This window comes from Aythya marila, assembly GCF_965140915.1.
Source record: "Aythya marila genome assembly, chromosome: 1".
In the NCBI taxonomy this organism is placed as follows: domain Eukaryota; kingdom Metazoa; phylum Chordata; class Aves; order Anseriformes; family Anatidae; genus Aythya; species Aythya marila.
Window position 1 is genome coordinate 30,570,233 of NC_139042.1, and position 72,089 is coordinate 30,642,321.

A 72,089-nucleotide genomic window follows, 5' to 3' on the forward strand; every position below is an offset into this window, starting at 1 on the left:
TTACAATGTTGAGTTTATTGCTATTCTTATTGTTCTCTGTTGGTGATTTTGTTGTTCAACTATGGACATGTCTGATTTAAATTGTCTATAATATTGTTGTCTTGGAAGGAAATAAAAAGGAAAAGGGAAGGGAAAGGAAGTAGGAGAAATTAAAGGCTGATCTAAGATTAACATAATGTTTACTCTGGCTTTTGGCAAGGTCTATTTGTAAAAGGAGACTCCCAAAGCAAAAATCATGTAGAGTGTATTTGTTTAAAGTGACACTGTCAACTTAAATATCACACTTCAAGATTTTTTTTCCCCTTAATGTTGCTACAAGTATCATCCAAAGCAATTATATCCTGTTAATGCCATCAGAACACCTTGAATTACTACAGATGTCAGAATAAAGAAAAAAAAAATGTTTTTCTGTACGTTTATTTATTTATTTATGTATTTATTTAATTTTATTTTTATTGCGCTTGATACAACCTGTCTGTGATTACCAACTCATATGGAAAGCCTATACACAAAAAGTGCCATGTAAAATGTTGCCTAAATCTTCCATAGTTTCTTATTGAAGTGAACTAATCACCAGCTGAATTTCATTTGTTTGTTTGTTTGTTTTAAAATTTCCTCACTTCCCTGTATTAGGGCTCTTTCCCGTTGTTTGTATAGCTTTCTGATAGAGTAACAGGAAGGAAAAAAATACCACTAGTGGGTTTAGAAATAGAGATTTTAAAACCAGCAGGGAAAGCAGAAAAAGAGAAATCACCATTAGGCTTTGGCAGGCAGCAGGTACCCTTGGGGTCCTTGCTTTCAGCCATGCGGGGACAAACTGGTCCCTGGTGAAAGAATACCTACCGCCTTCAGAAGCTGGTGGGAGTGGACTGATAAAGAGATCCATTTAATGGTGATGCCTAAGAGTCACTGGTGTCAGCCTGAAGACATCTTGGGAAAAAGAGGAAAGCAAAACCAGTTATTCATTTCCTTTGTTCAGCTGCCTTTGGAGTTTCAAGGGAGCTGAATACAAAGACACTGTGGCATATGCCAACTGTTGACTCTATCAAATAATAAAGCAATCCCAGTGGGTATTAAGAAGCGTGGAATCATTCTAATGAGTCTGGCAAAATCTCATTAGGATGAACAGCAGGTGATGACAAAATATTTGCTCTGTATGCAAATGACTTGTTTCCTTCTCCATCTACACATGTTACGTGAACACTCAGAATAGGAGCTGCTAGATAATTACTCACTGGAGTAAAGCCCTGCATATGTGGTGGTTGCATTTCAAATGCATTGGTGGCAAAAACAGGAAAAACACTAGAAAAAAGCTGTGTTTTAGGGTGAGAGCCCCTCTGTATCACCAAATTCAGCCTCCTACCCTGTGAAAAAAAATATTTTTCTGGGCTTTCAGACAATCCAGCTGTCTTTCCAGTAATGTCTTCAAAACAAGAAGAGAAGAACTGCTGGTTCTCAAAAATTCTCCAAGAGCTGAAGGCATAGGAAGCATGATGTGTGCGCGAGGGGGCTGTGGAATAAGGAAAATAAGAACAAAAACATGGCAGTTCCTGTTGATAGAAGTATGCTAAATGCATAGTCCTGAGTCTGGTCTGTCTTCCTAGCTCAGAGCAAGTCTACTAATTAAACAGGAAATATCCAGCTGTGGGTTCAAATATTGCTTTTTGCATATGTACTAAATCACTGCTTTGCCCTCTTCTGCTGCCTTAACAGGCTATGTAGCCCTTGATATCCATTCAGTTTCTGGTGGTGTTTTTGGCATAGCACACTTCCATTCTCTCCAGTGTATCATTAATAATTCTTCATACATTTGTTTTTAATCATGTTGATATTTATTTATTGCCGCAGTCCTGTTCCTACTCCTCATACATGTCAGAGGCAAAATTCTTGCATGGGGGAGATGGAAATCCCCCAAGAGCCCCATTCTTCTGTGTGTGCCAGAGAAGAGGAGGACAGGGGATCCAAGTCACAGGACATTCCAGATTAAATAAACCAAGCCATGCAAACACAAGTGTTCCCGTAGATCCACTGTTCCAGTGCCTGGCAGTCAAATACCTTCGCTATGCTCTCCCCCATGTAATTGTGGTTTGCTCTTAAAAAGAAAAAAAGAGTCAGGAATGCATTTGAAGCCTCCCTTCTAAAAACACCCCTAGGATCCCCAGGGCCATGCAAAACTTACAACTCTGAAAGGCAAAGGGCTATCTGTATGATGACCCCATGCCCTTGCTGTGCTCATCGGCTCTTACCTGGACTCAGTTTTCTGTAGGCTGTCCATTGGAGAGAGAATTTAGTAAGCTGATTATGAGAAAGAGACACTTAGCTTCCCGTCTAAGTCCTATACAGAGGGGGTGAAAACAAAACAGTAAAGAGCAAAAAATTTTCTCCCTCACCATCCCACAACCTGCAGCTCAAATCTTTTGGAAAGCAAGGAAAGAATACCAGTCTTCTAAATTGCTACCTTTACAAAATGAAAAAAAAATATCATTAGATGAGTACTTGTGGTACAAAGATATTATAATGAATCAGTTCCTGATTTTAATAATAGAGTTTATTTAAAATTATTAATAGTATTATTAAATGCTAATAATATTGGGGTCTTTTTAGTCTGTAGATCTTTATCAGAAGTACTTTTCATCTAAGTGGTTTGTCAGGTAAAGCCAATATAATCATTCCTTCTATCATGTGGTTGGGAAACCTATAAGGGTCCCAGAGCAGGTCAGCAGGAGATCTGGGATGCAATCCCTCACCCCCCTGGTTTCCAGATCAATGCCTTGTGATCACAGAGGCAGTGGGGCTCACTCTGTCTTTCCTGGGGGTCTCGGACCTACAGAGATACTAAAGACCCTTCTGTCACTGGATGTTTTTAAGAAAAAATTGGACAAATATCACCTGGAATAGTGTGGGGTGTGTTTGATTCTCTGAGCATGGACCGGCAACATAACCTCTTGAAATCCAGACCTCCCGTCTGTGATTTGATGACTGATGTATTCTACATGGTATTTGTCTTACATTTAATAATTGTATTAAATTGAGGTCTGCAGCCCAAAGTGCTGCCAAAATGACAGCGGGCCAAGAACTACATTAAGCATTAACGTGCATGCTCGGCGGGGTTTGCAGGGCAGCGCGGCTTGTTCTCACGGTTGGGTTGCACACGCTGGGGTGGTGCACTCCAACCCAAACCAACAGCAGCGCAGAGGGGCCATAGGCTTCTGGTTCTGCTTAGCAGGTTTGCTGAACAGCAAAAAACGATGGAAATCCCAAGCCCTTAAAAAGCATTAGAGCTTAAACAACTATGCTTTCTATTTTTTTTTTTTTTTTTTTTTTTTCCCCTAGCCTGGAGAGAAAAACAAAAACTGAGTGTTTGTTCAGTGAGGCTGGCTGCAATAAGAAAACTCTCTGGACAACCATGGCAGTGACCTATTTCAAGATAAAATGCCATGTGATGTTAGTGGTGACCTGTATCATCTGACCAATAGTCATGTTGACCCTAGATGCATATTGCTCCTGGAAAAAATCCTCTGGATTCCTCCCAAACGCGGTATAGATAAGACTGCACCAGGTTTGCCTCCCTCTACCCAAAACGACCCCCCACCACTGTCCCAAAAGCTTTTGTGTCCTTGAACTCATCCCCTAACAGCATACCTCCAGGCATGCGACTTAAATTTGGGGATGTTCTGTAAAAACGTAACTTAGGTGCAGCCATCAGGGTGTGTCACACACTTCCCACCAAAAAAAAGACAACAAACAGTAAGCAGCATTTCTCTCTCAGGACCACATGGAGACCATACGGGAGTCAGAAGTTATCCAAGACAAAGCAGCGTAGGCAAGAGAGAGCAAGCCCTAAGCAGTGCGGACAGCAATCTGTGCTGCTTGTCCTTGGCAGCAGTCCTTGCCTTCTTTTTGTTTAGCAGTATAGATGATATCTTACAGAGGGTAAGAGCACTTACCCATGCAGAGGTATCTAGTGCTATCTGAGATGCCAAAACGTATACTATACAGCTTTCACTTTTTTCTTCCAAAGTGAGAAATGTTGTGTGCAAGACCTTTGTAGTGCCTGGCGGTCTGCAGAGGTTGCCTGGATACTCTCAGGGATCCAAAATGATACCTTTGCTGTACCACCCCCCTCAAACCTCTATAATTTCACTATTCCACTTACCTCCTACCATTTCTACCTACACCTTCCAACCTTTGCTGCCCCAGATGGTCAAACTCAGACCTTTCAGATTTTCTGCAGCTCCTCGGTTCCTCCATGTCTCCCTGATGTCCATCCCTCCATCTTCACCCTGTACCTACCCTTGCAGGATTCCATTGCTGCTCTGCCCTTGGCCAAAGTGACACAATTCCCCTTCACCCGGCTTTCCCAGGGACAGAAATGCACCTGGCCAGGTTTAGGGCAGAAGAGAACATGCCTGTGTAGAAAACAGTGACCCTAATCTAGGGATTTGAAATGCCATATTTGTTATTTAATTGTTATCATATGTTTATTAGCTAAGTTTCTGGAAAGCTAGGCTGCGCTGGAGCATCTCCACACCCGTATTTCCTCTGGCAAACTGCACTGCTGTCACCCACTTAATGTAACAAACTGCAATTCACTGGGAGTTCACAAGTCACTTCAGAGTAGGTGATAAAGGGTTCTTTAGAAGAGAACAGCAACTGAAAGGATGAACAAAACTTTTTTTTTTTTTTTTAAAAAACTTCTGTTTTTCTCTTGGTTCTCAGCATGATTTTGCCTTTCAGATATCTGACTCACAAATGTCCTTTCACTTTTACTTTACATTAAGTAGCTCAGAAGGCAGACTCTTCTCCTTTCCTGTCCATCCCCTTTCTCTTCCTCTTTGTGTAATAAATCAAAGTGGTAACTGTTGGTTTGCATATATATATATATATATATATTGTGGATTCTGGAACCTAGATTCATCCTGTCTTTCAGCCCTTGCTAGGGCATGTAAGCCAGTAGTCTAATTACCCTTGGATACTCTCCCTAATCATTGGAGAAGGACAAAGGCTTCTTGGAGTTCTACCTAGTGGAGATGAGTGGGCAATTAAGTCTTAGGTTGAAACTCCCTCTGGATGTGCTCGGTTCCCTCTGCTCCCAGGACCAAATCTGCTCAAGGCCAAATGTGCAAGGTGTCTTTTGTTCCATGATACTGTCTGGCCACAGGATTTTTCTCCTCAGCAGATCCAGAAATCTAGATGAAGATGGACTACAGATGGCCTCACGTCCTATAAATGTCATTACTTTTTGCATGTTTTTGGGACTTTCAGAGTTAAAAGTTTCCTGGTTTAGCTGAGGGAAAATCTGTAGGCTATTTCTTTACCCACTGATTTCTGCTGTCTCCAGAGAAGACAGAAAGTCAAAGAGTTTGTTGTACACTTGCTAACCTTACAGTACTACACATAATATTTGGCAACATTGGGAACAATGACTTACCAGGTTGTGTCCTGTAACAGAGCAGCACAACTGCAGATCTTGCATATCTTAAACTTATGCAAACTTCAGCAAGATTTTTCTTCCATTAACTGAAGAAGAATAAAGCATCTACTCTTTCATACAAAAATAATAATAATAATAATAAAATCACCTCTTCCTGGAATCCCAAGTCTAAGGTGTTTTTACTGTGAAAAAGAGCTTCATGGTAATGATAGCAGAATATCAGATTACAAGCTCTGTATAACAATCCTCTGTTTGGCTTCTGTCTACCTCTTAACAACATCTAGTGAAAAGCTGAATGCCTTCCAGAGACACCTTTAATTCACATGTAAAGAATGTTTATGCCTCTCAAGTGGTCAAATTAAATTGTATCAAATGAACCGTATGGGCTTGATGTAGGTTCTAAGGCCCTCTTTAAACTGTTGTGTGTTCATGAAACAATTAAAGCTGAATAAACATTGCCAAAGGAACTTCAGAGAGGATTAGTTCAAATGTTTAACTAAACTAATTTCTGCCACGGTTGGTTTCCATGGGCATTCTTTTGATCTGGCAGAAATAGTCTTCCCTTAAGCATTTAACCAAAGTCTGATTGTAAGAACCACATTTGTTCTACGGGGGAAGGTAAATAGTGATTTTGCCATCCATGGTCCGTTATAACTGAGCAGCTCCATATCAGACCTCTTGGATAAGAGGTGTCCAGCAGCCAAGCCAGGAACTAAACACTGATTAGGGTACAGTGACTGGAAGACAGGCACTCAAGAAAGCACTGAATTTGCCTGGCTGTTAACAAAAACAATTCTCAATGCATCTACTATTTTTACAGGCTGCTATAAACTAGACCCAAACACTTCAACTTTAGACTTGGCAAATTAAGCGTGACTGGAGTCATGACTTCTACAGGTATTTGAACCCCTTGACATTACACCAGGTTTTGAGATCAACAAGGAGAAGCAAGTCTTACACTGTGGTTGGCTGAACTGATCCATCTTTCCACGCAAATCCCATCTTCATTACAGTCTCCAAAATCTTCCAGAAAGCCTTTAGGATAGGAGGTAGGAATGTGGGAAAATGTAAATGAAAGGGGAAAAAAATGGCTGTGGTGAGGTTATTCAACCCCTTCAGTGTAAATAGCCTTCAGCCTGTATTTGTTGAAAATGAAAGCTTGAAATCCAAAATTAAACTATAGTGAGCTTTGAATATATTTGTTCAGTCCTGCAAATCACAATACCTATCACACACAGAGGAAATGTCTAAGGTGTGCTATCAGATACTACACATGAATGTCATAAAAAAAAATAATAATAATTAAAAAATAATAATAATAATAAAAAAAAGTAGTATCTGCCCAGCTGCCCAGAGAGGTACTCTGCCCAAATTTAGCTGTGAGCTCCAGAGGAACTCAGCTGAAAACACTTCTTTTGATTACTTGGTATTAAGGGTGTTCATACAAAAGGTCTCCAGCTCTGGTATTTGCTCAGCACTTTTGTCTCTGAGATCTCAGGAGACTAAACTTGTGACCTAACGGTGGCCAGGAGTTCTAGGTAAAGCCCAACAATTTATTAACATCTTAACTCTGTGGCCGTGTACCAAGATAGATTATTTTCTTTGTGTGTGCACTGCGTGGGGTTATCATTATCTTTATTGTAATAATGGCTGAGTTTTAACAGACTCTGACAGTAGCTGTTTGGAGGGAAACCTGCTAAGCACAAACAGTAAATATTGATCCTCCCAATCCACATCTGTCAATCCACCACCAGTCTTCAAACCTGTGATCTGATACTCTTCGTTGGCACCACTCTTGCCTAGAAAGAAACTACTCCGACTGGCGATCTTTGCACTGTACTTAACAACATCGGGAAGTAATCATAGCTAATTGTTATGGCTGTAATTCCAAACCTGACAGCTGGCAGAGAATCAGAGGTCTCAGTCACATTTGCTGAATGTCTCCCTAATACGTTCCACCAGACACTTTATGGCAGCACTCCCCAAAGTCTTGCCCTTTGACTACTTGCAGTTCTCCAGCACTCAGGTAGCTGCTGCCAAAGCTATCCTGCTCAAGGGTAATTATTTGCGTAGTGTAATTTCTTGGCAGCACAGCTGGCAAATGTTGCTCTCATGCAGGCTAGACAAGATCTATGCAGAGAAGGGCTGACAGGGTAAAGATTTTAGGAGCATCTAGAGTGAATGAATAAACACTGGTTATAAAGAAAAAGCAGGTGCCATCTGCTCCCACTCAAATAACTCCTGTTGACTTCAATGGGAGTGTGCTGCTTTTCACAGCCACTCTATTTGTTTGCTGAAAATACTTTCTTTAGTATTAACAATGACTCAAAATGACAACCCCAGAAATCTGAGGGAGTTAGAGAACTGAAAACACTGGTAATGGAGCATGGATCCATTCTCATGAAGGTCATCAGAACAGATCAGTTGCCACGCAGGAACATCTGAGACATCCTAGCAGTGGGTAGGATGGGGTAGGTTGCTTTTTCCAAATGGCTTTGGTAGTGTGAGAGTGATTTTTCTCTGGGCTGGCATCCTCCTGAAAATAAGCAGCTGACTTCATCCCATAAGGTTTTACCTTTACCAGGAGCAACTGGGCAACTTTGGAAAGGCCCACACCACCTCAGGAAAGGAGAGCCCTTGAAACAAAGAAAACATTTCTGGTGTCAGAAGATCTGGCGGCCTTGTGTGCCACCAAAGTCAGAAAAGAGCAAAAGGCCTGACTAATCTTCTGGTGTCTGGGCAGATAAAGGATGACATGGTTAAACAAAACTGCTGGCAGCTTCAGCAGTGTGGATAAAACCTGAGAAGTAACCAAAGGGGAGCACGGGGGAGTGCTGGTTTGTTTTGCAAGGGCTGCTGCACTTAATGCTGGCACTTGGACTGGAACTGCCCTGAAAAATGTGACAATGCTGTTCATTTCACTGGCAAAGCTTCGGAACCATGTATGCACTGCCATCTATTGTATCCTATCGCTCTCTGGTTACGGAAGTAGCACATCTTATAGTACAACAGGGCTATCACCTTGAGTCTAGATGCCAAAGTGAGAACCAACTCCTGCTACAGGTTCAATATACCACTGGAGACTTTCACACGGAGCCTTTGGTCATTGTGGCTCTTCTTTGGTGTGTGCATGCACTGAATGAACTTGGATTGCTTCTAGAGCTGCCCAGCTGCTGTCAGGTCATAGGCACCTGCTCAGGTTATGGTGCCTGAGTCACCATGTCACTGCTCCCTGTTCCAGCTAAACTGCTGTACGTGTGTCTGCACATTCAACGCCTGAGGCACTAATGGAGTAATTCAGCTGCAGAAGAGGCTGGAGATAAGGCATGGGCGCCTCATCACGTGTCTGGGCTTTTATCCTAAAACCTGCATATCAGCAAGTAACTTATACCTCCCTTCAGGCCCTTCTTCTGGGACTGATGCTCTAAAGTCAGTGGTGTGTACGTGAAGCAAAAAGAGGTCAGACTGGTGTAACCAACCCAGCACAATCAGAATACTTACATGAGAATTCAGGAGGCTGCCTTTGCCTTTAGTTAAGATGTCATCTAGGAGACCCAACTAATTGACCTAATGACCCCCTCTTACAGTCTACAACTGCTAAAAAAATGAATAAAAAGTGCATCTAGTTCTGCAGTTTGACACTCTGGCATGCAAAACACACCTTGCATGCTGGCTGGCTGGTGTAGGACAGACCCGATGGCCCTTACTTTATGTCACTGTACTGCAGTCATCCCTCAGAGCTGCCCAAACCTCCTTCTGAGTTAAAAATTAAAAGCTACCCACTATGAAGACAGAAAAACACTTTTTTTCTTCTGTCTCACCACATTGCCTCATATTTCTACTGCTATTCCTTGCTTCCCAATTCTGTCCCAGGCAGCAGTATAAAAAGGTGTTTAGAGGAACAGCGATTGCATTTTGGTGTGGCATAACACACAGGGCTGGGGCAAAATCAATTTGTGATTGTTGTCACGGGCTTAGGAGCATCTGTAATGAACACGATGCCAAAAGGAAACCAAATTGACAATAAGCTCTTGAGATTTATGTTTCTTCAGGAGCGTGGAGAAAATGAGGAAGAAAGGAGAAACTCTGGATCCTTACAGCTCACCCAGCTCTATTCAGCATCTTTACATGGCTGTGAAGAGCAAAACACAGTGCACTCCTATGTTGGACCAACCAGGCAGAGCTTTGCCAGTGAAATTGAAAAAGGCTAGAAGATTTCAAGATAAATAAGACAGCAGGAAAAAGTAATGAAGGAATTAAACTGACCTTCTTTAGAAATGGGTGAGACAGGGTAAACAGGCAGAGATCTTGTTTTGCTTTCATCCTGGAAAAAATAACATTTCTTCCTTTCCAGTTCAGCACAGTTGACTGATTTGGAAACAAATCTGTTTTCTCTGGAAAGATTTATTTGCCCAACAGACTTTTTTTCTTTTTTTTTTTCTTTTTTTTTTTTTTTCTTTTTTTTTTTTTTTTTTTTTTTGGCAAAAAGCAATAGGTTGAAAGAACAAGGCTTGTCTTGTTAGCAGGTTTAAAGGGCTCAGTAATTAACTGGTACATTTAGAGGCATGGCATGCAGGATATTTGCTGCAACCTACTTTATTACAGTGTCAGGGAAGTGCTGCGAAATGGGCAAGAGCTTTAAAGAACAGTGTTTATTTCTCAGGCAGTATCAGATAGCAGGATTATTCGGTTATGAAGTTAAGCCAGAGCATTTGCTGAGGTAAGGACACTCTGGCGTGACCTTTGAGAACATGCTTTCATCTGTGACATCCTTTCTCTGTCCCTCCCTTCCTTTCCCACTTTCTTTCTGTGTTTTCTAGCTTGAAAACAAAGCAACACTTATTTAGTCTGGGGACAGCATGCACTTTTTCACATCGGTCCCCAGCAATACATAGTAGGTGCCTTCAAAACACAAATTGACATCCTGTGATTTGGGGAAGTAAGTCACAAGGGTCATTTATCCCTGAAGTCATCTCCTTTTGGTGCACAGTATGTAATAACATTATTCTCAGGCAAACCTCTCTTATTCCCTTATCCTTTTTCTGCCTCCTTTTTTTTTTTTTTTTTTTCTTTTTTTCCTTTTCTTTTTGAATTTGGTATGATACTGCAGGCAATTGCTGGCTTGGAGTAAATTTTTTTTCAATGTTGGTGGCTCAAAATAGGACTCTAATTCCATGCTGCAATGATTTAAATCTTGGCTACTTGACCTTGTGGAGTCCCAGAGATCTGCAGCTTGCTGTAGTTGTATGTAATGCAGAGAAATGCTCAGCACTCCTGGAATACAGCTACCAGTAGGCTGCTCCCCAAATCTGGGAGCTAAAATAGAGCCACCCCTGTCTGGAAATGCAAAGCTAGTGAATCTTGTCAAGTGCTAAACAGACCCTTGCAGGAGTGAAGGTCCTGGAGATGTTTGACAAACATTTAACTTGCAAAATAATGTCTCTCGTATCGAAGTGCAACCTAAGCACTGAAATCCCTCCTGACTCCTATGCAAAGCCAGGCTTGCCTCTGATACCAAGGCTGAGAAATGCAGTGTTTGCCACTTTGTCAATTAACTTCTCAGCTCTTGGATGAACCAAACAGTGCACAAACATTTCACACCCTTGCTGAGAGCCCTTCAGTCTGAGGGTAAGATTTGTCCCTAAATATCAGTGTGCAATTATTGTTATGTTTTTTGTTTGTTTGTTTGTTTGTTTGTTTTCTTTCTTTCTTTCTCATCAAATGTCATTTACCTTCAGACTCTGACCTGCTTTCGTCAGGTGCTAACATATTGTGGAGAAAATAAACATCACAAGCATCTGGGCATATAGTTTTATATGCACTAGGGTTGCACGCTACTTGCCTGAATGAGATCTCTCCAGAAAACTCTATCCACATTCCCATTTAAAGGCCAGGTCATCATTTTTCAGCTGCATCCAGAGCCCTGGGGAACAACCTGGGAGGAAAATAGTGATTTGCTGAATCATCGCCTCTTCCCTGCTGCCCTGAAGGAGGACAGAGGCATCTGCAGCTATTCAGTTTCTCTAACAGAATCTTCTCACGGCTGCATTGGTGCCAACACCTTGGGATCATGGTCCTGCCTCAGGTTCCTCATATTAGATCAGGGTGCCATCTGCCATCGCTGGCACAGAAGATCAAGCCATGAAGCCCAGCAGGGTGAGGGAGGAAGAGCTGGCTGGAAATCAGTATGAATTTATTTCATGCTCTCCTTCATAGGGAGAAGAGGGGTTTGGGGGGAAAGCACTGGACTGAAAAGATCAAAGCAGATAGAGAGGAATGAGTTAATGAGTACGCTTCTCAAAAGGAATAATTCTCCTGACATCTCGAGGGACGGGTGAAGGGCATATTGCCTTGTCAGTTAAACACAGCCGTTAGTTTTGAGCCCATACTAATTAGCCAGCTTAGGAAAACGTGCGTCTCAGCAGTTCTAAAAGCGGACGGCAGCCTCTGCCACTCCTCAGCACAGATATATTTGTCTACATCCTCTCAGAGTGACATGCTGGTACAGAGGCGGCTTAGTTAGTAGTTAAAAGAGAACCTAACATTAAGCGAGGCTCCATCCAGCATTTTTCTCACTTGCTACATCCAGGTCAGCCCAGGACAAACCACTGTGAATAACGGGTGGGAAGCTCGCTGTGTGCTGGGATCCCGCTTGCACAACAGAGCTAACTGCAGCCATGCCAAGACCCAAGTCACTTCCCTCTGACTGCGCTGGCTTGCACCTGCATAAGCAAGAATCATGGTCCCTAATCTCTATGGAGCTTAACCAGAACAGAGGGGAGGAGGGTAAAGCTCACTTTTGCCCCGTACTGAAAAAAACATGTGGGAAGAGACAGCGGTATTACAGCAAGAGCAGAATACATGAGATAAAGATTCAACGTTGCTTCAAAAGGCTTTTAAAAAGATTCATCTTCACTCCTAGCCCTTCATTTCCCATGCTATAATTCAGGGCTGCTAAGCCATGACTGCACTGAAGAGGCCCTGGAAGCCACTGGTATGGCTAAGGTGCTCGGGTGCAGCAGCGATGGGTGCCCAGGGAGGTTCTGCAGATGTACCATTTCCACTCAACAGGAGAACCTCAATTACAGTGCTTAGCTATCCCTATTTTTTTTTTCCCAGTAAATGGATATTAGAGGTGCCTGGACAGAGCTGCATAAAGCTGTGATTCCAGACTTATTGTCTGCTGCTGTGGAGTAATCTCCATCACATCTCACAGAGGGAAGCACACAGCATCCATCTCCTCTGACTCCAGAGAGTCTCAGCTGAAGCACATCTACAGACCTCCTGCAGAGCCCTCAGTCCCAGGGTGGCTCTTGCTGCCCAACAGAACCCTTTCATCACAGTTTCTGTTTGTTCGTGCATTTGTTTTTTTTTTTTTTCCTTTGCCACCCCAAACACGAGGATTGGGTGGTTTGGGCTCAGGAATCTCTCACAAATGTACATTGACCCTAATGCCAGGCAAAGGGATTTTGCTGCTGCTGCATGCCAGTGGAAGCCACATTACAGAAAGGAGCAGGATATTCTTGTAATACACTTCTCTTGGTCTGTTCCTGTGTTTGGGGCTCTTCCAGCATGCCCTAGTCAATCTGTCATCTGCTAAATTTTGGAGCTGCTGACCCCTTGCATGGCTGGCACACATGCACACATCAGGATGCCTTGGCTCAGCAGATTTAGGCTTTCTGAATCCTAATGCAGTGCAGAATTAGCCTCCAAACCCACAGTAGCTCTGACAGTGAAGCCAGGCTTCTCACATTGGTCCTTGATCCCACGGCGCTGTGCTTGGGCAAGGGTGTGGGCAGCCCTCAGCACAGCTCCCCAGAAGGCAAGCTGAGCTCTCCAGCAGTACAGGCTCCCCTGCCTTGCCCCCTGCTGCCACCTGGGTCTTGCAGAGAAGGAGCATGCTGCTCCCCCCCACTACTTTCTTGTAGCATTTTGTTTAAAAATCAATCCTCCAAAAGTATGTAAAGCAGAACCATCTGACTTATTGTCCACAGCGAATGTAATTCATAACTTTATGCCAGAAATTTACAATCCCCTTTCGTGTATAAAAAGTTTCCTGCCACGGTTTTACATCTACTCCATGGCTCTGCTCTGGATGGAAACACTTGGTGTAATCTCTTTAGAGATAAATAAGCCCTCTGCTGAAAGTTAAATGATGCCATTATTTTCTGGATGTTTATAGACATCATCCTGCCTCGCTCCCATGCCTGGATCCAAGACAGCCCGAATCTTTGTTTTCCATTTCCGAAAGCTCTGGAAGAGAGAATGAACACAAGTGTGTAGGAGGGGCAGAGGGGCAGGAAAGGCGAGCCAGAGCTGGTTTCACACACAAACGTGCCTGCTCTGGAGAGCCAAGTGGCAGATGATGGACACCCCAGCTGCTTCCTTGGCCAGTAGCGTGTTTAGTCTAGGATGCAGCCTGGATCCTAGCAGGGCTGGGAAAGGAGATGACAATTGCAAGAGAAATGGGGAGAAGGACCCAGACTCCAGCCACGGGGAAGGAAACCTTCACCGATAAAAGCCCCTTGAGCATGGCTGTGCTCCTCAAAGCCGTCCTGTAAGTAGGGTGCTGGGGGACTCTGTTGATGGTTTGCTGGGTGGCCCAGGAGAGGAGAGGTCCTCCAGAGAGGTCATCATTTCAAGGGGTGCTGGGAAAGGAGGGATTTATAGTTCTGAGACCAAACTGCCAAGCCAAAAGGGAAAGGGGCATCTTGATGTCCTTAGGCCAGATGTTTTCATTACAAGGTATCAATAAAAGCAGTAGCTTGTAAACAGAGCTAACTTGGTACAGGAGCATGAGCAACAGATATCTGGTCTCTAACAAGGCTAAAATATTAAGGCAGAGCAGCATAAGCTCCTGGTAGAAGTTCCTGCTATAAACTGTTGGGACTGTTTCTGTTGTTCCCCAAGTAAGTGTGGGTTTAAATAAATAAATTCCATGGACATATGAAAGGAAAACCAGCACGAAAAGTTGAAAAACAGTAAATAAGTACAATAAGGGAAGGCATGGGATCCTTGCTAGGATGGGAAGGGGATAGGGGAAGGGGAAGGGGAAAGGGAAGGGGAAGGGGAAGGGGAAGGGGAAGGGGAAGGGGAAGGGGAAGGGGAAGGGGAAGGGGAAGGGGAAGGGGAAGGGGAAGGGGAAGGGGAAGGGGAAGGGGAAGGGGAAGGGGAAGGAGACTTCAGTCGCAGGAAGTTGTTAAGTGGCATAGTGACATGTCGGAGTAACTGCAATAGCAGACCCAGGGTTGAAGGAAAAAGCTAGGTTTCTACTATAGCAGTACAAACCCTTTGGACACAAATGTATGTATATATTTAAAAACTGGAACAACTTGAACTCCAAGAATAAAAAAATAAAATTAATAAACACCAGCTAGATTTTTTTTCTGGAGCAAATAGTTCCTGCTACTGCTTCTGTGTTGCTGGAGAGATTAGCAGGGTATTTATTGCCTTTTTACATTCATACCTTGGCTTCAATGTCTTGGTTTGTAATGTCAGACCTGGGTAGTTTCATTGCTCTGTGTCAGTCAGCAGGAAAGGAAAGCAGCACAATAACAGGCATAGCAGTTACAGTGGTTACATGTACTTAAGTAACCGTCTGGGAAATTGTAAGGGCTGCTCCAGCCAATTAGGAGTATTAGACCAAGCCTCTATTTAAGCTATAGAGAAGGTTTGTAAGTTGTCCAGATTTTTGGTTTGGGGGTTTGGGTTTCCCCTTCATCCCTTGTATTAACGGCTTGCTAGGAACTAGACAGCCACAAACTCACAGAAATGTTTTTCATCATATTCCAGTGAATAGAAAGCATTTGGCAAACATCAGGAGCAAATCCAGAGAGCTGGCTTGCAGTTCCTGAATGTCTAAGCCCCCTTTTACATCCCCACTCAGCAGGGCAAACTGTTCCCACCTCAAGCTGAGCTGGGATTTGTGTGCCAGAGATGAACTGAGGAGTGTGAGCTGGGAAGTGGCACCATCAAAAAGGATCTTGGAGAAGGGATGCTTCCCAACCACTTTTTCTGCAAAACCTTGGGAGCAGGTGAATCCCCTTCCTCCCTTGTGTTTAACAAGCAGAGGATCTGGGGCTGCTTTAGCTTCACTTTCTGCCAGCTACACTGGGGTGTGAGCATTGCCAACTTCTTCCATTCTTCCTTCTTCCATTTTTTCATTCTTCATTCTTCCGTCTTCCACTGGGAGAAGGGAGAGACAAAACGAGCATGAAACATGGCCAAATAGATAGGACTTTCAAGTTTACAAAGCTGCCCAAGCACTCGGCTCTTGGAAGTCATTCAATCTTTGCTGCCATCCCCATGGTCCCAAAGAAGGATGGTGGTCACCCATGAGTGACAAGGGGGTCCTGGCCATGGCTAGGAGGACAGTCCTCATGGAACCTGAGCAGAGGCATCGGCAGTCTCTAAGGTGCTTTTTTAATGTATTACATTACAAAAGGGAGAAAGCAATTCTGCAGATATATTGCAAACCTATTTTAGCCTTTTAGAAAATGCAGAAGTTTAAGAACAGCCTCCACCTGCAAAATTAATTTAACAACATATCTGCATGACGTTTTGTGGAAACCTGGTGGCCTGTGTTGCCCAGCACTCATTGGAGTGCATTTTTGACTTCCTTAAGAGCACAGCTACTTCATCTCCGGGTAATTAGGCAGTCGGAAGCTCCAGCTGGGCCTAAACAAACATCTTTTACTCTAACAAAGAAAGTTATTGTCTAACCTTTCAGGACACAGTTTTCTGTAGTATGCAGTGACTCTAATGTCTATTAATTATTTCTAAATGGTTTAAGCATTATCTGCCTTTGGGTAAATTCTTTCTGTATAGCATAATCTAACCTGTGGGAGGGGAAAGAAAAAAACAACAGTGTTTTGCCATTTCACCTCCCCATACGTAACAGATTCTTCTTTTAATCATTATCACCTTCACCATCACACATCAAAAGTTTAAGGACTTGGAAAAGGTTAGCGGGATGGTTTCCCGGACTCCGTACTACGTGTCACTGACTCACTGGTTTTAAAGAGCCTAAGTGTGTGAGAGCCTCTAGGGTCTCACCTCTCCCTCCAGCAGCAGCAAGAAGGGAGTATGCCTGTTTGTTCTTTGCCTTTACAACTATTTAAGTATTGTCAGTGTTCTCAAGGTTGTGGTCACGAGGCAAAGAGTTAGGCAAGATTTTACTTTGTGAAGCTACCAGAAAAACTGCATGAACAGACAGCCTGGAAGCCCCAGGACATACTATACCTCTACTTGTGTAGAGCATCCAGTTTTGTCTTAAAGAAGAAAAATACCCCCAGCTATGTTGTGCGAGCCTGTAGGATTTACTTATGCCTCCTTTGCTTCATTTCTCTAGAGTCAACCCCAGCCATACTCTGAATTTTATACTCACATGTCTCTCCATTAGCTGAATTGCTGCTCTTCACTGCTGAAAGAGAGCATTAGAAGTATCATTAAAAATAAAATAATTTGGTCATATTTTTCTTCTCTATTATGACACCATCCTTGAAACCACAGACTCACGGGAAATGCCATTTGCTTTGGCAGGAAAGAATGATGGGAGAAGACAATACAGATCAATAAAACCCCTGCAACTCACAAACTGGTTTCAGAATGAGAAGCTAAACTCTTCTCACGGTTACACAGATGAAAAGAAACTGAGTTTGATTTCTTAGTACCCAGCAGCTTTGTGTCCCTCAGACATAGTTGAAGCAGACAGAATCAGTGTACCAAATGTTACCTGGTTGGTTGCAGAGGAGAGGTTCCCTGTTTACTTCTGTCAGTGTTTATTAACACTTTGCTAAGGAGACAAGTTGGCCCGTAAGCTGGTCAATGCAGTGGAGCGCTGCTGAGGCCGGTGTTTCAAAAATCAGAACAGCGTCTTTCAGTTTCCTTAAACCAAAAGGGTTTCCACCTTTTCATGGGAGTTTTCTCTTGAAATAGTGCAGCCACAAGGGTTCCCTTATGTGACCATAAAGCACCAAGCACATCTGTCAGCACTCAATAAATTCAAATTAATAATTGGTCCTCAAAGAGCTACATACTGCTTCCAAGATACCTCAACATGTGGGCAGGAGAATGGTCTCCCCACAAAGAATGGAACATGTTTTTGCTTAATGGGACACTTATAAACGAGGTTGTTTTTTTTTTCTTCCCCCATGAAAGACTATATTTATAGCTTAATGCATGCACCCAGCAGTCAAGTTTATAAAAAAATAATAATAATAATAAAAAAAAAATAAAATAAAAGAAAGAAAAATAAAAGAAAAAAATGCTCCTATGCAGTGTTTACAGTTTATAGCAAGAGTGGGAGTCGCATAGGAGAAATACAAACAGGCTTCATCTTTTCCCTTCTTTACCCAGTATCACTTGAGCAGGGAGGACTACAAAGACCTGAGTCAACACTGACTCATCTGCTGGGTCCTGAGAAGGGATTCACCCCCACCAGACACGCTTCTCCTGGGAAGGGCAACCTCTTGGGGAGTTGCCTTGTGGTTGCACAAGGAATGACGCATTGATTCACCACCTCACCCGGCTTGCTTAGCTCATCCAGCTCCTCAGCTAGCCCTCCCTCTCCTTCCACCCATCCTGAGGCTACTTCACGCTCCCTTTTCAGAGAGCTTTGTACTACCAGTCTTGGCAGGACTGATGGGATTGTGTTTCATTACAATATGGCTTGAACGTGCCCAGGTCCATGACTTTGGCCTAAGTTAGGTTTGACTCTTCACATGGCATTTCTACTTGTCTACTACCTTTAGGCCTCCATGCTGGAGGCTTGATGTGAAAGAGTTTGTCGCTGGAGGCTTGATATGAAAGAGCGTGTCACTGGGGTCTTTGCACCTCACAAAATGGAGTGTTTGTGAGTTATTTCATGTGGACCTGTCCCAGACCATGCATACTTCAAAGCATAAGGACAAGGCACTGGTCTAGCCTAGCACATATCTCTCTCACATCCCTTCCAGCCAATCTCAAGGCTTTTGTTCCCCTCAGGGCAATGGGTTCCTCTTGGCAGCATGGTTACTGCAGCAAGACAACGTGCAGTATTTCCATGTCTCCTTCTGAGCATCAGGAGGTAGTTACATGGCTTGGTGCAGACCATACAGGCTGGGCCATGCAGGCCACCATGGCACACAGAGACAGATATGGCATGTGACAATCTGACTCCAATGTCCAGTCAAGCACTGACACCATGTGAGGGATATCTCATCATTCCTGGCATGAGAGCAGCACAGCCTTGCCTCCCGACAAGACACCCTTCCAGAGAAGTGTCAGGATCTCACATGTTACCTTGTAGAAACAGCCATCCCAACCTGGGCCCTACAAAATGATGAAGGTAAACAACTGGGTACCTGACTAGAGAATAAACCATAATCATCTGACAGGCTACAAGGGTGCCAGAGCAAATGTAGACCCTGCTAAAGCATGCTTGCTGGGTTGATATCTTTGAATGTTCCTCAGCATAGGTTTCCAGGTGTGGCCTCTGGCCAAATCCCAGCTGAGCACAAAGATGTGACTCAGAAAAGGTGTTTCCATGAAGGAAGCTGAGCTTGTGCTGGAAAGGAGTTAGGACATGTTCAAAAAGGTGCCCTGCTCTTGGAGACTGGGGGGAGCCAGAGGTGTGAGATGCCTCATGTGCACTTGCTTACCTTAAACCTACATTTCCCGGGTCAAACCAGATGTTTCTCCAGTCTACCTGCAAGCCTGTTCAAATGACATCTCTTTGGTATATAGGAATGGGATAAAACTCAGAACTAAACAAAGAATATTTAGAAAGCTCTCTGTGCTTTCACAAATGAGAAAAACACCTGCCATATCTGTATTTTCAAGTACCTCTTGGAGCAACAAGTAGGAGAAACAAATGCACCTGCATGTTTTGATGCTTCTCTGTCTCTGTACCCACTCTTGAACTTCAACTGTTGCTAACCTCAGCAGGAGATTGCTCTGTCAGCTCTGCAGAATTGAGCAACTTCATTAGAAGTTAAACAGGGCAGTGACCTAAACAGTAACTTTCCTCAGGGCTACAGAACGACAACACCAAATCCTAACCTTCTGCCCCTGTCTTGCCCTGGGATGAGCTAGGATACCTTCCCTGTGATTCAACGCTTTTGGATTCTTATCTACAAACACACAGAACTCATGGGAAATGGGTCATGGGCCACTATTTAACCCATTCCTCTGCTGCTCAGTTGTGATGGCAGGATGATGTGCTTCTCAAGTCTGATCTTAAAACCAAGAGCAACAGGGTCTCTGCTATCTAACCAAGGTATTGGATAACCCCATTCTCTTTCCCTTCGCATTTTTTTTGCTACCAGCTAACCATTGCTGCAATTTTAATATATCACTTCTTGTCCTGCCTTCAGTGGCCATAGAGAGCAATTTATTCACTTGTTTTGGCACAAATCATTCACCTGATTACAGTCACGAGGCAGTTCTTAAGTTTCCTTTCCGTTTTCCCTGTATCCCCCACTCCATACAAAGGAATGACTTGAACTTTCAGGCTTTAGAGAGGTGAATTTATTATTTTATTTGTGGGATCCAGCACCTCCTTTCAATAAGGAACCAGTAAAATACGAGTGAGAGGAGGTCCTGAAATTGGCAATGCCAGTGGTGCTCCACAGGACTGAGAAATCCCCTGCTGGGGTGGGGCCACGACAGCCCCAGAGTCTCACAGAGCAGGTGTGTTCTGAGCTGTGTTTAGAACCAGGATGTTTGTCAAATCTCAACTGGAGGAATGCTCTGCATGTGGGGAGTGGCATGGAAGAAGTCACAAAGTTCAGGTGTGAATTGAAAAAGGACTGAAAGGCAAAGGGAAATTAAACAATTGAAGCTGGAACAGTGTTAAGGTTCACTGCCTGCAACCCTGACAGAGAGTGAAATCAGGGCACACCAAGGCACAGAAGCAAGATCCATGTCTCCTATCTCCGTATGTCTACAACAGAGTTATTTACATTTGAGTTAATCACTGTTGTATCCTTGTTGAGTCAATGCCCAGGAGTACATGGCAAATTTGGAAGGTATTTCAGATGATGTGTATTACCACTTTTAGTTGTGCTTATTTTTCCTGTTGATGTTGTGAGGTGTAGGATGCCCAGATATAGATATTATATTTCTTCAGAGGAATCTGACCCAGAGAGATTCCCTTTGGATGAGAAAACTTTGATGTCATTCTTAAAATGCTCTTCTCTGGGCCTGTCTTGTTCTATATAGGAAAGGAGGATGGTTTTCTTGCACCTTTCCTCATTCCAAGCTCTCCAGGTGTTGGTGTCACATGGGACTAACCTTCTGATGGAGGTCTGAAAACATCCATCACAAAACTGAAAACTCTGGCTTGTGTTATTCATGAGCACAGATCCAGATACATGTAGTGAGGAGGGTTTGGACATGCTGCACCCATGCGTCACATCCTTCCCATGACGGCAGAGCCCTCCCCAAAGGGTCTTTCCCCTTCATCTCCCATGAAAACCTTGTGGAGACCATAAGGTGAGCTGTGGCTGTCTTACAAACTGCATGCTGTGGTCTCAATATCTCCAATGTACTGTGATAATCCAGACTGTCAGCATGCTATCAAATTTCTTCAGAAAGAGTTACAACACATATCGATAGCTGTTTGTGGGGACCTTATAAGGGAGGGTAGGAAAGGAGAGGAGAAGGGAGCAGCAGAAGGAGGAAATGGAAGAAAGGCAAGGCCTAGAGGAACAAGAGAGGCTGCAGGGGCTCCTGCTCCCTTTCTGCCTTGAGAGATGCTTCACAGATGTCTTTTGAGACAGTTTAGGCCACCTATCTTATCTCAATCGCATAGCAGGAGGGTTGCTGACAAGCAGCACATTTCCCAGTGCTTTGTCCAGGCCCATGTTTACCACTCATCCTCTGGGACTCCCACTCTTTCCCCCGGGAGGCTTAGTCAGCACTCCAACAGACTTTGCTGCTGCTGGGGAATAAAGAGAAAATTGTCCTTTGCTCCGTGCTATTACTCCAAGTTTTTCATCCTGTCCTGTCCTCAGCAACTCTCTCCTGACCTGATGTTTTCTTTCTATTAACTCCTCAGCCATCATTGTTTCAATCTTTGGGAGTACTGGACACTGTTTTGAAAACACGTCCTCAGGACCTCAGAGGTGTTTACTCATTTCTGCTAAAAAGCAGACTTGAGGAGAATGACGTATCACTTACACAGTTCAGAGGCAGGGCATTTCCCACATTATAAAAGAGTGGACTGCAGCCACAAAAGTTGAAACGCCACTTTAAAATGTTGCTATTTGAGGGGGAGGATTGCTCATTACTGTTAAAAAGTTCAAAAACACTAAGTTATTAAAAAAGCCAAAAATAAGATCCCCTGGCAGTCTGTATATGTTTCAAAATGCTGATGGTTTTAGAAACCCTTTTTAGATACGAGAATCTCTGTGCCAGACTAAGATTCAGCAGTAAAAACAAGCAGAAAAAGGAATAAACATTGTGATGGCAAAAAAAGAGAAATTGTTGCAATAACGTACTTTTCCTGGAAAATTAACCATAACAACAGTGCTGGTGAATCATTGGAGTTTTCTGAACCATAACAGCTCCAGCTTATAAACATGATTTTGAAATCTTACAGTATTATTATTTGCACAGTAGCATTGGCAGTAGCTATGTAAAGGTTTTCTGGCATTGAAAGAAATTTCTCATAAACACCCTTATATTTTTCAATGCTACTCAAAGAATTACATTAAATGAATGGAAATTATCTGCCTAAACTATTTACAAATCTTTAAAAATCTTCTTCCAGCTCTATCATGTGCAAATATTTGTAAGCTATGAGGCTGTTCTGGAGAAATACAAAGCATAAGTACTCTTGTGAGGAGAGGACAGCCTCATAAATCAGATTGGTGCGAGTGAAGAGGGAAACCCTTTGCTTAATGCATTGTCTTTCAGTATCAAACAGTGAAGACTGAGTAGAAGAGGTTTGGGTCTAAAGGAGATATTCAGCTTTCACCCCCCAAAATAATTCCTAAATCCCAGTTTAGGTGAACTTCATAGTTTTAAATCATAATCATCCAGGTGATCTGCTCTAACCCCTTTGGGGAACCACCACCAAACCATGACGCTACCCAGAAGGATGCTATGCTGTGGGCAGAGACCCTGATGTTCATTTGGGGAGTGAGGATGGAGGTTTATCACTGCATCTTAGATGTGCTCACAAATCGTGCCATCTGAATATGGCATCTAACTGCAGTGCAAATCCAGACTGGGCTGGCTGTTACCATTACGGAGCAGTGGCTTTCATGAAATAAGTTGTGGTGATGTGAGAGCCCCTGGCTCAGTTTTCACCTACATGCATGGCCGCAGCTGGTGGTAGGCAGCATTCCTGCAGACAATTGCAGCAGAAAAGGCTGGATAGACATGAAGGATTAACTGTTCTCACTCAGCCTTTGACAAGTTCCCTCTGGATCACAGCTTTTGGCACATCTGTGCTTCTACAAGCAGTGGTGAAAGTATTCCTGTAATGTGATATCCATCAGGAGCTGTGCCTGTGATCACACACACACAAACATGTGCACACTCTCCATTTCAAGGTAATCTTCCCTGTAGACAGCAGAACATTTCCAGTAGGGTCTAAAGGGCCACTTGCTCCTACTACATTGTCACTACTGGGGAAATCCTTGCTACTACCCACTGGCTGAAGCATTATGTCACCAGTGCTTCAAGGACTGGACACTGTTTACACATGAGGACTCAAACTTTAATATTTTTCAATATTCCTGAACTAGAGATTCTTTCCTACATAAAGGAGTTTTTGCTCCAGTATCCACTGCATTTCTGAGACTAAAACTAATAATGGTTCAGTTCAGTCTAGGAATATAAGTAATAAAAATTTCAAATTCTCATTACTGAGTTATTTTTTTCTCATTTTGGTGCTACTGTTCCACTCCTTATTGCCCTTTTCACTTTTTAAAATTTATATTTGCAAAAGGGAAAATATGCTGCTGTGAGCCTATGTTAGTTTCAGAGTCATACAGATCTCTGCTGTAGATATCCACCAGCTTAGTTACCTGACTCAATGGAACTGATGTGAATCTGCAAGAGTGATGTTAAGACAGCATGATTCCTGGTAGTGAAGGCAAGGAAAGACACCACTCTTTCCCTCTTAGCTCAAAAAGAAAATGAAAGATCGAAGTGACAAGTCTAGAAAACATCCTGCTTACCCAGGAAAGAGAGAAGCAGACAGTAGCAGTGGTTTGGGTGGTGACCTGGCCAGACAGGGATAGGAAGAGAAGGAAATTATTCCTGTAGCTCTTGATGTTCTTGGAAAATGAGTGTCTTGGTAAACTGTGGGGTTGAGGTCTCCACTACAGGAAGTGTTGCTTCTTGCCTCAAGAGGAAGGTCAGTCAATCATTCTGGAATAACATAAGTTTGCCCTGAAATCTGCCAGATTATCTTTTTTCATCAAGTATTTCATTGTATATGATGTGCATATGAGGAAAAAAAAGGGGGACATCACATAATCAATATCAAGCCTGACATCACTAAGTGACCTTTAGCAGTCTGGAACAGAAAAGATCTCATATCTTTGCAAACCATTCTAGTCTACAAGAAAACCTTTCAGAGATAGGGGGATACAGACTAAATGTCTGGCTCACTGGCCTCCAGAATCTGGTAGCAGACAAATGTATCTGGTATTTCAAGGAAGCTAGACTAGATCCTGGAGGTGTAATCACTCTATCAGGCACCTTGGCTGTAGGAAAGCTGTTCTGCATATGGCAAAAATGGAAGAGTCACAGCCAGAGTCATCCTGGCACAGGGTCCACATACAATGTCCACTCATGAACCCAACCCAAACAGGAGAAGAGGGAGTGTGTAGCAAGGCCCAGCTATAGTTGTGTGTAAAGTAGATGTGCTTGCCAGCTTCAAGGAGCATGGAAGAGGGACAACTGGCTCTCTGAGTTGACTGATAAGGGGCCTAGTGAGCTAGTTTAGGTTATACGGTGACTGTCAGACAGCTAAAGCTGCATAAATGGGATCCCTCTCAATGCCTACATGGTTAAGGAAAATATGAAAATGGACTCTTTAACATAGCTGATAATGATATAATGAGATCCAGTGGCTGACAGCAGAAGCCTGGCAAATTCAGACTAGAAGTGAGGAACATTTTTTAACCACAGAGATAATTAACCATCGGAAACATCTACCCAGGGTTGTGGTTGATTCTTCCATCACTGACAATTTCCAAATCAAGATTAGATTGCTTTTCAGAAAGAGATGCTCTTTGCTTCAAGCAACAACGGATGAAGGAAGTTCTCTTGCATATCCCTGATACAGTTTAGCTTAGACGTTACAGCACAGTAGTTAGGACAGGCCTAGAGGCTCAAATAGAATAAGTATTTGTGTTACAGAGATATTCTTATTCTGCATATGCTATGGGAATAGTGAAGATACAATGCCTGGAATCAGCTCTATTGTACATCCCAGCATATAGATCCAGGCACAACTCACTAAGGGCAATTTCCTTCAGAGCTCTTGTCAGAACATCACTGAAATATGATATTAGCTCGAGTTTCAGTTTCTAATGGCAGCTTAAATACTCCCAAACACCAGCTTAGTTTCACTTTAATTGTATAATGATGATCTCCTTATGAACATGCCTTGCAATCATTTTCTTGCATAACAGAGGAACATAATAAAGTCTGATGGTACAGACTGAGTGTCTTCTTTGTTTTCCCATATTGCAGCAGGAATCTAGGGGGACCTGCAGATGGGAATGGATTCAGAACTGTTCTGCTTCCTCTATGCATCTATACTTTAGTGTTTCCTTGTAGCTCATTAACAATATCAAAGAATTTTTTAGGACAAAGTCAGCAAAATGTAGTATCTTCCCCTTCTCCCTGTTGTTTTTTAACCCCATGACTTCCAGATGTGTGCTGAAATGCATTGCAAAGAAATAAGCAATGATCAATGTGAGAATTGTTTTAGATGCTATTTTTAAGGGAGGAGGATCAAAAACCTTAGATCATAAGAGCAAAACGGCCCACAGATAAGGCTGAAATCTTTTTAGTTACTCATTGAAAGGTAGTTCCTAACAGTTGCAGTTAATCATACAGCTAAATCAGTAACTGCTGTTACTGATAGGCTTTAGTTCATTATGAGACTTTCACTACGTTAGCTAACAATCAACTCACTCCAGGATCTGCTTCCCAGTTCAAGATTTAAATTGGCAGCAGAGTTAATAATGCAAAATAAAGTTTATTAGTAAAGTTAGTATAGCTGTGATGATCTGAATACACAGACCAAAAATATTTATAGAAAGTAGTCACAGTTTTTGTTAAGCCATTTATTTTTTGAAAGATTTCTTTGGCTTAAAATTTTATATTTTGGTCTGAAATGGAGTGAGGTTTAGCTACCTTTAGGGCACTCAGCTTGTGCAGTGTAACAGCTTAATTTGGCTCATACTTTATTGAACACATCACCTACAAACACAAGAAAACAAGAGTCATGTTTATGCATTTTTTCCTACTGCCACAGTTCTGGAAGTATCAGTCAACAAACCTTCATACTATAAAATAGGAACTGGTGAGCCTACAAACACCTCACATATTCTGCTGTTATTTGTATGGCAAAGAGTCCCTGGTAGGTGAGTCAAAGCTCAGAGCCCACTTATCCGGGAACTGCAAATTACCATACACTGTACTGAGCAGAGAGCTGTTATTCTAAGAAGAGTCTGAAAAATCCCCAGTTCTTAAAGTAAATAAATCAAAATAGCTATATCAATAAGTGGGGTTAATTATTAAAGCCAAGTAACACCATTAAAGAATGACAGATTCCCCAGAAGGAGAGGCTTTGCCTTGCCTGAATGGACACAGTCTATAAACAGCATGACACCCAAGAGTGGTTTCGTGCTAAGCTTCAGTCACTCCCCATTATCTCTGGGCTTCTTCACAAAGTTCATTGTTTATATCACTCTGCATAACAGCAAAGTCACCTGAGCATTTCCAGTATCACAACTAAGATCTAGCTCCTGAAAACAGCTAAACCTGTGGGGCACCTTATGCTGCAAGACTCACTGACCTGGATCGGCAGAACGAGAGGACACAACTGATCCATTATGTCAGAAACTGTGCTACGTCTTGTCAGCATACACAGGCTATTGTTGTTTGTAGCAAATTTAAACAACCTCCCACTTTTTCCCCTTGTGTTTCTATTCCCGTGTCACAACACATTTAGCTAAGTCTTTGTTCACTTGGGGGAATTATTCCACAGACGACATTTCTCTTCTCCTGCTGGGAATGGTGCCTGAGAACAAAGCAATCGGAAAGGCTGAAACCTCAGGCACAGAGAGATTAGTCAAGGATTGGTGCCACAGCCAGGACAAGTGTTTAGTCATCCTGACACAGCCCACTGAGCCCTTGACCAATAAGTTCCAGCCTTGCTTGTTGTCCTCACTGAGGAGTACAAAAATATATGAGAAATTCAAGCTCTGTGGTAGACGTCTGAGTCAAGCACTTGCCACATGGCTGTCACACCCACTGGTGTTTGGTTTACTCAAACTTAATAACTCTTCAGCGTATTACGTGGATTACGGAAATGCTGTAACTTTAGACGGGCTGGCAAAGCGACGTATTGCTGTAAAGTACTGTACTGTAATCCCTCCAGCGGACACGGTGGTCTCTTGATCTATCCCTTCATACTGTAGGTTTGTGGGTCTCTGCCCACAGAAGTATTTCTGACGGAATATGTGATGGTGCCTGGCCAGGTCTATATAATAATTTCCTTTCCCATCAGAAAGATTGACTAGTAAGGGATTTACTTTCTATGTGAAATAACCATTCTGGTTTCACTCTTTTTCCTAAGCTTGGAAAAAATCTGTCAGGTTTTTATAGCATGTGTTTAGAGAAAATTACCCTATTTACCAATTTGCCAAGCATTTTTTTATCTGAAAACTTTGACACTTAAAGGCCGTGAAGTTGTATCCTTTTAGAAGATCATAAAAGAAGACTTCATTTTGTTTGGATTTTCAGCAACGTGCAATTTCATCCCACCCCTTTCCACGTGAACCAGCATTAATGGATGATGTTGTAACAACCCATGCAGATATTGTTTACAGCAAGAATGGAAAGTCCCCAAGCTTCTCATCTGTTTCATGATCGTTGTTTTGTGAAGGCTACACATTCAGGAGACTGCTTTAGTAATTTAATTTAACAAAAGGTTTGAAGTCATCAGGGTACCTCTAACAGGAATAATTCAAGCAAAAGTAAGAACCTGTATTTTGCCTACTATCCTTCACAATGTGTATGTTTGTAACTATCTATCTATCTTTATAGTATCATATATATCCCATAATACTGTACCACCATATATTTATTTATTATATTAAGATAACACTGAGTAGTAAACAGATTCTCTGCAGACTACAACCTAATAAAGGCAGGAAAGATAAAGGAGAAGAAAGCATTGTTATGTCTACTGAAATGAAGCATAAAAAGATTGACCACTTGTTTCCAAGCCATCTACGAGAACTGCCTGACTTAGATGCCTCAGTGATTGCAATGCTTAAGCTCAAAAGAGGAACGAGTTTCTCAGCAAGCAGGGAGCCAGCTCCCAACTTGTTATGCTGCCAGTGAAGACAGGTAGTAGGGGATCTGAGCAAAGGGTAACATCACTTGCCAAAACAAGAATAAAGAAATGAACACTGATTTCTGTGTCTTCACCGAAAAGCTAACTTCATACCTTGGAGGTTATGTTTCTGTGACTGCTGAGCCTGTGAGCTTGGCAGAAAAAAGAAAACAAAGAGCAAGTTGAGTGATCCGTCTCTGGCATGCTGTCAGGAAAGCATCATGTGCGTGGACTGGGAGCTCTTTCAAACAGATATCAACATATGAGCAATTTTAGCTGGGCTCCTCCAGCCTGACAGAGTGGTTATGGCAAAACAGGAGCTGATCAGAAGGCTGCTACAGTGAGCTCTGAAATGCCATTCACCAGCTGCCTTGTTAGCAATGGTGGACAATGAAGATGATGAAGGGACTGGAACATGTCTCATAAAAAGAGTGGCTGAGCTGGGACTGCTCAGCCTGGAGAAGAGAAGGCCCAAGGGGATCTCATCCATGTGGACAAATAGCTGATGGGAGGGAGTAAAGAAGAAGGAGACAAGCTGTTTTCAGAAGTGCCCAGTGACAGGACAAGAGATGATGGATACAAACTGAAATACAAGAAATTCCTGTAGATTTTATATATATACATATGCATATATGTGTATATATATATGTATATATATATAATCTAAAGGCCCCAGGATGAAGTGAGAAGTGCTGTAGCAATGTCATAACTTCACTCCTGCTTACAGCATTGCCACTGTTGCCTTTTATTTGCTCCCCTGAAATGCGAACAATGTAAATAAGGTGGAAACAAGAAGGGTCAGCACCCTTGGTCAGATAAATAATGATGTTTTGAATGCAGCGAAGACATCAAAAAGCTGTGGGAGCATGGGAGGAAGGAAGTGGCCTTCCAGAAACTTTACAAACAGCCCTACATGCATACAAATATCCATGTGCTTTAGACTGGTAGAAAACAATTTGTTAGAAACAACTGCTCATCAACAGGGGCATGATGCAAAAAGTGTCTTGCTCAGATTTCCTAAAATGCTGCTTCGATGTAATTTGCTGGCTTTCCTGCTTTGCAGTTTTCCATCCTGCATCTTGTTTAGCTAAGGGGGATTAATGAGAACAGCCTGTAGTCAGCTAAACTACTGCCTTTCTGGCAGTGTCTTGTGAGGAAGCTGTAGAAATCAGTAAACAGAGCTGAAAGTATGGGTGGCCATGAGCTGCCTTTTTTCCTTTTTTTTTTGTCTGCTTGTATAAAGGAAGTAAGAAGTGCAGCAGTCAGCCCTGTCAGACAGGGGAGATATTTCACAGGAAATAACAGATGGTTTCAGGCTCATATTTCTCCTGCAGAAAGCAGTGCCCAGGTATCTTGAAAAATGGATGCTTCAAGCTAATTTGTCTCTCTTTTTGGTACATTGAGGTAAAGTATAAAGCACAGAGAAAAAAAAAAAAAAAAAAAAAAGGCCTAGTCCTTGCTTGTTTGTGTTATTACACATGACCTTTATTTTGGAGGACAGTGGATGACAAAGTTTGAGGTTTCTGAAAGAACAGGTATGGGATTATTTTTTGGCTGTAATCACCAAATCCAGGCTGAAGGGGTCCCTGTCTGTATGTTCGTCTGGAAGGATACAAAGCAGCAGAGTCCCTAAGGGACTGCCTTGCCGGTGTGTTATCTTTAACTACCAGAGAAGTTACCTGCCTAGCTTCATTTTCACGTTCCTCCCCCCTGTGCACCTCCTTTTGCCCCCTCAGCTCCCACAAACCAGGGCTCAGGCATATATCCTGCTATGGCCAACCAGAAGAGCTTCCATGGAGGGATGACGTGGTAGCTAAACTGTCACCACTGGCAACTGGGTAGAGCTGTCAATCTGGGCGAAACGAGTGGGAAGAGAGCGTTATCACAGCTTGCCTACTTTGTATGGCTGCAAGCTTCCCAGGAGGCTGGCAGCGCCTGCTGACCGAGGAGGACGTGCTCCTTGCCTCAAAGGAGGGTGGCTCTGGTGTCTCAGGAGCTGACCGAGGCCCAAACGCAGCTCTAGAGACAACCATGTAGTTAGAAAGGAATTTCTATTTTGGGTGATGTGTGTCAGAACACGGCCCATGTGAATGGTGAGCAAGAGGAGCTCAGCATGTGAATTGCCATCAGTGGCAGTGGCACGGGGCCAAGCCCAAGGGGCCGAGGTTTGTCCTCGCTGACTTATCGCACATTTTGGGACAGTCAGGAGCAGGTGCAGGTCACTGGTGGCACTGGGATGGTCATTTCCCCACCCATGACCTTAATGCCTGCCTGGTGACCTGTCATTATGCCCTCCCGGTGACAGAGGTGGTGACAAACCCCAGGAAGGCCTGGTGGTGGTCCAGGCCTGCTTGCCCTCCGGCCCTTCCACCCACATGGGGCAGCTCTTGCCACCTCAGAAGTCATCATACAGGGCAGAGGGCAGAAAGCCTAAATAGCTCACACCATGTGATGGGGACAAGGCAGGATGTCCGGGCTGCCACATGGCTTAGGTGTTCAAACCCAAGGAGCTGACAGCCTCTGCTGGGAAAGGGGCAGGAGGGGAGGACAGCCCGTAAGACAGACACACCACCCTATCTCTTGATTGATTGTCTTCCTTGGGGCTTTGCTCACTGATACCAATATAAAAGCCCTGCTTTCACACTTGGCAGGTCGCAGAGATGCAGCAGCAAGGAAAAAAGCAGCCCTCCAGCATGTCCTGCTGACAGCTGGTATCAAATGACTTTCAGTCATTCCCTCTCCTGCTTGCAGCTCCGCTGGGTGCTTACTCATACAGTGCTGCCTGCTCCCTGCACTTGTCCCATGGACATAACTGGAGAGGTTTGCAGGTGGAGGCACTGGGGAACACCACAGCCCAGTGCTGCATGAACCTCTTCCCCAGTACTATTACTCTTCCCAGATTTCTGCTGTGGTGGTGTCTTTGCTGACGGGCCCATCACTGCCTGTCTGCCCATTCCTAGGAATAGTTTTCCTTTTCATTGGTCTGACAGGCACCACATACAAATTGTATAGCTTGTTGATAGTTGTATTGATTTATTATTATTATTATCATTATTATTATTATTATTATTTGATTCACTGATTTTGTCAAATGCTTTGGGAACCCATCAGTTCAATTTGGGTTCCCCTGGGTTTCATGCTGCTTCTTTTAGCCCTTTTACTCAGTCCTGTCTCTTACCTTATGGCCAAAAACAATAGTATGATGTTACAGTCCATTTCCCTACCTATTTACATCTACCACACCACCTCCACCCAGTCTAAGAGGTTTTTCACTCTAACTGACTTATTCCCATTTTCTTTTCCGTTCTCTATCTCTTCTGCCCTCTCCCAGGATGAAGTTATCCCTAGATCCATGTTAAAATGGATGGATTCAATAGGACTTTGCAAGGTTCTGTCCTGAATCACATTTACTCAGTACCTTTTTTAATAAAATAGATGAGGGACTAGAAAGGCCATATATTAAATTTGGAGATTGAAGTGAGGGCAAATATTTTTAAAGATAACAAAATTAAAAAAAAAAAAAGAGTTAAAATTTAAAATGACCTTAAAGACTGGTCTGAAGGGAGAAATCCAAATGGCATTCAACAATTGCAGAAGGTACTGCATTCAGGCTAGAATAATCAAGTGTGTGTCTTCATGGCTATACATTTCCCTTGGCTATACAGTGGAAATCTGATCAATAGCAGTTCTGAAAAGGAAGATATGAGGGTAATGGTGGATCACAAGCTGACCCTCAGTCAAGAATGTTATGTTGCTGCAAAAAAGGTTGGCATCATACTGAGAGGAATGTAGCTTGCAAGGTGCATTAAATAATCCTTTTGAAGCTCATTGGTAAAACATCAGCTGGAATATTTGGACATCATATTTTAAGAAATCCTGGAGAAGAACTCAGGGGAATAGACTAAGTAGTCTTCAAACACTTCTGAGAAGAAGATATAATCAGTATGTTCTTCTCTGCACTTGGGAAAGAAATGGGATGTTCAACACTAGCTCTGAAAAAAACATGTTGAACCTCTGAGTGGGAGATCTATGAAGGTCCAGGAGCATCTGCTGCTGGAGATCTTTAAGAACAGGTCAGACATATATCTGTGAGAAATGACCCTGACAGGGAGTGTCCTGTTGTGGGGTGAAGAGTAAGCTTCTTCTTTTCTCAAGGCCCCTTCCAGCTCTAAAGTCTGCTTCCTGCCCAGACATGAACCTGCATCCTCTGTCATTACCCCTATCCTGCTTGCCCGCCACTGCCTGACCTCACCCATCCGTGTGCAGGAACACATTTGCCAGCTTCCAGCAGGTCACTGACATCCAATTTCACTTTTCTGCATCTTCTTTTTCTCATTCCCCATTTTTTCCCTTTCTCTGATGCCTTTTCCCCTTGCTTTCCCTCAGCTCTTTCCTTCTTCCCACCCACATAGATCCTCTGCCCTGTCCCAGCACCTGACTCGTCCCTCTCTTCAGAGAGATGAGACAGGAGATGGTGAAGGTCACTTTTCATGGTAGTTCTCATGAGAAGGAGATGGATGAGAAATCTTCACTCCCAGGTCTCTTTGTTGTTGCTCCAGAGTGTCTGCAGACTTGGGTATTTACCACTGCTTTGGTTATGCTCGGTTAAGACTTGGTAGCTCTTTTTCCAATCTCCTGAGGACATTTCTTTGCTTGCTTTTGAAGAGGGCTTTGCTTCTGTACCCTTTAAGCTTGATGACTAGGCCAGATGGGCTGAATGATTTAACCCAATCTCCATTCTATTTGTCTCATCTTTTATTTTTTTTTCCTGTGCTTTTATTTTTTATTTTTTCTTAAGCTTTCCACATGTGCCTCCAACCCAGCCCAAACCCAGAAGACTTCAATTCTGAGAAGTGTTTTTGAGCACACAATGCTTAAGGACTGGGTTTAAAATTAAGCCAGATGAGCAAACATGCCCATAAAAGGAGTGCTCGGTGGGCCAAGACCATGTGTAGAATTGCAAATCCGCCCTGGGATTTTGATTCCAGTAACAAACCCATCTGAGATTTGCTCTTGCAGTTTACACTCTCCTCCGAAAACAAGCCTATGGAGAGCGTGATGCAGCAGTTACCATAGCAGCCGGTACAAGAAGAGTCCATTAAGTGATCGCAGTCCCGTCTCAAAGTGAATTAACAGGCTGCAGGTGAACTTTTGCACCTCCAAAAATGTCTCTTGGGGCAAATACGTTGTTGTGTGTGGTGGAACAAGAAAATGCCGATGGGTTGCACTGATTTGCTGCTGCATTGTTATCTTTAATTGTGCCTGTGTGCTGATTTTTAAAAAGTACTGCACACGCTTTTCCTTTTTCCTGTCAGGTGGTTTTTCTGTGTGTATGTGTTGTGTTTTTTTATTTTTTTTTTTAAAGGACGAGACAAAGTACCCCAGTCAATAACTAATGAAATGCGTTTCAGGCCTCCCTGCATTCTGCCACAATTACATTGTCAGCCATCCCAGGAGAGATGCTATTATCTGTGTGGGTGTGGAAAATGATCTATCACTATTAATCATTCCTATTATAGTAGCAGGTAGCACTCCAAACATATCAACACCTCATTATGATGACTGTTTTTCACAGATGGGAAGTTGAAGGTCCACTCGTACACTCAGGACATAAGGAGTACATAAACAGACCTGGGAGGTAGAAAGAGGATGATTACCTTGAAAGATTTTAAAACACAACATTAGAGATTTATAAATAGAGATTTATAAACATTAGAGATTTATAAATAGAGATTTGAAATCAGTTTTGCTTTCCTCAGCACCCCTGTGCTCCTTCTCTCACAAATTTATACAGAAAAAAAAATAAAGAACAAAAAATATCAACAACAACAACAAAAAAGAAGGTTAAAGTAAGCTGTGTTACCCAAACAGCAGTGGTGATGGAAAGTGACGCTCTCCCTTGCACCTGAGTGCTGTCTTATTCTGCTTCCTACCCCAACACTGCAGTACCAGAATTCCTCCATCAGCACTTTGTAAGGAGTACTTAGTGGTTGTGGGAAGCCAGATAAGATTTTCCCAGCCTCCCCACTCCTCCATTACAACCCTGGTGTTGTTTCCATTACTCTGAGTGCTTCTCTTCAGTTCAGCCCCGTGGGGGAGACCAAAGGTGCAGTGACAATGTTGGTGCTGCCTCCTCAGCTGGTGGGGCTGAGGTCGGTTTGGAAGCAAGGATATCCTTCTGTGCCCTGCTGCTGATCGTGTGTGACCTTGGGAACATCCATCCACATCTTGGATCCTACTTCAGGTTCCAAAAACAATTTGCATGATAACATTGATTTATATCCACTGCTACTGGGGAGAGCACGGTGGGACCCTAAGAGCACAGAAAAATAATCTCCTTTCTCAGTGTCCCCTCACCAGTGCAGCTCCTTAGGCATCCAGAGACATGGCAGTAGTCCCTAAATGTGGTAGGGAGGAGCTGGTTCCTGCACACAAGCTCCTGATGCAGACCTTGTGTGATTTCTTCTATTTGTCTCTGTACCATACAGCTCTGTCCTATTTATTACTGCAACTTCTGACAAGCGTGAAACCATCTTTCTCAAAGGCAAGGTACAGCCACGGATATTGATGTCTTGACCCACAAAGGATGAATTTGGGTCAGAAGACCCAGGCTAAAATAGCAGAATGGTTATTTAATCCCATCTTGATGGTCTTCCAGAAAGTCACTTAAAGCCTTTGAATCCCTCCACAATGACAAGCATAAGAGCCACAAGAAGAACTACTAAAAACTTCCTGTGAAGGAAGCTAATGAAAAAACTATGATGTCTGGGAAAAATAAAGCAAACAAACAAATAAAAAATCTCCCGCCTTCCAGAGAGAGTTCAAATTGAGCTTGACCTCTGCAAGGTATCATTTGGTTCCTGTTTGCTGCCAAAGTACAATGAGGTTTATATTTGGGCCCCACCTTTCAGTGTCTGGGTCTAAAAATATAACAATGAACTTGTGACACAAAGGCCCTGTCTCACGGAGAAGCAGAATTTAGATTTAGCTGCAAAGCACAAATTCTCCGCTGTTTGAGGCAGAACTAATTTTGAGTAGGTGGACGGCCTTTTTTTTTTTTTTTTTTTTGCCTTTCTATTTTTAGGTTGCCAGACTTGGGAGGATTACATTAGGATTAGGCCAGACTTACGCAGCTGTTTGTTTTAAATGATCATGACTACAACCATTTTAAGGCCCTTGTCACCATGGTTACCTCGATGCTGTTCTCCAAGGTGTCTGAGCCAAGACATGGCTGGGAGGGAGTGTGGGGCTACCCGGGTGGGAACGTGCATGGATGTCTAATCCATAAATCTTTCCTCTTCCTTGAAAGTGCTGAGTCTCAGCTCTGTGGATAGGAAAAGTATGTGAAGGCTTACATTTAGCCCATGCTCAAACACCACCAAATTGACTGCTTAATGATCCTTAGCCAGCTCTTGCTTTCAAATAAGAAAAAAAAAACAACAACTTAGATGGCAGTGGGGAATATGGAGAGGAAGGGCAAAATGACATTTCAAAAGACGATTCAAGGCCTGCCTTTTAATGCCATTTGAAAATTTATTCTTAAACCTAATGCCATTTCTCACCGCGCTGTAATTCCTTCTGTGAAACCCACCACCCATGCCTAGTGGGAGTTAGACCAGACGTATTCTCAGTTTCTCAGCAACACACTGACTAATGCTGAGGTCTGCATGACTCTGTCTCACTTGTTTCATCTTCTCTTTCCAGAGTTCACTGCTTTGTTCTCTTCCTTTTTTTTTTTTTTTTTTTTTTTTTTTTTTTTCTTGGAAGCATTTCTGTTTCCCCTTCTCCTTATTTAATTTTCTTTTTCTTCTATTCCTAATGCATTTATATTCTTAGTGATTTTCTTAATAGTTGGATATGATCTTGCTGATTCAGCGGAGCCCCTCAGAAAAGGGGAGGAGTAGGCTGGATGTTTTCTTATTACCTTTATCCAAGAACTAGAGTCTCTTGTAAACCCCATCTCACTCCGTGGACCCCATGGGAGATGCCTGAGCATGGATTCTCTGTTTGTGTGCAAAGGAACAGCTCTACGTCAGCTGGCTCTTCTAAAAAGATGCCTTAGATGATTTCCCCAGACCACTGCACCGGAGGCTGTGGGAGACAGAGCATTTCCAGCAGGGAGACACGAGGGCTGCTGCATGAAGGAGGGATCACTGGAGTGATGCTGCAAAAAGGTCACACCATGGAAACCTATCTGTGAAAGGACACAGCCTCCGATCCACTCTGTCCCTTTCCATCCAGCAGATCCATACAAATCTTGTGGTACTCCTGCGACTTGGTCATCTGAGCTAGCTACCACCAACCTGGCAGTACCTCATGGTTCCCACTGGCAAAGCTAAGGGTGAGGACCCCATCAAAGACAAGTCCTGGCCCCTCTCACCTTCCCCAAATTACTGGTCACACATGGCAGAAGAGAACTGACTGGAGAAGGGGAAACTTGGCACTGGGACATGGTCTGCTGCTTTCTGGGCTTGGTGCCATGAGAGCTGATGGGGAGCACCGGGCAGGCACTGAGGGTGAAGGTGGCCTTTGGTGTGGTTAGGCTGGGGACAGAAAACAGCGGTGCTGCACTAACACAGCTCTCAAATATTTTCATGCATACAAAATTGGAGTTATTTCTCTGCTCTGAAGAGCTTCCCACCCTCCACAGTAGTTTTCTTGTGTACCTTTACAAAGCAGTGAACTCATGCTCACTACAAGATCTGTAACGTTGAGCACTGGCACATATATTATGCTCTTCTCTGTTTCACTCTTGCCATTCTCCCTCACAGAAACCCCAAGGCTATTTGAAACAAAAAATGTAGCTGTCTGTAAAATGCGGTATGTGAAGGCAGTGCAAGGGCAACAGGATTTGCTTGTAAATAAAATCCCAATCCAAAAATTCAGTAGATGTTGTATTTTTGTGTAGAGAAGTCCTGCAGCATGTTTGGACAGCTGTTGCTATTAAAACTTTTGCCAAGTCAGTTTAAAAAAGCCACCTTCTGACTGTCATTTTCCCAGCTATATAGGAAAACTTACACATACTTCAATGCCAAACTGAAATCTTCTTGGAGCTACCTTTAGAGTTACTTTCAAAATATTCTAAACCTTTGAGTAGCATTTGCAGTCATTTTACTTTACCTTTCCTGTTCATTCTTACTGTATTTATTTACCTTAAAGTTATACAGATTGTTAATATATTAGTAATATACAGTCTACATTTCTGTGTATATCCATGTGTGTATCCTGTTTCATTTATTTTTCCTTCCCCATGAAGCTGATATAAAATATCTCACATTTTAGATTTTTGTTTTAAAAAGTATTTATTATAAAATTATAAACCTCAGAACTACAAAGGAAAATAAAGAATATTTGCTGCCAAACTGGTCACAGGGTGAGCTTCATTCCCTGTACCTGAACAACAACAGATAGATTTGGTACGTATTCATGGTTAAGAAAGATTTAATCATCAGTATCTTACCAAGGCATGCCCTGATTGTGCAACAGGCAATGCAGGCTTAATTCCACTGGAGACCCAGGGATCTTTGCACTGGTAATGGAGGCAGAGGGTGCAGGAAGACATGTCCCCAGGCTTTTTTCCACTGTGTCACTCAAGTCATTCCCTCAGGGAGCAAAGTTTATTCTTACATTTTCCGAATGCTAATAATATTGCTCTTTCTGTTTTCCTTCAGACTCTTCCATCACCAGTTGCAGTGCAAGAATATAGGGCAAGGACCCAGAGGGAGGAGGTGAGACTGCAGCTGAAGGCATCTGAAAGCGTATTGCATTAACTCTTCACAAGCTGAATAAGTTAAAACAACCTCAGTTTGACTCTAAATTACAATGGCAAAGGCTGCCTGTCTTCATAATATAAGGTCTTTTCTCTTGGCTCCATCCTGAATATTTATTTCCAGTAAACACTTTTTTTTTTTTTTTTCCCAGATATCCCTACAGTCTAACTATTCATTCCCAGAGAAAAATAATACAAAATCTCCAGAAGAAACCCCCAAATATCCCATACTGTAATAGAATGCCAGACATAGCAAGATTATTATTATTATTTTATTTTTTCCTGTGTTAGAGCTTTGGAGACCATCATTTTGTATTATGTATTTGCTGCTAAAGAGAGTGGAGTACAGGTCAGGTAGCACCCAGCCATACTGGGGCCCTCTCTGGGCTCTGGCAATCATCTTCTATATTTGCTTTGAACAATTTCTTTGCACAGTCTCCCCCAGTTTCCCCAGATGTGGAATTGCATGCATAGTGTGTGCAAACTTCTATCGGTCCTCCATGGAGGGGCTGAGATGTTTTGCTCACCCTCCTATGTGGAAAACAGTATGAGCAAGAGGATAAAGGGTTGGAAGGCTTTTCTGAAAGCATATAATCAATGTGGTTTAGATCTGAATCTGGGGAGAAACTCCTTTTGGCAACAAATATTGTACTTAATGTATAAATAGCTATTTAGATTGCAAAATACTCTTCATAAGTTATACCCCTGATTTGGCCTGAGTGAGAAACAAAATGTGGTCTTCAGAGTGGAAGAGAATCACATAAAATGTTCCCTTGATGGAGCTGACATGACCTTGGCCCCAGACAGGGTTTTCTGCTTTATGACCCACCAAACTAGCTTACCATGTGGTCAAAATTACGCTAAAAATTTCTCCAGTCCTTGTGTGTACAGTAAGATGTTCTTCTTCCAAGGGAAGTAACTCATCCCTCGGAGGTGTTTGTGTTACCATCACCATGGCAGCTAGAAAAGATGAAAGTGTGACACCCCCCAACTCCGTCCCCCACCCCACCCCCAAAAAAACTGTTAGCTGAGGTATGGATGGGCAGTCAGATTGTAAAACCATGCAGGGACTGTTAAAGGAAATGACTGTTCTGTATTAAACAAACCTACCAGAACTCCTAGTGCTGTAGCCTAAAAATAGCAGCCCCAACGTCATTAAGTGCAATTTTTATAACCCCTGTTAAGGCAGATATCAGGAATAAGGGATCCTCCCTTTGCCTGACATGAAGATTCACTGTTCTGCTTTCAGGGGATCTTGTCCTGCAGCACAGGCTGTGTCCAAGCAAGGCTATTTGTAGGAAGCTGGTGGCCTCCTCTCCAGCTTTTGACATGGGTTTGATGAAACTTGGCAATGAACAGCTGTGACACTCATCCTGCCTGAGCAGGGCTGTAAAAGTGAGGCTTCAAATGGACCAAAAATCTGAGCCTATGTAAGTTTTCAGACCTGGAGACAGCATTTTGGATCCTATTCCAGTAGACTTGGTTCTTTTTTTCTAACTTGGTTTGGAAGAAACTCCTTGGTCTGCTAGGATTATCGTGTCATCCCACATGGGCAGTATCTTTGCTGTGCTGCCTAAAGCGGGAGAGCAAACTAGCAGAATTCCACAGAATTTGCTTTCAGTAGAAGGGATAAGTCTGTATTTTCCATGGATTACGACAGAAGCCTGATTATTAGCTAGAAAAGCTACAAATTTCCCACACAAATATTCCATTAAGGCATGGTTTGTCCTTAGATTTGAGCTATGAGTCCCAGTCTAAAATTAAATTAACTCTGGCTCAAAATGGTGTGTCCTCTCTTGTTCCCAGCTTTGGCCATAAATGAGTCTGGCAGAAGCAGTAATGTGAAGACAGTTCTCAAATCCAGTTGCAGACCTCAGGACAGACAAATTTTACCTCTTTTGCCATCACGTTTGAGGCAAGAGGATTTGTTTAAATCACTGTGAAATATTGCTTCATCTCATAAATGGAAAGCTGTGTAGAACAGGCTCCTGTATTATTAAGCAGAATAAATATGGCAAGACTCTTCCAGGTCTTCCTCTTTACTTATTTATCATAGGCTAATAGACAGCATTCTATTTCCCTTGGTGAATTTAGGGATTAAACAAATAAAGCTCAACACCACAGAGTCAGATGAGGACTCGCATGTTAAACATTAACAAGCACCCAGCCTTTTCAAGTGTCTGCTCATCGATATCTCTGTGGCAGGCTTCAGGGCTTGCTTTTGCACGTTTTTAGCACACTACATTGAGCAAACACGGCTGTAACTGATTACCAGGATAAGATTCCTCTGGCTTTGTGGGAGCCAACCTTTCTCTCTAGCAAAGGCAGACTGCTGGTTTCATGTCTCGCCATATCTTACAGCCTTCCTGGTACTTTGCCTCCACGTGCTTATAGCCTCTGTTCACCTCAGCAGATCATTTGTGCTTTAAAACTCCAAAGTGCAATTTATCTCTCATTTTCTGTTTGCAGACGACAGTGCAGGACAGCTTTTTAATGAAAATGGAGTAAAGGCAGCAAGGAGCCTAGCTAAATCTGAGGTTCATTAGGGAACCCTGTAGAGGGGAAATAGAAACCCAGTGCTCCTGTGGCTGCAGCTGCCTCCAAATCACTAATATTTTCCTGTTTATATGATGTAAGGAAAAATGGAAGGAAGAACAGAGAGATCCAAGGAACAGACAAGGCAAGGACAAGTGAAGATGGTCACTTGCTCACTCTACTCAATCTGGCCAGTACAAGTCTGCTTCAGGGTGGTGGACAGATACATACACATTAATGTGATGGTAAGATCATGAGGCCCACTATTCCATCCACTCTGGTTTAAGGGAAGAGGAAATGCTCAAAAATCTGCACCATTTTTGTTGACATAATTTGCGACAGTACCCATCCTTAAAGACCTTTTGTCCACAATACGTATTCTTCACATACCTTGGTGTCCTTATGCTGTGTAGAAGCTTCAGTCTTCTTACACAATCCATAAAAAAGACACAGTAAAAAAGAAACAAATTATGTCAGAATAACTGAAAGCTTAATGCGAGCACAAATGAGGCAAAAGTCACTATATTTGCATTTATTTTCACTAGTTCTCAGATTTACAGGAGATCCAGCAATATGTAATTTGATAGTAAGCCCAGCTAGTTACAGTATCCAAGGAGAGTGAAAATCCCCTCAAATTGGATGAAACTTGATGCTGCCTGCATACTGCTGAATCCCCTCCAGTGCATTTCCAAATCACATTCCTCCTTTGGTCTGCTGAGTGCTGCCCAAAGAATCAACAGTAAATCAAGCAACCTGCAATATACTTTTTTTTTTTTTTTTTTTTTTTTTTTTATAATGCATCTATAAATTTCATGGAACTATGGATTTATTTTTATGAAATTTAATTTGAGTCACTTGGGGAAACATTTCCATATCGAAGGGAACTCCTGGCTTTCATTGTACTTATCCGTTGCTTTTACTGAATTGCAAATGCTTTGATTTAAAGGAGCATGGCCGAGGGAAAGCCTGCCTGCTAACAAAAGCTTTAGGATCCATTTCCACTTGGCACGATAACACAGGGCAGCTGCTGAGCTGAGCCATCTCACGTCTGCCAGCCACTTGAGGATGGGAATGGTGAACACAGGCTTATGACTGGTGATGCCTTTTCCACCTCCTGGTTTGCTGTGTCATCAAGAGGACAAGGCAAGAGACTGGCCATCATTTCCAGCGTGACTGAGTGAGGGACAGAGCAACTGCCAACACCCCTTGTGCACATCTACCTGGTGCCAGCACCAACTTCTGCATTCCCATCCTAGGGTTTCTGTGAACAGGGCTTTTCAAGAGCTTGTGGGTCTAAGCGAAATAATTGGTGGCCAGTTTAAAGTGGGCCACACCTTCATGACACCAAAACTGATTGGAAATGACATTAAAAAAGTAAGACTGTTCTGTATGCTTCTTGGATGCCTTGGGCAATTTTGTGAAAAGCTCTGCTCCCATGGTGTTTTGTAACACAATCTGAGGTGCAAATGGGTCACATTTTGCTCTTGGTAAAACAGAGAGAAGAGGCCAGTGCAGCAGCTCATGGCTCATAAACTAATAATAAATGGTCTGTGAAAGGTAGTTAGGAAATGCAGCTGCACTACCAGCAGTCTTCAGATCAGTAAGCATAGATGCAACAGAAAATGTTAAGAGGGCAAAAAATAAGAAATGGCTGAAAATATCCAGGTTAGAGAATGAAAAGGGAGTACAAACGAACAAATCAGGCTGAGGCTTATAATTAAAAGCCACCAAAAGAAAATAAATTCAGAAAACAAACAAACAAACAAACTAAAAACTCAGTAGTTAGGCCTAGATATCAATGTAGTCTTCTTCAAAAGAAAAAAAAAAAAGTAGATAGAATTAGATGCTTAAATTATATATACATAGGTTGTGGTTAAAAATAATAAAAAGGGCATCAGAAGTTTGTAAATGCAAAGCAAATAGAATAAAGAAGAGACAGTTGTTAGAAAACATTTGTGTCTGGTTTGAGCAATTTGCTGTGTCTGTTTTCATGGTGATTGGTCCTGTCCTTGTGCATGGATGTGTATCATATCTCACGGCTGATTGTGCCTCCTCTACAAGTAGGACCAGTTCACAGAGCCACCCTTTCCAGTGACAGCACCTGAGTACCATTATCCCATGTGGAAACTGAGGGACCTGTGGAGAACACACTGACATGGTCTAGTTTCCCAGCCTCGAGAAGTTGGCATTGAAGCTGCAGATGTGACTAAAGCAGAGCCCATAGGAGCAGGGGGCAAAGATGAGGCAGATCATGGGAGAGCTGTGACAGGGGCTGGACTGGAGAACTGCTTTTCTTCCATTGCACAGAGGCCAAACCCACCACACTCAGTTGCTCGCTGGTACATCAGCAGAGCAGGAAAATCTATGCAATCTGGGCAGGCTCTTAAAGGAGAAACCAGTCTGAATGCTCTGCGTCACTCTTTTCTACCTCGAGCTCTAAGAAAGAGGACATCAAACGGAAATATGTTCAAAAGAGAAAGGCTAAAGTAATACAGACATCTCCTTCAGTGGGTTCAGCTGACATCACAACAATGTCATGAGCAAGAAAGGAGTTGTCCCTGGCCTTTTCTCTCCCTCTTATCACTTACAGTCATCCACTTAATTAAGTTCCCAATGCCATGCTTTCTAGTTTCCCATCATCCTTCCACACTCCCAGCATCTTTAATGTCACACATTTATTTCCACGCTACCTAGTGGTTTGTTACAACTGCCTACCTGGATGGCCTTATCCCAAGAAACAGGTAAGATGCCCTCATGACCATCCTAGAAACAGTTTGTCTATCATCGATGACAAATGTCCCACTGTCCAGGAACACCCAACCTAGAAAACATCTCGAAATCCCTTCCAGTGCTGCATATCCTGGTTTTCATGAAATAATGGCATGTGTCCACAGACCTGAAAGTATGTCCAACTACCTATATGGGCTTTTTATTTCCAAGAAAGGCCTGAATATTTTTATTCTACACACAGTTTGCATTTCCAATAGTTTATTATTACTTTTAAAGAATCTAGTTAAGAAGGAGAAATATGGTTCCTATGAAGCAGATACAGAATTGCCAGAACAGCCTCAGTTTGGCGCAGTTTTGGAAATCTGGAATTATTTGCTAAGTAAAAGGGTTTTGCTGTTATATGATACATTAAATATTCCCCTAAGAAATCCTTTAATCAAGGAAATGTTTTGTTTCTGGGTGGAATTGGACTGTGGGCTAAATCATCATTCATGTCAACTAGAGTTTATAGTGTCAAAGGTCTGAAACACATAGGGCATCATTTACAACTGGTAAAGATGGCTTATAGCTTGCTCTAGGTCATAAATTATCTGTCTGCCCACCTACCATCTGCACATTTATTGCTTGTATGCCATTTAAATGTTTTTTTAAAGTATTTCAGCTTAAATAAAATTAGCAATGGGCAAAAAGAGACGAATTTAAATTGGCTGCTCAATTCCAAACCTTAACAGGAATTTAAAAGGGCTTTGGAAATGGCTTGATACAGCCTTGTTTCTCAGTCTCCTACTGAATGCTGTGTTTTCTCACTGGGGCGGGAACCACAGGTCATCCTCAAATGACGGAAACCACTTAGCTAATTTGGTGCCTTTCTGACTTAGTACTTACACCATCAGCAGAACAGGTGATTGAGAACTGCCTCAGTGTTGAACGTGTTAATTAATGCAACCATAGGCTCCTGGGCCCTGATAAAGGAGATGGTTCCTTCTGCAAGTTACTGCTGAAGTCCCTGGAAAGCCAGAGGTATAAGGAGGTCAGGAACAAACCCTGAACTCCACAGCAGTTTTCTTTATCTCACAGGAAGCCTGCTTCTAAGCTGTAGGAGAGCAAGCCTGAGGCTATTTGTTTCCAGTGCTTTCCCTTCCCCAGAGCGAGTGGTTTATGCAGGTTTGTTTCTGACTGCTTTGGAAGCACAGTGATTCCAAGTACAGCAGTTCCCTCAGCCACTTTTAATTGCTTTGTAGCATGAGTGCTACAGCTCACAGTGCCCTCTCAGATTTTTTTGGCTTGCAGTAAAATCCACATGTATGTGAGTCCAGAGAAGTCCTGCATGTCTTCCCATGGTACAGCAATCTCATAGCTGCAATGGAGGCAGCTCTCCCAGTGCTCAAAGACCTGACCAGAACAAGGTGCCAGGCAAGATTTCTAGCAGGCTGACAATACTGCCTTCCCCCAAACCAGTTTTTAGGCAGCTGTACCTCTGCCTGTGCTTTCTGTGTGCAAAAAACTGCACGCACATTTTAGGTTAAACCCATAGCTGGATTGCAGATGATTCATGAAGTGGCTGCTTCACTGTGGGAAGGCTGGTCAGTGGCTCAGGGCTTCCCCTCACAGCATGTGAATCATCCTGTCACGGAAGGATCCCAGTTGGAAGGGATCTCGGGAGATCCTCAAAGCTGGGTCAGCACAGAGTTTAGACCAGAAATGACACGATGCGACTCTTCTGCCAGTCATGGTGGGAGCAAATCCCTCTTGGCGCTTCCTGCCAAGGAGGTGTGTGGGTGCCTGTGAGAAAGAAGAGGAGGGGAGGAGATATGGTCTGTTTTAGGAACCGAGATAAGAAACTCTACCGGCAGTTGAGCCCAAAAGGCTGTAGGGAAGGAAGGAAGGGAACAGAGAAATTAATCTTGGGCGTTTGAGATAAGAGTCATGGTTTCAGAAAGCATATTTTTTTTATTTATTCTTCAGAACCTTGAGGACTGGGAGCAAATTATGATATATGGTCTAACTCCTCTGATCTTTTATGTCATGCAGGCATTTGCACTTAGGGCAAGTGACTGAAGAAAAGCTGTGCTGCTGCTTGTGCTACCTCTGCCCAGGATAGGGACAAATGGAATCACATCAGGTACAAGAAAAAGGAGGAGTCAGCGCATGCTTTATCAATTCTACATAATGCAAACTGGTCCTGAGGGAAATCTCTCCCTATCGTGAGACAGAGTAAACCTGGCAAAGGATAAAATGCATCTTTAGCCGCTACCCTAAAAAGACTGCATCTTTTCCATGGGCACCTTTCTTCAATCAGGAATTTCTGACTGTTTGGTTCAACCTCCACTGACAGTAGCTTCTTATTGTACTTAAGCCTGATCTGCCAGGATGCCAACTTCATATTCTCAGGATAATCACAAATTACAAATATATTTGTTTTAGATGTCCGTGGCACTCACAGAAATACAGTTTGCAACTTGTACCTGCCCAGATCCAGTTTAGGAACATCACTAAAATAGTTGCATCCCCTTTAAGACAGTTTTTCATGAAACAGTATGAGCATATAATATCTTCAAGGTTTGGTTTCCAATGCAATTGTCATAATGATTTGCAACTGGTAGTGCCCCAGTTTGATGTCCCTGTGCTTTTTTGAGTCAGACAGTAAAGATGAGCAGCTGGCACCAGAGGTTCACCTCATCACCTTACTAACTCCCATTTAGTCCCATTTCAGTGGGAGTTGTATGTGTCTAAGGACTTCCATGTCCAATGGAATGTCCACGGACATTCAAGGTCAGGTCTTCAAAGCTCTCTGGCACATGCAGGGCTCCTTGGGATGCTCACGTTTCTACACCGGTGAAGAACCTCTAAGAGATGCAAAGGGGGATTTGGGTATCTCTAGGAATCCCCTCTGTCTCCTGCATCCCTATAAAGTCTGCTGTAGGGCATACTGGAAGCAGCAAAGGTCCTTGAACTACATCCACTCCCATCAATTCTATAACAAGAAGTTCCTTTTTCCTTCCTGTTGTTTACAACCCCATATGGTTTGCTGTGGTAATTCTCCTGTAACCAAGTTAGGTGGGTGACCAGCAGTACATGCAAAAGATGATACATATTCAAAATGCAGAAACTTTTGTTTCAAAGGAAGAAAAATCCACTGTTGATGTCGCAAACTTTACCCCAGCATAGTGAATAATTTTTGTCCATCTTCATAATTGTAGGCATTGTGCCACCAGCAAAGAACTATCTGTTCTGCACAATTAAGTTCTTTACTTTATAGAGACTGACAAGGAGCTTTGTGAAGTGCCAGAATAATAACTCCTGGGAGAATCAAAACAGGGGCATGGAAACACTTGTACAGCTTTTGAGAAGTCTCTTGCTGTGAGTTACTTTTGGGTGGATGAATGGGTAGATAAATCAATAGGCACATAAACAACAACAGACGGAGAAGATACACAGTTCACTGAAGTTTATAGTTCTCTGGAAAGGTAAATCTTGCATAGCAGCTCTGGGTTTGCACACAGCAGCATACTGCATTGTTATTTCCTAGGTGTTGTGGCAGGCTTATCAATCCTGAACACAGCAGTGCCTCATAGCATGCAATGGAGCCACAAACTCAGAGTGTGCTGTGCTACCCTTACAGGAGCTTCCACAGACATGTGAAGGTCTAACTGCAAGACAACAGCCTCCCAAGGGATGGCAACTTTTGTAAAAGGCCAAATCCAATTCTGTGATCCTCCTACTGTTGTATCGTGCTGTAATTTCTAATGTTCATTCTATGTGAAACATGTTTGCCAAATAGGTAAAAGTTATCCCCATCAGTTTACATAAAATAGACCAGCTACAAAGAATCCAGTAATGCTACAAGGTCACTCAGAAAGCTTTTTGCTCAGTCAGAAGGAAAACCTTGATTTCTTGGTCTGTGTTTATGTTGACCAGTAGGGTGGTGTGTGGTATACTCAGGGATCGTATTCCCTTGAAAGTGCAGATGAGACACTTTTTCAGAATATGCCAGGGCTTCTGTCCAGCTCACATGCCCTCTGGGGACACCAGGCCCTGGAGGGGGCAGGTGGCACATGCCTGTGTCTCATTTCAGCACGGCGTGGGAGCACACACCTCAGAAATGCTCCTGGGTAGCACCAGCACAGGCATAGTTTAAACTCCTTTCCAACATTGTTCTTCTTCTCGTTTCTGTCATAAGCGCCATCCCAAAGAGGACGGGAGTATAATTCTTGTTCTGATTCGATTTTCTATTAAACAAAAGAAACGCTGTGGTACTTGTCCTATTCCTACAGCTACAGATCCATGGGTTAATATATAACCAGTATATTCCTGAAGCATTTAAGTTGCTATTTCCCCTCACTTTGCCAAGGTAATGAGGTGTTTGATGAAGGGAGTTCAGCTGCAGACCTGCAAATGTACATTCTGTAGGCTAGAGAGAAACCACAACAGGCTCTTGCATTTAATATTCTGATAAATTGGGCACTTCTGCACCTTACATCAGGCAGTGACACAATGCAGCCTTGTTAATCCAAATAGAAACTGCTCCTTCAGTAATGGAGTCTAGGTCTGTTTCAGCAAAATTAGATTTGCATCGCTAATTCAAAACACCATAAAAATCCAAAGGATGCTCTGGAAGTGGAGGTTATCCGCTCATCTGTTCAGATAAGTGAAGCATAAAGCCTCAACCATGTGAGGAGGTAATGGAACAAGTTGATGTCACCATACAGCATTGGTTAGTTAGATTAAAAGAGCATATCTGGTGATGATTGTTTTCTGAGAAACACATCAAGAAGTGTATTAAAACAGCTCAGAATCACTGATGGGTTTTGTTATCTACTGCCCAGTTTCATATTGCTGATAACTCCAAGGCCATCCTTCTTTTTCAAGACTTTGAACAATGTAATTGAGGTTTCTTGGAAATAAATCAATACTTGATACCACTTCTGAATAACGTGCTCACCAGACAATCTGCCTTCCTTATTGAGACACAGCTAGGAGTCACTGGTGTCAGGGTTTAAGCTCTCACCTTTTTGCTTGTGTGTTTATTTTGTCAGGGAGGTTTTCTGGTGGCAGTTAAAGCCTCAGCCCTTTCTTTTCCAAGCCACAGCTGCTGTGCTGCAGCACGCAGGCGCTCCACGCCAGAGGACAACCGTGATCGACTCTGGTTTCATTAACCCCCTCTGCAAATGCAGGTGGATGGCAGACAGTGGTTGATTGACTGCAGTTTTCAGCTGTCATCTGCAAGAGCAGTTCATCACGCTTTGCCTTTCATTCATCCTCTGCTCCTCGGTAGTATACACAGAAAATGAGAAAGCAATAGACTCTAAACAGCATTACTCAGTGGGGAGGAGAAAGGTGCTCTGTGGGGTACTGTCCTGAAACAACTGTGCCTCTGCTTTTAGCTGCACATGGTAGCACCTCTCTTTGAGGCAACAGGATGGGAAGTCATTTTAGTAAAAAAAATTATTTACCTTTTTTAAACATGATTAATTCAGGACCTGGCAAAGTTTAGGTAAATTCTGTGGAGTCTTGAAACTGTTTAGTCTAAATTTTAAGGGAAACGAAATTGCACTTTTGAGTGGTTAGGTCATAGGTAAGCCCTAAGACTCTTACTTTTGCTTTGAAATGAAGCTGAAATAGGAGGATTTACTAAAGCCTCTGAAGACTGGAGGTTGTGTTAAAAAAAAAGCCAACCAACCAAAACAACCACAGAGGTCTTGATATTGAGTTAATTCATCTATGATGCCTGACCCTTTCCTCTGCAGTGTGGGACAAGAAGGACCAAAACCATGTTTTCCCTTTGAAGTTTCCTTAGAAAGAGCCCCCAGTAAAGACCATCCACCAGAGAGATGGTGTCATTTTGCCACATGTGCAGGCAGAGCCCAGCTCCAAGCTAGCTTCATCCAATGCAGACACTGGGACATAACAGAGGAAAACCAGGGTAAGCAAGACTGGATGGTAATCACTGATAGACAGAGGTTATCTTTAATCTCTTTTGGTCACATTCACCAGAGTGCTGCAGAGAATCAAGTTCCTGTTCTTCGTACAACCATCTAACAGGGCTAAAGCATCTAGATATTTAGGATTAAACAGTCTGTCTTCTCATATGGATTATCCTAAAATGCTCTCTAAAGAAGCAATTGCTAAGGAATTTTGGTGTAATTTATGGTGTGGAGAGGCACTTGGAGCCTAATGCTGTCTCTCTCCATACCCTTGGATGAACCTTACATCTGACACCCAGACAAATTGCCTAAATTTGGCATGCCATTTAAGAGCACAGTGGCCTAAACTCTCTACAGTGGTTGTGGTGAGAGAGACATCTCCAGATGACATTCTCCTTTGTCATCTCCCACCACTGACCATGACAAGGGCTGCATGCCACTTTACCCTCCCACTGCTGAGTAAGGCTTGAATGGAGAAATCTTCACCTGCATCTCTCCTCATCCTCATCATTTCCATGAAATGAGATGCAGCACATATGTACTACAGTAGATAGAAGTACCTAAAGCAGACAGAAGAGCCTAAATCAGGTTTCAAATCGCTGACTGTGAAAGATGCTATGTGCTCTTGCTGCAATAGCACCTAACAGAGAATGTAAGAGCTCAACACAGAGGTCTCTCATCTGCCTGAGAAACGTATTTTCCCTTCTGTGGCAAAGGATATTTGAAGAGCTGGTGAGCATGAACTGGAATTTTCTGTTGAAATACAGCACGAAAACCTTTCTTTAAGAAGCTAAATGGATAAAAACAGTGCATGAAATTGAAGTTGATAATTAGCAAGTCAGTCCCAGGGAGGAGATCACTACTTCTTTGACCTTAGGGCTTTGTGCAAGGGCTGAGAGGCGAAGCACATCTCTGCAGCACAGCAGAGCCCACAAGGTTTTACCCGAGGAAATGGCAATGCAGTGAGTTAAGCCTCAGAAAATAAATAAAATAAAGTATAATAAATCATAGATCAAAGGTAATGTAAAGAAGAAATTGGTCCTAAGCTGCCTGCCAGAAAATTAACCTGAAGAGCTAATTCTCCCAGAGCTGCTCACAGTCTTGTCAGCAGTCCCAGCATGCCACCCATCTGTCTGTAATAGATGGGATGTGGTTTTCCAAGTCCTTCTTGGTTGGAAAGATAGTATAGACCTGCCTTTCACTTTCTAAATTTCACAGACATACAATCACAGACACTTTTCAGGCAATTACTGGTATTTAATACTTCTCTACGTAGTTATTGCTTCCCTCTGCATGTCACTGCAATGCTGTGGCCCCGGCCCACAGCCACTGTTGTCAGTGGAAAGCCTCCCCAGGGACTTTTGCTCTGTCTTCTGGTGAGGGACAGGAACCCTGAATGAAGAAAGATCTTTGCAGCACAACTCAAATATTCACAGGATTTAGGATCCAGAAGAGCTATCAGATCACACAGTCTGTCCACCTCAGGACCACACACACTGGATCACCCATTTACTCTGGCTCCAGGGGCAGGGACCTGCACTTCTCTCAGGCATCAGTTCCAACCTTGTGTCACAGATAGAAGCACCTCTCACTATCTGGGCTTTTTTCCTCCATGCAATTGCATATTCTAATACACTCATTTCCTAGTCCTTTCTTTGCTAAACTAACCAAACGCGAGCTCTTTCAGACTTTCATTTGCAGGCATTTTTCCCATCCCTTGAGTCACCTTTTATTGCTTTATCATCTCCTCCCTTATGACATCTACTCTGAAATTGTGGCTACCGGCGCTAGATATACTTTCACAGTGGGAAATCATGCCCCTTGCTCATCACTCACCATACAAGCTAGAATTATGTTTTCAGCTCTCCTTACCATGTACTGGGCAATTGGAGCTCATCAAGGCTTCCAAGAGACAGCTCTCCACCTCTTAGCAGGGTCCTGTGTTCCTTGTTGCTAGACTTTGCCAAGTTTTGCTCTTGGCTTCTAATGCTTTTTGTTTTGGGAAGCCTGGTGTACCAGGAATCCAGACCTGTGTAGATAAACCTTCTGTGATTCACCTCTACAAAAAACTTTGTGCCTGCCGTTAACTGGTAGCAAAGACTTTAGGATGGTTTTGTGATGATATATCTTTACGTCAAACAGACAAGGTGGACTTTTTTTTTTTTCCCTGCAGTGTCATAGCAGGGTATGATGGGTGAGCAAGAGAAAAAGAGAAGGGCAAAAGCCTGAAGAGACAGCCAAGCCCAGAGCTGCTAGCATGCCTCAGTTGTACTGTAATCTGCACTCCCACCCTTGTACTGCAATGAATAAGGGAGGCAGGGACACTTTTAAAATAACTTTCACTGCAGTCACGGTTATGATGCGTACTTGTAGAATCACTCCACAGCTATGATTTGCCATTACACAGTCAGGTCACACTTGGTAAGCAGGATATAAAACTATGCACAATTCACAGGTGGGGCAAAGGTGACTGGCTCTCACAAGGTGGTGCTGGTAGGGAATGTGTGTGCAAACGGGTGAATTTGAGTCACGTGAAGAAAACTGAGATGAGTGACACCACCTTTGATTGGGCAAACAAGTTTAATGTTCTCTAAGGCAGCCTGGTAATACTTAAAATTTCATTGATATCTTTTATAATGGCTTTTTTTTTTTTTTTTTTTTTGACATACCTTTCCAATATTTTTAAGATCACATTTGCCTTTTCTTTTCCATGGCTTCTTCAGTTCAGTGGCTTCTAGTCACCTGGTCTTTTTCTCAGCCATTCACTTCAGAAAAGCTCTAATCTGATGGCTGAAACCCTTGTTATTAGATCCTAAGTATTCTTGAATTACATTCCATTTCATTAAGATATTCTGAGTCCTCTCTGTACTGGCAAAAATTATTTAAATCACCAGCCAAATCAGAGAGAATTTCTTTCTTATAATGCCTCTATTTTCAATATTAGCTCCATTTTCATCTTATCTTTAGCCAGTTCTGTATAACTTTTCTTCTGCTAATCCCCTTCTCCAACTCACCTAATAATTGTCCATGTAGCCCTCTCTCAAATACTCCACTAAGTTTATATAGGTATAATTTACTTAATTTCCTTTGTCTCAGAAAATGAATTATCCTGTCAAGGAAAGGTCAGTTTAGTCTGGTAAGATGCATTTCTGTCATTTACATGTTATCCACGTCCTTTTATTGCATTCTAAGACCTGAGGTGTATCAAGATCAAGTTAACAAGCCTATGGCTTCCCATATCACGTTTTTCACATTTCTAAAACATGGGTATTACCTTTGCTATTCTCCATTTCTGTAATATCACCTCTAACTCAAGAATTTTATTGAAAAACTTTACTAACAATTCTAGTGTCATTTGAGAGTTCTTTTAAAGTCCTGTGATGGAGGTTATCTGTTCATCATTTCATACATGTAAGCACCTGGGCTCCATGTAGACACTCATTTTCATTAACCATTGCCTTTCTCCCTAAGTTCTTGAAAACAGAGGCAACACATTCACTTAGGTTTTGGAAAGAAAGTTATTTTAATAGCTCTAATATCCACCCCAGAATGCTCAACTTCCTTATGTCTTCATTTTGACACACCCAGTGAAGCTTTCATCCTTTTCTAACAATCTTTGAAGATTGTTTGAATCATTTTTTTTTTCGTTTCCATTTTTCCATTTTTCTTTCTTTGTTCCCTGCTTCTTCTTATGATTCTTTACCCCTGCATTATTCATGCCTTTATGTTTGTAGTCGTATTCTACTTGTTTTTCTCTTCTTTCTTGAAATAGAAGTCTAAGATACTTTCCATACCTTTAGTTAAAATTCACCACCAAATCCTGAGATCAGCTGTCTTTGCTAATTACATGTATTTCCTACACTTCAACAGTTTCCTGTATTGATTTTCTTGTTTAAATCTTACTTATTAGCTTACCTTTGCCTACACTGTCTTTTAATTGAAATGTATCTGACTTGTAATACATCACTCACAAATATTTGTCATGACCAGCTGTTTTATAATAACCCAAGGCCCTGTACAACAGCTCCATTCCTGCTTTCTTCTCTGTCTTCCTCCTCTTCCCTTTTACTCCCCCATAGAAATACCATCTCACTGGAGGCATCTGATTTCAGCAGCAGAGATTCCTTACCCACTTCATGGGTGCTCTGAACCACCCCCTCAAAATCCTTTGTCCTAAGCTAAGCACGTACACTGATACTCAGCTCCAGGCACAGGTTATTTAGGTGCCTAAAATATGCACACGTACATGGGAGCTGAGTGCTAGAGCTCCTGCTGTCATCAGCGTAACAGTTCCTCTTGCTCATTAAAACAGTTGGTGGAGCCTGTGGAGCTGTTCGGAGGCCAGGTGTAGGTGCATTGTGTAAATCACCTGAACATTTCTGAGCTCTCAATTAAGAAGCTTGAGTTCAGAAGATGTTGTAACTCCTCACTGGATCAAAACTAGTCAAATAGGAACTTTGCTAAATGATATAAAGCAGGGATTTCAAGTACAAAGGATAATAATTTCCAGCAAAAACACACATATATTTACTTGCCAAGCAATCTGGATTCATAGAGTCATTGAATCACTGAAGGGTTTGTATTGGAAGGGATCTTTAAAGGCCATCTAGTCCACCTATCTGCCATGGACAGGGACATCTCTCACTAGATCACAAACAAAAGAGATCACCTAGTTCTTTGTCTCTCCTGTCCTGAGTCTAAGGCAAGAGATTTATCAGGAGGGGAGTTCTGGGTGAACCCATTAGCTGAGTATTAACAGCACTTTACTAGCTAGGAATGAAAAACTGACTTAAATTCACAATGGTATAAAAGGATGTGCTGGCCTGTATGGGATCAGCTGTGTGTTGACATTTTAGAAGACATATGGAAAGATCATCTGAGACCTAATGATGCACTTTAATGCAAGCCCCAGGCGTGCTGGCCTCACCCGATGGTAGGACATTTTTGTGCTGCATTCAAGTAATACTACAGCATTTAGCTAATCTTGTGTTGTCTCCAGCCAGCCCTAATATGATGTTCCCAGTCTACACAAGGACAAGAGGTCCCTTCACACATTCTGACACAGAAAAAGCATAGGGATAAGGTGGATGACTTTTTTCCCCACTCCCTCACAAACTTTCATCATTGAATTTAGCTAAAGATATTTGATAAAGCTAACAAGTGAGATGAGTGTTTAAAAGGTTTTATCTTGTGGTAGAGCTTGTATGAAACTACAAGTTAGGCCAACTCATGAGGCTGAGCATCCTTCTTGCCTGGAGATTTAGGGCTGTCATAGTTCAGCCACAGTAAAGAAGAGCTCAAACATCCTCAAGGACCCTGTAGTGGAATTCCTCTGGTGTGCACAGAAAGAGGGAAAAGGAAGCTGAAGAACCAGTGGCTCAAAAAAGCTTGTTCCCTGAAACAGGTCTAGGTTGTACCTAGAAAGTGGTCTTTTCTGCATAAGAAACTTTCTTTCACTCACATTCAGCTGTTTTTGTTTGTTTGTTTTCTGGTAAGAGCTTTAAGCTAAGAAATGAAGGAGCAAGACTGAAAGTGTTTTTCCTACATGCAATTATGAGCAGATTGCAAGAAGAAAGCAAGGTAAAGGAAGATGTATCAGTGGAAAAAACAATGTCAGTGTTAGGAAGAATACCCAGCCAAGAGATGAAGAGTACAAGTATTTATGAGAACGGTGGGTAAGGCACTTAGTGAAATGAATCTGCTGAATCCTGCTAGGGAGCTGGGCGTGGTGATGAGACATTCTTTTATAAGAAGGGACTAGGAGACCTTGGCTTGTTCAATAATAAGTCTTGAAAGGTTACATATCTGATGTATATGCATTTCAAGCCCGTGAGGAGGAGGGGGCAAAAAAAAGGTGGGGGGGAAGAAGGGAGGGAGGAAAGGAAGAATTAATATAGAGAATCCTGGCACAAGAACAAGTAGGTCAATAAAATGCAGACTGGAAATTAAAGAGATGTCCTTGCTCATTACAGCTGTGAGGTCTCCAGATGAGAATGGTAAACTCCAGAAAAGCCTACTGACTTTGCAAAACAGAACCTGACCAGCTTAGGAAAGGTAATGTAGGATGTGATGACTCATCTTTGACAACTATTAATTTATACTAGGGTGCATTTTAAGCCCTCTCATCTGTCCCTATGCAGGCAGCATGGAGGTGGAATGAAACTCTTTTCTCATGCCTGCTTTGTACAGAAATGCAGCATGAGTCTGGCCGGGATGGCAACTAGCAGTGCTGCTGGCACCTTCCCTCTCACTGACAGACCAAAAAAAAAAAAAAAATCATGAACAGCATCACTGACAACACATCAGGCCATGGACTAATGTTTATTTGCTTTTTCCATTTGCAGTACTCAATAAGGAACGTTAATGGAAAGTTGTTTAAGCTCAACAGGCAAAAGCTAAACTCATGAATAAGAGGTCTTGGAACATTTTTGTTTGAAATTTCCTTCGTGTTCCTCTCACCCCCTCCACCCCTCCCCTTCTTTCCTATTAAACTGAAGTCAATTTCCCTAATAAAGTCCAAGGCTTTTAAATCCAGACTAATGTTCATGATTGCTATCTTTCCCTGAATAAACAAAATATTTTATACCTCCTGCTGGAGGCACAGACTTCTCTTATTTGCAGGGGAGAGTAGGAGCAATATTTTAAACACTGCTTCATGCACAAAGGCAGATGAAAGTTGAAAACTGTGAGAACTGGGCTGCTCAATCCTCATTCTTTACCAGGAACCAGGGTGATAATGAAACCTGACATATCGCACTGCCTTCCTTGATCAGCTCCTGATTTCAGAGCTGCTCAAAGAGGAACACAACAAAGGGGAAACAGGACCTGTCCATAAACCCAGGGACTGATCACACAAAACCTCAGGCATGTAAAGAGCCTGCAACACCTGTGAGAATTCAGCTACCTCCTAGGGACTTTCTACAGGATCAGACCCTAAGCGCTACTTCCAGTAAGAGATATCCCACTCAGATAGATAGCTGGGAGCCCTGGGCAATGAAGTGAAATTGTCCCATGGGTAGCAATGGGAACATGACTCTGACAGATGAAATATCCACATGCTGCTGCTAAGAAAGACTGCTGTTTCTCATCAGGCATTGCCCTGATGCTAAATGTTCCCCTAAGGATGAACCCCATATTCATGAGCCACCGGAAAATGTCCTTCTTCCTCCTCTGTTCTGAGGCACTGTGTACCCAAGGAAGAGTACAAGTACTAGAGGGAGAGGATGTCACCCTGGGTTGCAATTTATGGGTGACTTAGCTAGAGCAAAAATTTTCCTTGGACCCACAGCAGCCTAAGCTTGCTCCCTCCCTAATACAAAAGCCTACAGCCTCTTGAAGAACACAGGAAACTCTGAGAGAGCCACAGCTCCTCATTGAAATGTCTCCTTTGGCCTATTAAATCAAAACAAAACAGAGCAAAAGAAACTCACACTGAAACACAGACGTTTAATGTGCCTTTCTAGCCACACATGTTTCCAATGTATTTTATAACAGCCACAACAAAACGCAATTACTTGGTGTAGGCAGGCATGCTTCTGGACAGTTCAATAAAAGCCCAGACTTGCCAGGGCTGCACAGACCAAGGCTGAAGCCAGGACCTCCCTCCCCTTCCCATTTGCATGGCTACTCACCATATGTTGTTACTGAGATGGAACCAGACAAAGAAGGCAAGGATCAAAGGTGATGGAGTGGGGACCATCTAGCATCTCACTTTCCCATCTGGTGTCCTCACTGCAGCACAGACTGGACTTCAGTCCCTTGTGCATCAGGAACTGCTCTGACATAACCTCACCTTGATTTTCCAGTAAACCAGGACCATGGGTCTATACAGGTCTTGACCACTGCAGTTAAAGCAATACATTTGTCCAGAGGACTGGAAAAAATGATGGGTTTGAAAAGGAGCTCAGGGAGTACCTGTGAAATCCCCCATCTGTAGCTGAAGAAAGAAAAGGATTTTCCTTTCCCCTTCCCCCACATGTTGTTATCAAATCCTGTTTTCTGGAAAAATCAGAAGCTACCCAGATCATGTTGACTCTCCAAGTGCTCATGAGTACTAAGAAGTGATGATGTGCGATCATGAATAACAACCCACTTAGAGCTCTCATAAAAACCCAACCCTTCAATGACCCAAAGATCAAAAGCCCCTGTGCCACAACTAAAAGTTGTATTCAGACAATATCCATGTAGGCAGTCATTTATACTGGTTTCCAAGGCCTCCTTGTTGGAATAAGGCTTATAAGACAGGACCTCCCCAGGATGTGGCTTATTTCCTTGGCTGTACTTGAGGACTTGGGCACTGCCCTTTATTTCAATATGTAAGTACTGCTTTAACCACCCTACTTCCTGAGAAATTCACTAGTCAATAAAATCTCTCACATTTTTTTCTGCTAACTAGGTGCTGAAAAAACATTTGCAGTCATACGTTCCCCCCTGATGAGAGTTGTGCTTTCAAGTGTAAGAGTGTTACGCAGCCGCCGTGCACCTCCGTCTTTTTAAAAATTAATTTGGCCACATCATTTAGCATCCGAATTCTAGTCAGTTCTGGGTAATGATAATCATTCATTTCATCGATTTCTACTGCATTCCACTCAGGGTAAATAATAAGGCAGCTCTGTGTCACGGATTCAGGCTGAGACTCCAGCCCTAACAATGACTGAATGTCCCCATGGGGGTGTATGGTAGTCAGAGACAACAACACACCAATTATGAAGCCCTGCACTTCATCCACGGCTGGTAAAAGAAAAGGTTAATTATCTAAAAATAAAATAACTGTGTTCTAGTGCAGGAGGGCGAGCTGTGAAGCAAGCAAGATAAGGCTGTGAAGTACAATGTTAGAAGGCTGAATGAGGAACCATCTGGTATAATCTGTTACCCACAGGCAAATCAAATTGCATGGCTGAAAACTCTTGACCAAAATAAATGGGCTACGTCACGTCTCTTAATAAGCCTTTTCTGGTTCTGACATTGAAACCAACAGGTGCCCAGGAGCCGCAGACGCTCTCACACCCACTTAGTTACTCCAAGACTGTACGTGTTCAGATGACTTACCACACCATAGAGAGCCTGAGATGTGAGGGCTGAAGTTTGATCTGAACTTCCACAGTATTTCTGTTACCTTTTAAGAAGACAAGGCCAGTTACTCCTTGCAGATGTGGATTTGAAACCTTCTCTCCAAAGTGCTGCCGTGGTTAAGTGCAGGGTTTGAGTCTCCGTGAGCATCCATGAATTGCAACAGGTCTAGGGAGCTGGGGAAGCATCCAAAGGTTTAGGGGGTGAAGTTCACCACCGCAGATGTGTGGGCAGGCAGCTGGCATCTTTCAGCATTTGTGAGGACCACTGTACTGGAGAAGAACTCATTAACCCTCAGTGGTTCTGCTGTAGGAATACAAGCAGGCAAGAGTACATGACAAGAGCAAGGAAAAAATTACACTTCTCCAGTTTGCCCTCCTTGTTTTGAAGGCCTGTCAAGCACTCAAAGACCTCACTAGCAGGCTCCAGCTACATATTTATGGAAGAGAGGAATGAGCACTAATTCCTCCAGCCCAGGTTAACGACTAAAGGTGTACAAGAATTATGGAGTCAACCCCACTCAGTGAAAAGAAAAATAACCAATAAGAACTTCACAGAGGCTTTAATATATACTTAAGCATAGCTTAGAGCCTGGAACATGGACTCTAAAACTTCATTCATTCCATTGCCTCAAAGTTTCAGAGGTCCATTAATACTTCGAGTTTTATAGCAGCTGAAATCATCAAAGGGCATTGCAGGTGTTCCCTGTATTCTGCACAACCCCCTCTGAGATAGGAAGGGGAAAATACCTCGGAATAAATAAAGTACCTGAGGCACTGAGATGCTAAAATTACTCAGTTAATTGCACATCACCCATCTATAGGAAGGCAGGCAAATTTCTCATCTCCTGTCTCCAAGGTAGGCTTAATCACATAACAATTCAGATTCTGGGTTAAAGAAGCTGCATTATAAGCAGAAAAAAAAATAAAATCCAAACCAACCCAGAATGTACTGACAAATGGGGATTAGATTTTCAGGTCACTGTACTAAATATTGACACTAAAATTATTAGATTTACATAGCTTGGGTTGCACTGAGCAAAGAATGGATCCCATTAAGTTATTCATATTTTTGGTCAGGGTAAATTTCATGAGAACTGTGGCATAGATAGGTGCACAAGAATTCCCATAGGGTCACAAGAAAGGGTCTGTGGGTGGGCATGGCTCTCCCTCATATCGCTTCTCCAGCTGCCCTTTTAGCACCATGAGGAGGAGAAATCAGTGGGTAATACAGTCAGGTGTCACTTTGCTACAATCATATTTATTAATAGAGGAGATACAGGAAGTCTTGCTCCACAGAACATACAATGGCAGTTCTCTCTCTTTTGTTTTATTTTTTTAAAGAACTGAAATTCAGCTTACTGAACAAGGACTGTTCCCAATCTTTCATCTGGGAACATGATGAATAGAACACTTGTTCATCCTTCACTAGATGTACCAAAGCCAGGATGGGGCAACTGTTTTTCATGGGTTACATCATGTGGAATAGCTTGATCTGACATGTTTTGATGTGTCCCTGCCAAAAGGTGGAAAGAAACTAGGACTGGGTTAAAGTTTTAGCTGCCTGGGATCACGATGTCAATGTGATACCTTGTCTGTACATCTGCACAAGATGACAATACAAGTGTAAGAGTTGGATTTTTCATGGACATTTTCCATGTGAGTTGTATGCATTCCTCATGGCTGCAAATAAGAGTATTTTTATTTAGATGCATTCTTACAGACTTAGGAAGTCATGGCTACCTTAAAGATGTTGTCATACACTTGGTGAGCCAACGTGTGGCATCATGCAGAGTTGTTGTCTGTAAAATTGCTATACGGAGAGGAAATCAGCCAATCTTCCACTTTTACATGATTACTCATTTTGTTGGAGTCTTGTTACTTGAGATGTAATATGTTATTTGCTAACATGTGACTATTTTTATGTCCCTGGGGTGGGGGTTTGGACAGCCTCTCTCGTGTCTTGCTGAAGAGCTATTCACTTTCCTGGCCAATTCAGGTCACTGGAAAATTTTCCTTCCAAACAGATCCTCCTCCTTCTCATTCCTAAGGCAGCCTCTGCAGGGAATCCCTCTTTTTCCTTCCAAATGCCCAGAGAAGTGACTTCAGCACACTGCTGGGGCACCAGTGTTTAAGGTTAAGGATTCAGCAGCAATGCCTGATGTCTGCCAGGTACCTCAGACATATTCTCATCATCCTTAACAACAGTCTAACACATAATAAGATACTTGTGCTTATTTACAGAACCTAAATAATAATACCAATAACAATAATAATAAAAACACTGAAATGACTTAGAAATAGGGGATGAAGACAAAAAACACGAGCACTTGTTTACTTATCTTACAGTTAGCTCCAGCAAGACTTCTGTCACTCTCACCACTGCCTAATGAGCTGATCAACCATACCTAAGGACCCACTCCTAACCTAAGCTTCATGTTCTTGATGTTCTTTCTTTGAGTCTCCCAGGCTTCTCTTCAAGTTCAAGATACTCTTCACTCCTGGGATTATTGGTATTAATTTATTCAGGAAATATTTTCCACACTCCTGCCCCAAGGCTAGTGTCTGCCTTTAGCTCTCTAGAGATGCTAAAGGCTTTTTGTTTTGGTGGTCAGGGACCATCCTCTCCCATCCTGGTAGCAAGCAGATATTGCTGATAATGACTTGTCTGAGCAAGTCATTAGCCTTCATTAGGGTAAAATGCTTTCCCACCTGGTCAAGTCATACTTTAATCTCATTGTGAAGCTATTCTGTTCAATAAATTAGGCATTTCCTACAAAACACATGCTGACAATCATACTTCACACAGAAAATATGAACTACTTCAATGGATGCATTAATAGTGCATTACTAATGTTGCATTACTAGTCCCAGACATGACAATAACAGCTATTTTGGGGTGCTAAAGATGATATCAATCTCTTCCATGATGTGACTGGTCTCATCTAGGTCAGGAAACTTAGGAGATTTTTGAATTTGTCCCATCTCACTGCTGGAAGTCATCAACATTGTTTATGTACTGGCTGGGTATGCTGACACTGGAGTTGATTGTTCCTAGAAGAGTTTCTTTTTCTTTAGAGAAACCATTTTATAAACCATGGGCAACAGATCAGGAGCTTACCGAGCAATGGGTAACCTTTGTTTATGAGGCATGGGGCTGGTTTCATACTCTGTAGCTGAAGCTGAGAGTAAATCTGAGACCTCCTGGGTCCATGTAATTCTGAGACTTGTATGTGGCAGTATCTGTGGTGTTTGCAGTGGTGTTAGGGATGGGCTGTGACATGAGCAAAAAGATCCCATTTTTGCTCAGTATATTTTAATTAGACTTGCCTTCTTTTATATATGGAGACTACTTAAGTTATAAACACAACAGTCCATATGCTTCAGTCCTGTGAGCTAAATTGTTATATACATGGAGTGTGGGTTCATCTCACCTGAATGTGGTCCTCTCAAGTCAGGTGTTTGCCTCTTCCATGTCAGCATCCAAGTCAGCCTTGTAGGGGGTGACCTAGCCTACCACTCCTAGATACAACGTCAAGATGGGGTGAACTGCCTCTGGGAGATCCCCGCAGGAGGTAGAAGCAACCTCATGTGCAAGGTTAGAGAGAGAAATACTCAGAGGCATGTACCTTTTGTCCCCTTTGTGGTGTGTCTCCAGGAGGGATCACAACCCAATATGCCATGCCTGTTAAGGCAGCCAGGAATATTTTATAGACTATTTCATCAACTTTATCCCTTCATTTCTATTATGACTGTTTGGCTGTTGCTTTTGTTTGTTTGTTTTATTTGATTTCTTTGTTTGTTTAGTAAGTTCTGAGAGCAGTGGCTTTCACTGTGGTTTTGCCAGGAAAATATCAGGTCCCTGGTACAGCATCTCCACTGCGTGACAAAGCATTTGCAAAGAGAAATGCTCCATGAGCATGCACTGTCCCAGCTGTTCTGGTGCTCATCGGTGACGCTGGCTGCTCGGGTTTACGTGCTGAAGTTACTGAGAGCAGCAAGGCAGGGATTTTCCAAAGAGAGACCAGGGAATTAAATGTCTGGATTCCTTTTGCATTCCACAAGCACTCGACACTGAGTTGTGCCCCCAGGTTCATTTTCCAGTTCAGCTCTGGTACTGAAATATATGCCCACTTGCCAGCTAGCCAGACACTGCCAAGAGCAACATGAGCAGGGTTTATCAGACAGGAGGCCAGGGCATTAGCACAGAACTATCTCAGAAATCTCAGCATTGTTACCACAAACCTGTCTTGAGCCTTGATTTTGAAAACTTGTTTCTTCTTACTCAGGAGAAACATCAGACAAATTATGCAGTCCTGCCTCTCCCAGGAGAGAGCCAACAGCTACAACAGCTAAAAAGTACCTCTTGGCCATATTCTTCACATTTCAGCATGATAACAGCTTAGCTGTGGAATTCAAAGTTGAAAGGAGTTGGGGCATAAAGAAAAAATGCCTCCTGATGGTCTCTCAGGTTAAAAGCCCTATCATTATCATGGTTAAGTAAAGAAAACAGTGGCATCAGGGATTGTGTGTTATGCTTTGGTAGCTGGAGGCACTTTTGAGAGGCTCCTGAAGCACCATGTTCTCATTTCATGTCTCACCTAGCTTGGTGGGTTAGCATCCAGCGGCAAGCACTAAGCTCGGTGTGCTTGTGGGCTGTTATCCTGCCTGATGCATAAGAGATTGAATCAGATACACAAAAAGACCCTAAATAATACAAAACATCATAGTTTGAGGTATCATCCAAGGCTCTGTAGCTGGGGCTGTACAACCCAACTCTGCTATTGTGGGATGGGGTATGTAGTATCCACAATGCCAGGTTTTGTATCTGTTATTCCAGGAAAAATGCACTGAGAGCAGGGGGATGTAAATGCAAGTGGTGAAGGAGATTGACAGCAAGAAGGAAAAAAAAAATTCAGTTTGTAGAGTGACTGATATAGGGATATGCAAACATTTGGGAGTTGGCATCCCCTCTGGTGTGCTAGTGTTCAAATTCATGCCTCAAGCAGACAAAATCAGAACATTTTAACTGTTTTGCCATTTCCATTAGCTCTCCTTACAGTATTAAGACACTTTTCTTCCTCACACCTCAGTTTAGTGCAAGATCACCAGCACTGCAAAGTTATTAGAAGTTTCTGTATGTTTTCAGAGGAAGGGAGTGAATTAACATCAGCAGTTGCAATCATAACTGGAATCTACAGTATGCAGGTACACTTGAGATAATCAAACAGACTTCCTGCATGGTCAGCTGAGAGAAATCAGTCATCCCTGCAGTCCATCTGATGTGCCTTACATCTCCAGGCAAGGATAAGACAAAGTATGGCTTTCTCTATCATCTCTAAGAAAACTTCCTGGTGATCCTGAAAATAAATACCTGTATTGCAGACATCAGAAATCAGGTGAGAGAAGTCTCACCCTAGCTATTTGTGGGGAATGTTGCATATAGCCAAAAGTCAGCTTGAAGTTTGCCACTGAAAACTGAAAATACAAAATCAATTGGAAGCTAGGAATAAAGAGGAGTCAAAGCCCTGGTACTTGATTGAATGTAGGTTTTTGATATGATTTTACCAAAGTGTTTCTAAGTTTACAGTGTGTATATACAGTCTGCATCTATGTGAATAGAGGCTAAACTCTGAGATTTATATTAAGTCTTTTTCCTCCTGAGGGGGGAAGCCTTTTGTATTAGAGAACTGCCATTTCAGAAGGGAGATAAGAAACAAGCATAATCTCTGTGTGTCAGAGTTTAATGTGCTTCAGGGTTGATAATCAACCACAAATATAGAAAAAATAATAATCAATTTAATGAGTGGTGAACTCACTATGTTTTCTAATAGTCGTGTAAATACAATAACCACTACCATCAAATATTTGTTCAAATTTTACCATACCTTTAGTTCATACTGTGTTCTATTTACCATTTCCATGCTCTTTCCTCCTAAAAGCTATGGACCTTCTATATAATATATATATATATATATATTTTTCCTTAGAATTTACCTGAAAAGACAAGAATAAAAATGGCCTAGGAACTTATGACTCTATCTAAGCCATGCAGGTAATGATAGCAAGCAAATATTCAGAAATCGGAAACAGCTGTTACCAGATACACTCACATTATTCATATTCAGGCACCCAACTCTTATTGTAATTAAATAACAATTTAAACCCCCAAAGAGATTGTGCTCAAAGCTCTTATTTCCCTGAGTATTCAATGAATTGCTTCTTTGCAAATTAATGAGACATTAAAATCTAGAATGTAAAGATTTTTATTCAATCATAATTATTAACCACTCTGAAGATTTCATAATATTTTGACTTTTATAGAGTAAGGTGTTTTCTAGACAAGCAGTAGTTTTTCATTCAAGAAGTTAAAAAATTAGAGGTCATATCCTAAAACCTCATGAAATAATCCAGAATTAAGTAACTAATGGTAAAATAAAATGAATTTCACTATGAAATCAAGTGAAGTGATTAGGGAATTTTTAAATACATTTCAAAGTTTTCCTAAACTCTATATTTCTCCAACCAGTGAGAGGGATTTCTTTACTGGAATTTTCTTTTTGTAAGTTTTTTCAAAGAAAGATGTCTCCAGATCAGAACAAAAATACCTGAACTTTGGAAACTCCCTCAGATTAGAAGTCCTAGAAGGTACACTGAAAAATACTTCGTATGGTTTTAAGTAGTATTGTATTATTGAGAGGCTATCTTCTATGAAAACTAGTATCTGCTGGCATTTACCTTTGTTTTGCACTGTGTGTGGTGCACACCTATGTCCCTCTACTATTTAGTCTGTAGAAATGCAGATGCAAGCAAGGTCCATGCATCAACTCTGCAGACTCTATATCCTGCTAGTAAATAGTATGCAATCCAAGCTCCTTTCATTTCCAGAGGGGAAAAAAAAATAAAAAATCAGTCTGGCAACTTGATTTGCCTCGAATCAACCATAAAGCATTAAAAAGCACAAGCCTCTTAATTTACACTGTCTCAAAACTGCAGGCATTTCTAATATCATTTCTACCCTTCATTCAGTGGTGACAAGTCCTGAGGGGATAAAGGAACTGGACGAAGCAGTGACTGTTGGCATGTTCTCTAGCCTAATTGTCACTTAATCAACCATAGTAGTGTCAAAAAAGAAACAGAGAAATGTCAATCCATTTTCAACTCTTTTCTCCCTCATCTCCCAGAAGGTGTCCTTATTTCAAGCATTTTAAAAACAATTTGTGGGACTCTGAGCTTTTTCTTCTTATTTTCTTCTTTTACTCCTCCTACTCATTTTTGCCTTTCAAAACTTCTTGTTCATGGTCCCAGGGAACATCACGTTAAAGCCTGATGCAGCTTTTAAGGCATTTCACCATGTTTACCTCCTGGCTGGAGCAAATAGGGAAGCCTGAGCACTTTAAGCACTGAATATAATTGAGCAAAGCAAGCAGGTATTTATTTATATGTCTTTTGAGAGAAACTGAGGAGAATTTGGATCTACTGGATCATGAGAGAGATGAAGAAAACAGAAAGCCATGTTTATCCCAGAGGTGGAGCTCCACCACACACCCATATCCTCTGGCTTTGAGGCCGTATTTGCTGATGAATCTTGCTTTTATCCATGACAGTATCAGAAGCTTTTGACTACCTGCCCGACTTTTCCAGGATGCCTCTCCCTGTTCCTAGTGCTCACACTTGTGGCTTTGAGCCATCAGCTACCAAACATATAGTGATTTATGGCTCCCTTGCTATAGCTATACAGAGGGAAGTCTCTGCCCCTAGAGTGCAGAGGAAGCTACACCAGTGTTATCTCTTCAACAGTACAGACAGAAATAGAAGGGCAGGAGAGAAACCACTTTTTTTTTTTTTTTTTTTTTTTTTTTTTTTTTTTGGACGGAGAACAGGAGTACTAACCCTGATTTGGGTCAAACACCTAAAGGACACCTGGAAGAAAAAGTCTATATGCAGAGGCTGCGAAGGGCAGAAGCCAGGCTAGTGGCTGGCAAGGCATAGCAGAGTTTCCTGGTTGAAAATACAACATTAATACTTCAAACAAAACAAAAAAGCAGATTTTTTTTTTGGAATGAGTAATACAAGAAAAGTAATTTGCCTTTCTCAAAAAACAAACAAACAAACAAACAAAAAAAAAAACACACCCATTTTTGGGTTATCTTGACACCTTGAAGTGCAAGAAAACCCACAATTATAAATTTTTTTTGCTAGTCATCTCTCACACATACAAGAAGCACACTGCTTTTGTGAAATGCACACATGAAACCTGGAACTTAGTTCTTGGAAAAGCACTGTTAGTTCAGTAATTTAACAGGATCAAAAACAGTGGGAAGACTGGTAGACTTGGCAGATATGAGTGTGTTTACTCTTAAGGGCCCTCTGCATGTGGATTCAGGTGATCCTGCCAGGATTCCAAAGCTCCTGCAACGGCAACTTGGTTTTGAGGAATAAATGGGGACTTAGTTTGCTGCTGGGTTCACTGAATGATATTTGTTTGTATTTGTGATTTCAAGATATTTCCCCAACACCACACTAAGCATCGTGATTGTTTTTGCTTATAAAAAGTCCTCTTTTCCAGGAAAACCTGTGGTTCTGATTAACTAATCTCTGTTTAGATGGGAAATACAAACTGTTTACTTCAAAATCCTTGGATGGTGGGGCAATTTTGTTTTCCAACTAGCAGTTCTTATTTCTTGAATAAGTAGCACCAAGTTTTTCCACTTCCTAACTCATCATTCAGAGGAGGGAGACACTTCTGGAGAAAAAGATACATCTATTCTTAAGATTTATAGAAATAAGTTTTAAGATGGTCTTTGGTCACCACTAACTGCAACACTTATTAGCATCTTCTCTCTGTTATCATTTTTCTTCATTGCACAAACATCTCCCAGAACACAGTGCTTTCTGGTTTATGAGACTTTCAGAAAGCCCAGCTTCATATAAGAACTGCTCAGGGTCAACTTTAAAATAAGGACACAGATTTTTAAAGTTGGGAAGTTTGTTTCCCTTAAGGTCAAGCAAACAGCTTCAAAAGGATAAAAAAAAAAAACTACTGATGTTAACAGAATATTTCTGCATTGTCAGATTAAGGAGATCCCCTGTTACATGCTAGGCTTCCATGCTATTTTGCACACAATCTGCTTTCTAAAGTGAACTAAAAATTACACTGTGGTGTGAATCACTTGTGAACTAACAGAATGGCTACATCATGGTGTGATTTCTGTACAGCAGACGTGAGCAGTGCCAGAGGGAGCTCCTTCAGCTTCTCATCATCCTCCATCACTGCTCCCCCAGCATCCAGGGTCTTTCACAGCCTCATGCCAAGCCCCCATACATGCAGATATGCTATGCAAACATTAATGTGAAAGGTTAAAGGGTTATCTAGCCTCGACACAAGATCTTGTTGATGTTTGTTAGGGTAAGGCCAACCGGTACTACCAGGAGACCCCTGGAAGCAACAACAAAAAGACTCAAACAAGGAGTCCATCATCTGTCTGGGATGGAACAGCTCTGGGTAGGTGATGGAGGCAGACCCTCACATGTCAGGCACATCCACAAATATAAGACTTCTTCTCCTTTGTGAGCAGAGCATTCCCCGGTAGGGCATCAGTTCTGGCATGTGCCTGAGGAGCTACACAGCCTGTGTACATCACCAGTGATTTCTAATGCCTATTCCAGCACCTGACACATCAGCTGTTACTCAGAGCTGGCACTGAGGCACAGGAAGGAAACACCACCGTCATGATGTACCTCCTGCCATAGAGACAGGTTCTGCCCTTTGGCTGTGTGTGTAGGACCCTCCCCTCCATGTAAGTGCTAAGGTGTGTCATGAACTAACGTGTCATGAACCGACATGTCATGGGCTGGAAAGTCGTAACTTTTGGTGCCTTAGCCTCTGTAGGCATTTCAGACAAGGGTAACTCAAATCCACTGGCTCCCTCCAAACTGCTTTCTCCAGGGCCTGCTGAAGCTGCTGGCTGAAGGGCTGCAGGTGAGCTCATGGATAGGATGTGGAAAGAAGCTTCTCTTAACAAAACTGAACAAAGCGCTACTTTTTCCAGCATCTCTGGAGACTGATGCTTTGGAATTGACTGTGCCCTACTCCTCGAGTGGAGTGGAAATGGAAACACTTGTCCATATGGGTAGGATACAGAGACCTTCAGTACATTGACTCCAGGCCATCAGATCGGCCTGCTTGAGAAAATGTCTTCCTTTCTGCAGATAGTTTCAGTTAGAAAGGTACAATTTGGCTTTTCATTGTTTAAGAAAATTGAGAAGTCAAATGGGGGCTGATATGAGAGGGGCATTTCTGGTTTCTATAGGAATGTCTCTAGGAATGCCTCCATGTGCTACAGAGACCTGTGTTGTTGGGGAACCAACAAGATATATCTCGAGGTTATGGTGTGCTCCTGACACTGTGTGATGTAGATGACACCTGTTCTCTCCAGAAAATCTGACTCTTCTTCTGCACGTTATGGTAGATGGGCATATAGGGGATGCCAGCATGACTGCCTCAGACATGATTATGGAGTTGTGGCAATCTATTTTGCATCTAACACTCACCTGCAACACTGCCCCCAGTGCAGGACATGCATAGCAATGGGCTCTGTAGTTTAAGAGGCTATGAAGATCTTTCCAGCCATAGAAAACAACAGACAAACATGCAATACTGTTAACATATGGTATGGTGCAAGGGTAAATCCAGTGCTGCTAAATGCTTTTTGTTTGTTTGTTTGTTGGAAGCTGACATCAAATAACACCTTCCAGAGCCTTTGAGTACCAGGAAACGCTGGATTATAACCCCAGAAAGCCTCACATGTGTGCTGCATTGGTCTGCTGCCAGCTCCACAACTGGAACGCAGAATTCACCTTCTTTCTACCAGCATTTGAGTCCCAGACATCCCCAAAAGAGCTGGGAGATCTGAATTTTGCTCTGCCTTCAACTGTTGGGATTGCTGCAGGCTTGAGAAGTGCAGTTGATGTGGGATTTCTGTGTTTGATGTGAGAATTAACAACACCTTCAAGTATTACCCATACAGGAGTCTCCCATTTCCAGGACGTGGGAGTGCTTTCCTTCCATGTCTGCTGCTGAAGCTTAAACACACAGCCATCACTTTAAATCACTAAATGGAAACCTTTGCTTATTGCAGGGTAGCTGCTTGGGACAATATGAAAAAAAATAATAAAAATTCACTGACACCTTCTATTGTGTCTCTGTGTAACAATTTGCCATGATCTCTTCTGACTGGAATGAAATAAAGAAGACCGTGAGGACACATCTCCTTAGATGTTATGAATATGGCAGACCTTTTTCTAGTTCAGACAGATATTGCCATATTTCCAGTGACGTTTTCCACTCTCTATACATTGCCTGTCTGCATATCTCCATTGCCTGAGTGTGCCAGTGAAATGGCAGCTGTTGCCCAGCCCAAATAAATCTTCATCATCAAGTTCCTTAGAGCCTTAACATCAAGGCACTGTAATTGTGCCTGCACAGGAGAGGGGTGTGGAGAGGGGGGATGATGTGTTGTAACTTGTTTCAGTGGCTGGCAATCACCTTTCTGGAAGTTAATTTCCCTTGATACAATCTCCAATCTCTGCCAGGCAAGATAGACCTGAGGAAAAGAGTTTATTTTTCAGAATTTAATTTGTTTCTTTACAACTGTTAATTGCAACTCTCTGGAGAATTTGCATGGAGGGTGTTGAAACCAGTATTGCAAGGCAGGAACTTAATGTCACTGTCTTACTTGCACTTTTAAGATGAACTCTCTAACTAAGTGGCGTAACCTGGCATGCTGAAAAGTCAAAATGAAGTATGGTCTCTGGCCAGGCACTGGCTTCCCACCCCGGGACATGCAGACAGCTGGCCAGGTCTCCTGCAAAGCATAGGAGTGGAAGAAGGGACCTTCCTGCCTTGCTTTAATCCCGATGTCTCACAAAGAAGCAGTAGAACAGTGGTTGTTGACCCTCTCCAACCTCATTAGATGCTGAACCAAACACTCCTGAAAACCAGTTCACATGAATAGATGATTAATACGGATTTCAAATAGTAAATACCCAAAAAAAGGGCAATCAGAGCTTTAGTGAGGTTATTGAAGAGTTAAAGACATAGTCAAATAGAAATAGAAAACCTGTAAAATGAGATGGTAAATCAGAACATAAAACTTACTTTTCACAAAACTCTTTACTGAGCCTGTTCAGTTACTTTCTAGATCAGTCTCAAGAGTATTTGGGTGACCAGAATAGCACCCACCAGGACTATTAATTGCATCAAATCCAGGTGCTTGCTGGAAGCCAACATTTAACCATGCAAATGAATATTTTTGTGTTCAAGGTAAATTCCAGCAGCTACTCACGTGTACCAGCAACTGCTCAGTGTCTGCACCCACTCTTTGCTTTCACCAAAACAAGTTTTCGCATGTGCGCCCATTGTGCGTGTTTATGAAATTTTCATTTGTAAATATTTACTTTATATTTTAATGACTTCTATTAACACACCTTAAGAGATGCTGCTCTTGCAGCAACTGTCTTAACACCAGCAAAGACTTTGGTCAAGATTTAACAAATATTTCTCTGCAGCGAATGCCAGCTTAAACTATTCTTACCCCCTATTTCTTCTTGAAGTAACCGTGTTAATACTATCATCATTTCCTTTTCATCTGCAGCCAAGTAAATATCTTCAATTAGACTCAAATAATGTGGATGGTGCCCTACATGGACGCCTGAAATTGGATCACATCTCAACTACTTCAATTTTCATTTCACTGTATCATAATTATCACTAATTCCCGGATGTGGAAATGGGTGCAGCTAGAGCTTAGCTGCTTTCTCAGACTCATGCAGCAAGGTAGCAGCAAAGATAATAAAATCCTTTGTTCCTTCAGACATTTCAAAAGAGAAACCTTTATAAAATTACCTCCAAGAGTAATGGTCTTAGCAGTCAATCCAATGACCCAGAGGCTGTTTTGTTATACCTGTAGCCAACAAACCCACAGCTTGTTGATTCATCTTTCCTGATGGATCAAGAAAATACAGAGGGCTCCACATTTTCCTGAGGTTTCCTTTGGAGTAGCAAATGGCTAATACCAACCCCATCTATGCCAGATGGTGATGTACATGGATGTTCATACACTGCTGGTTATCAGCAGGTACCCTGCTGCCCAACACACGTCTGAAGCGGTTACATGTTGATAGTTCATTTGTTGAGAAATGCAACCAGGCATAGCTTTGCCCCACAGGCTAGTGTTTCACTCAGCATTCAGGTGGGAACCATCCAAAGTACTCAGTACTTAATCTGTAGCCATGAAAGACAATGTCAGATGGTCTCTGGGTGTGTGCATGCAGGGTTCATATTCATTAGTTAGGGAGAAGTCAGACATTATTGCTCTTCTTCCATAAGAAACTTTGGGTCAAGACTTGTGTGTTTCCTATGAGTTGTCAGTGGTGTTTAGTTAGAGCCATTGTACTTGGCACATCAACTTGATATGGACTGCCTTTCTCCTCAATGACACGAAAATCTTGGTTAGCAAAGCAGCAGAGGTGGGAAATGTGCACATGCTGTGTAGTTTTATATATTACATCAATACCAACTCCTGTTTGGAGTCCCATCCCATGTGGACGAGTGGGATGATTCATTTCTGTTTGCTGCCCAAAGGTGCATGCAGAAGCTCCTGGGACACAACCCACTGTCATCTCCTCAGAAGCCGACTTGCCCACCACCTTGCTGTGGGTCAAAGGCTTCCCAAATAGATTAATTTCTAGCCTTGGGATACTGTCTCAGCAAGCTCTCCGCAGTGTAGTGGGCACTTTCATCAAATGCTTTTACTGCTGGAAGTAATCAGAGCTTATTGCTTTGGGGGGCATTTTGTGAGGGTGGCTGTCTGCTGAAACAGGCTGATGGATGAGGGTGAAGGTTATTTGCAAGGCTTGAGGTTTACTGTGGTGCTGTTTTTCAGAGGGATGATATCCCTGAAAGTCTGCTCCTGGCTGTGGTTTCATTGTTCTGCTATTTTAAGTAATGCCAACAGCTCCCAGGAGAGAGGATGGACTTAGTTTTCCCTGTTAT

General features: G+C 42.4%; 1 long non-coding RNA gene across 1 annotated transcript; it reads left to right on the top strand.

Moving 5' to 3' along the window:
• The first annotated feature begins 13,894 nt into the window (after nucleotides 1-13,894).
• On the top strand, nucleotides 13,895-41,318 carry LOC309875103. The gene is made up of 4 exons (XR_014316981.1): nucleotides 13,895-13,991; nucleotides 37,679-37,735; nucleotides 40,414-40,556; nucleotides 41,258-41,318. It is a non-coding gene; the product is annotated as an uncharacterized lncRNA (long non-coding RNA).
• Nucleotides 41,319-72,089: the final 30,771 nt, after the last annotated feature.